Genomic DNA, 72,089 nt, shown 5'->3' with positions numbered 1-72,089 from the left:
TTAACTTGGGAATTCCCCAGTCAAAAAGGGTACGGGTTCCCATCGGGTATAGGGTTTGTTGCCATCCCTAGCGTGCCTTTTAGGATAATGTTACTTGTGTAACGCCTGGATTCACCACGTAAATTCTTGCAATTATTACATTTGACATTTTGGGTCAGACGAGAGTATGATAGGTGTAATTAAGGTACATACAGCGTACTCCCTATTCATGCACGGATTGGGATAACCCCTACGTATGTTGGGCGTACCCATGCATACACAGGGCATACTCAAACTAGGGGCAAACCCTAATTTTTAGGGTTTGCACCCTATTTAAGCTCATTAAGTCCTTCAATTTCATCACCTTTTCAACCCTCATTGCCTTTTAGTGCTAATCTCGAAACCATAGCCATCTTGAGAGCATTCTTGAGCTTACAAATAGTTTTTGGGTGTTCTTTTGTGATTTTGAAGAAGAAGGAAGCTTGAGAAGAAGCAAAAGAGAAGAAGAAGCTTGTAGATCCATGGTTTATGCATCATTTCTAGCTCATTGGAGGTAAAACGTCGGAAACATGTTCACTCTAAGCTTAGATCTAAGTTTAGGGAAGAACTTAGCATCTTTTGGTCCCATAACTTGGTCTTCTGGAGAATGGCTACTCTAGACCATTTGAGCTGTGCTTTTGGACTCTTAAGGATGCATTAAGTCATAAAAATCGTATCTTGAAGGTTAAGACTCAACCATGCATGATTTGGTGACCACTTAAGAGAGATAAAAGGTGTAATTCATGGTTTGAGTCCCATTAAGCCATGCAAGAGCATAAAGTTGGCAACTTTATGACTTAAGACACTTTTATGAGCTTAGATCTAATTTTTGGATGTTAAAGCTTAATTAGTTAAGACATTAGAGCATCTTTGGGATGACTGACCAGTACGTTGGGCATATACACTTGGGTACACTACGTGTACTGGTCCAATGCCTTGATTCCGGATCAACTTCATATGCCAGGCGTACGGGCCATGTATGTTTCACGTATGTAGTCTATGGGCTTAAGAGATTTTAGGCTCGAGTTTTGTTGGGATTTTTGCTTTGTTTAGGTTTGGACCTCAAACCTACCTAAAGTAGCATGAAATTTATGGGTTTAGGCCATTTTAGGAGCTCTTGGATCATATTAGGCCTTAGGGCCTTGTAGTTAGGCTTGGAATGCCTTTTTCGAATAGTTAGGATTTAGGCCTTGGTACGGTAGGCCCAATGAGGGAAGGGTTAAGTAACCCTTTTTTGCTTTAATTCAAGAATTAGGGTTTGGACTCTCAGGTTAGATTACTGACCTAATTCCTAATTAGGATTTTATACTTATGACTTATGGATAGGATTTCGCGATTCAACCGTTGAGTGTGATTTGATACCTTCAATCTAAGGTGAGATTCCTTCTCTGTATCTATGGGTCGAAGGCACCATTGCCATCCCACTAGTTTATGTTGTAGTATGACGATCATCTTCATGACAACTGGCAGTTATGCTTGTATTTGCTTGATGAATTTGTGATTATTTGATATGATATTATATTGTAGTGGTAAAAGGTGAAATACATATGATCTGGTTGAAATAGTCCAAAAGGGATTGTAAGCACCCAGATATGCTTGACTGTATCCGGTTGAAATAGACCGAAGGGGATTGCGATCAACTAGATATGCTTCACTGTATCCGGTTGAAATAGACCGAAGAGGATTGGGGGCACCTAGATATGCTTGACTATATTTTTTATGGTATGTGGTATTTGGGGGGGGGGGGGGGGAACTCACTATGCTTTGTGTTACATTTTTCAATTTATGTTTCAGGTACTTCCAGCTCAAAGGGGAAGGGCCCGGCCTGATCGCAATGCATCCACCTATGATTTTCCACATTATTAGATTTTGGGAATTTGGACTCTGATAAAATGTTGCTATGATACAGTTTCGACTGTTTTGATTTCATTATCGTATGCTTCGAATGAATTTAAAAACAAAAATTTTATCTTTATTTTTGGGATGTTACAAGTTGTTATCAGAGCCTTGGTTTAATGGATTTGGGCACACTCTCGGGTGTGACTGAACTCAAATTGAGGAATTTCTAATCTTTTAAAAGAAAACGAATTTCTAAAAAGATTTTGTAAAGAAAAAGGGGGTGTGATGTGTGCAATCGACCGAGCTCAAGTACGTGATTCACAGAATACGCATACATGTTGATATGCTATATAATATGAATGTTTTCATGCTAGGATAAGGCTAGGAATATTTTCAGGAATTGCATGATAAATTGGCCTGATATGTGATGCCTTGTAGCCTAGGAAGCATTGGATGGTATGATTGGGAATATGTATTGGTATCCGTAATTGCCAAGTGTATGCTTTAAAAATTATATATGGTTAGGATCATATAGCCCTAGAAGGATTGATTTAGCCTTATTAATTGTTCTTCGTTTGGTTGTGGTACTAGGGTAGAGTCATTTATTTGACAGACTATTTGATCCTGTATTGTGTAGAATTTGCATGCATAAGGCAACTAGCAGTGAGAGTGGAAGGATTGAAACCCTAATTTCCTTATTAAGGCTTAAGCAACCCATGGACATCCTACTAAGAAGCCTTGGATGAAATCTATAGGGCCTCCATACAGAATTTCATCCATTCCTAATTCTGGAGTCCATCAGCCTAGTTTTAAAACTATCAATGATTTGCAAAACAACCCTTATTCTTTTTAATCAGTTCCTTTAATCCCAAAATTAATTCCAAATTGATTTCTGATTAAATACTAATTAAATAACATGATTTCTCATTAATATACTATATTCATAATACATTAATAAATCAATTTATTATTCCAAATAAAAAATCCAACCTCTTTCTCCAAAAGTCATCATGTCAAGTTGCTAAGGTGAAGGCAACCCAAAAGGACCATGCTACTATCCAATCAAGCACATACCAATTATAGTTATGGGCTTAGACACCTAATCCAGTAGTCTCCCACTTGGATAAGTCTAATAACTATAATTGCAAATATGACTTCAGAATTTGACTAGCAATCATAGCTTTCAAAAGCCATTTTCGAACTCTAACCTAGTCAGTCGTGTGCCCTTAAGATAAGGGATCATATAATCCTCCATTCTCCAAGATATCATTTGGACAAAGACATGGAATAGAATCATTCTCATTATCCAGCAGTTTATTTTCCTGATTTCTGATTTTGTATGACAAAGAACTTAATTGAACACATCTACTCAGTCCTGACCGAGCCTGACACATAAGTCAACTCAAAATCATCGAGGGTCCCAAGATATTGCTTTTACCCTTGGGATAATAGGAACATATAAACTTTGACTTGTATGCTTGTACTATTTTCTCATCAAATCGTACACAATAATACGTTTTATAAGATCAACTTACTGATGCATTTAGACATTATCAATACACAACTACCTTGTAAACAACAACTCATATATCTCATTTTAAAGACTATATGACATTATCGTCTCATAATTACTCGTGATAAATTCCATGAAGTAATTCAATGAGCGTGGGTTTAATCCAGTACTCAAATTCCCATTTCAGGAGTACTCATGAATGTTGCAGCAAACCATTGCTATATCTAAACACTTAGATAATCTACAAGCCAATTCAAGATAGTCTTAATTCATCACTTACCTCCAAAGTATGTTTGACTGTGGATGATTTGAATAATCTAATTATTTTGGAAGTAAAACATACAAAGTGAAACACAAGATAAACAATTGACAAAAGATAGTAAATAATTACTCGTAAATGAATCTCCATTAATTAATCATCAAATGTCAATTACATTTATATTGTTACAAGTTTAAAAAATATCTATCTAATCACTAAAACTAATAGCGTCCTTCAGACCAATGCTCCTCACATGTTGAATGTGCTTAATCCTACTCAGGCCCTTTATGAGGGGATCTGCATGATTCTCTTCTGACGATACCCTCTTGATGATAAGGAGTCCTTCTTCTACCCGATGTCTGATGAAGTAGTATTTTCTATCGATATGTCTCAATCTACCATGATCCCTTGGTTCCTTGGTCAAGGCAACCGCTCCTTCATTATCATAGAAAATCTCCATGGGCTCCTTTATGACTGACACTACTCGACGGTTTCTAATGAAGTTCTTCAACCATATAGTCTCCTTTGACGCTTCGCTCGCAACTATATACTATGACACACATGTTGAATCAGCCACGGTCTCTTGCTAGGAACTTTTCCAAGTCACTACTACTTAATTGAGTGTAAACACCCAAATAGAATGAGAACGGAAGTTTCTTGGTCTGTCTGAAAACTGGCGTCACTATAACCAATAACTCTCAAGTCATCACTGCCTCCACAAACAAGGACCCAACCCTTAGTTCTTCGCAGATACTTAAGAATGTTCTTAGCTGCTAACCATTGAGCTTTACTCAGATTCCCTTGATATCGACTGACCATGCTCAAACAAAAATCCACATCAGGGAGAGAACATGTCATAGCATACATGATTGAGCCAACGGTGGAATCATATGGAACTCAACTCATTTCTGCTATCTCGGCATCAGTACCCGGAATCTGTGTCTTACTCAGCTTGGTATTGCTCTGGATAGGTAATTCTCGTTTCTTGGAATTCTCCATGCTAAAATGCTTTAGCACTTTATCCAAGTAAGTAGTTTTACTAAGTCCAATTAGTCTTCTACTCCTATTTCTCAAAATCCTTAATCCCAAAATATAGGCAACCTCTCCTAGATCCTTCATAGCGAAACACTTTCCAAGCTAGGACTTAACTTCCTGCAAGGTTGCAACGTCGTTTCCTATTAGTAGTATGTCGTTAACATATAGTATTAGAAAGCTAACTATACTCCCACTAGCTTTGGACATTTACACAGGACTCTTCCTCACTCCTAGAGAATCCAAATTCTTTGACCTTTTCATCAAAGCAAATATTCCATCTGCGAGAAACTTGTTTCAATCCATAGATTGAATTTTCAAGCTTACTCACTCTATTGGGATACTTAGCATCAACAAAACCCTATGGCTGACTCATGTGAACATCTTCAGCCAACTTTCCATTAAAGAAAGCGGTTTTGACATCCATCTACGATATTTCATAATCATGAAACATAGCTATGGCTACCATAACCCTAAAAGACTTAATCGTATCCATTGGTGAGAAGGTATAATCATAGTTAACCCCTGGGCTTTGAGTAAATCCCTTCACAACCATTCGTTCCTTGAATATGTGTACTTTCCATACTTTTCGGTCTTCTTCTTGAAGATCCATTGCACCCAACTATTTTACGACCTGGTACATTGTCAACCAAGTTCCAAACTTGATTGTCATACATGGACTGGATCACCCTGTCCATTGCCTCTTTCCATTTAGTAGAATCAGGGCCCTTCATGGCTTCCTTGTAGTTAGCAGGTTCATCCTAATTTATCAGTGTATTATCACTGATAAACGTATCACATTCTGTAGTTATATGGAAACCATACAATACAGGCGGAACGCTACCTCACGTAGAACGCCTAAGAGGTAACGACTTGTCAATTGGTTCACCAGGAATTTCTTCCTCGGGTTGAGCACTAGTGTTAGAGGTTTCTTCATCGCTTGACTCTGAAATTTCTTCAAGATCAATTATACTCCCACTCTCCTCTTGGCATATCATCCCCCTCTTACAGAAAACTCCCCTTCATGCTACGAAGACCACGTTCTCACTAGGTCTGTAGAACAAGTATCCAAAGGACTTCTATGGGTAGTCGATGAAAATACATCGCTCACTACGAGGTTCAAGCTTTTCATGAGTCTCTCGTCTAACGATAGCTTCACAACCCCAAAGCTTGATATGTGTCAACGAGGTAACCTTCCCTGTCCACATCTCATAAGGTATTTTGGAAACCTTCTTTATTGGGACTATATTAAGGATATGGACGATAGTCTCTAAGGCATACCCTCATAACGATATTGGAAGCGAAGCTCGAATCATCATGGAACGAACCATGTCCAACAAGGTTTGATTACGCCTCTCAGCCACGCCATTAAGTTCGGTGTCCTAGGAGGTGTCAATTGTGAAACAATTCCAAATTCCTTGAGGTAGTCGTGGAACTCGATACTAAGATACTCACCACCCTTATTGGATCTAAGCATCTTGATCTTCCTGCCCAATTGATTTTCGACTTCATGTTTAATCTCTTTGAAAATTTCAAATGTTTATGACTTATGCTTGATTAAGTAGATATATCCATATTCGTTGTAATCATTGGTAAAATTCACATAAAATCGATTCGCATCCCTTATGGCAGATCTGAAGGGCCCACACACATCTGTGTGTATGAGAACCAATAATCCCTCACCTCTTATACACGAACTTGTGAAAGGTGATTTAGTTATCTTTCCAAGAAAACAAGACTCGTGTATATAATATGACCTTAGGTCAAATGATTCCAACACTCTGTCCTTTTAGAGTTGGGCAATGTGCTTCTTGTTGACATGTCCAAGACGACAATGCCACAAACATGCTTTGTCTAAACCATTAGACAAATCAATATGCAACACATTATTTTCTAAATTGTCTACAACCATCACAGTTTCATATACACCATCACAAGGAAATGATTCAAAATAAAATACACCATTATAATAAGAATTAATAGATCCATTCTCATTATTAAAATAATGTCTAAAACCTTGTCTGTACAAACCATGAAAAGAAATAACAGTCCTCTTTATTTTGTGATGAGTAGAAACAATTGTTCAAGTCTAAACATAATCCACTACTAAGCTTCAAAGAATAAACACCGATATTGGTAACAGGTGACGATCTCTAATTGCCCCTTATCAGGTTCATCTTCCCAAGCTCCACATTCCTACCTTCTCTTAGTCCCTGCAAGTCAGGGCAAATGTGAAAACCACATCTTGTATCAACGGCCCAAGAATTAGAAGGCGATAAATTTTTAGACAAAATAGTGTAAATACATGTCGAGGTAGGCTTGATCTTGCCATACTTGATGTCTTGAAGGTACTTCGGGTATATTCTCTTCCAATGCCCCTTTTCTTGGCAGTAGAAGCATGTTGTATCCTATGGATCCAAGGCAGGGGAGTAGAATTGGTTTTTCCTTTGGGTCCACTAGAAGAATACCCTTCATGAGACTTTCCCTTCCGATTTTGCTTTGAGGGAGCTTTCCTCTTTTTCCCCTTTCCTTGTCCAATCACCATGACTAGAGTAGAAGCAGTAGGAGGAGTAGATTTAATAACTTTTCCTTTCAATCAACTTTTAGCAGTTCTCAGCAAGCGTTGAAGTTTACTCAAGGTGACTTCCTTTTTGCTAAAATGATAAGTCATTTTGAACTGATCATTGGAAAGAGGCAATGAGTGCAGGACTATGTCAATATCCAGCTCCTCATTGAAGTTCACATTCAGATTTAGTAGACGATCCACATATCTCTACATTCGTTGCCGGTGGGTCGTGATGGACTCTCCATCCTTCATCTTGGTGGTAATGAGTGACCTAACTATCTCATACCTCTTTTGACGTGCTCTTTGATGGTTCTTCTCCATCAAGCCCTTGCGCATCTCGTAAGGCCAATAGTCCTCATAGAACCGCTATAGCTCGAGATTCATAGTGGCAACCATAATACAAGATACTTTGGTAGCTCCCTTGTAGTGAGCCTATACTCATCTATTTCTTCAGGAGTAGCTTGTGACTCATCTATCTCCTTCAGCTCCTTATCGAGGACATATTCCTTGTCCTCGAAATGCAAGGCCATTCGGATGTTGCGAATCCAATCATTAAAATTGGACCCATCGAATGTCACCTTGGCATAGATGTTCAAGAGCGAGAAAGTGTTAGAGAAGTTGTTAGAGGAACCGAAAGCGTTGCTTGAGGTAGACATCTACAAAAGAAGAAGGAAATGTTTTGGTTAGATAAGGAGTCCTTAATATAACATCCAAAATGAAATATTAAGGCTAGGACCCAACACAATAATTCACAATTCGGAAGAGGGATGTCGTAATCAAATTGTAAACTATTTGAAGGTAGGTACATGACGATCTACCAATTCCTCCATGAAAATGAAATTTTAGATGAATTAAGTCTTGAATGAAATAAATTCCTAGATCTTTTGAGATTCATTGAACTATTCAATGGCATGTTTAATCTCGATTATGCCCTTCAAATTTGAGACTGGGATACTGAGGATCACGAACAAGGTGTGAATAACCATGCAAATTAGCTTGGTACTCTCAATGTCATTTACCACCTAATTGACGTGTCGGTTAACCACACACGCTCCATCAATGAATGATAATTTACGAGTTACCCATTGCCACCCTTTGTTAGTCCAATTTAGTGTACCGGTTAACCACACACGATCTACTAATGACCTGATGAAGTGCAATGTGCAATTTCATGGATTTACATCAAATTCACATTTTCCTAAAGTAACTAAGATTGGGAATTTATAAAAACATTTAGTTAGTTGATATTTATCATTATACTTATTAATGAGGGATTAATGTCTTATCCTATTTGTTCAACTAACGAACCTCCACCAATTAAGGAAGTGGTGGGTGAGAGTGGACACCCATCCAACCACCATTTTATAGACAGTTTCCTTATACCCCCTTATAGATCGGCTTCGTGAATGAGACCTACTAACGGTAAGACTAACTTTCTTATACATATATACATATATATATATATATATATATATATATATATAAATTAAACTTTTAATGTTATAATAGTATAAGGGTGTATTATAAACTTTTAAAATACTGGGGTGGTAAAGGATCTCACAATCATAGTCCTTCAACACATCCAACCACCAACGCTGCCTCATGTTCAGATTCGACTGATCTATGAGGTACTTCAAGCTTTTGTGGTTAGTGTAAATGGTACAACGAACCCCATAGAGGTAATTCCACCAAATCTTGAGGGTGAAAACCACAACCCCTAGCTCTAAATCATGTGTCGGATAGTTCGCCTCGTGAGGCTTCAACTGTCTCGAAGCGTAACCTATCACGTGACCCCGATGCATAAAAACTTAACCCATGCTCGTAATCAAAGCGTCACAGTAAACCACAAAGTCATTGACGCCCTCTCGATGCCTCGCATAACCGCTGTCTGAGAGTCTCGAAGGCTGCCTACTGCTCAGGCCCCCAGCGGAATGTCACCGACTTATTGGTCAGTCAGGTCAAAGGAATAGCGATCTTGGAGAAATCCTGGATGAATCTCCGGTAATAACCCGCAAGACAAAAAAAACTTTGAATCTCAATTAGAGACCTTGAAACCTCCAACTGCATCACGACCTCTATCTTGGCCGGATCGACCAAAATACCCTTCTGGTTGACAAGGTGCTGCAGAAACTGCACCTTACGCAACCAGAACTCACACTTAGAGAACTCTGCCAAAAGTCTCTCCCCCCTCAGTGTCTCCAGCACCTCCTGGCATCACCACGAACTCATAGTAACCATAGCGAGTCCTAAAAGCTGTCTTCTACACATCGTCGTCTCTGACTCGCATCTGGTGATAACCCGATCGCTGATCAATCTTGGAGAACCAAGATGCATTCTGTAGTTGGTCAAACAAATTATCAATCCTCAGGAGGGGATAACATCTCTTCACCATTACCTTATTCAGCTCCTGATAGTCTATACACATGCAATGTGACCTGTCCTTCTTCTTCACAAACAGGACCGGGGCTCCCCATGGCAAACTGCTCGTCCTGATAAATCCCTTGTCTAACAGCTCTTGCAGCTATGTAGACAACTCTTGTATCTCGGGAGGAGCCAACCAATATGGTGTCTTGGTTATCAGATCCGCATCAGGGACTAGGTCAATCCTAAACTCAACCTGCCTCTATGGAGGTAACCTAGACAAATCCTCTGGGTACTCTCAGACGATCGGTACATCATCCACTGTTGCCTTACCCTCATCTCGGTTATCCATGACATAAGCAACATAACATGTGCAACCTTGTTGAAGGTAACGCCTAGCCCTCGTTGTTGAACACAAAGTCGGTCCACACTACGACCTATCGCCGTGAATCACTAACCCTCCCCCACTAGGAGTCCAAACTCTCACTACCTACTGCTCGCAGTCGATCACTACCCCATTGGGGCTCAACCAGTCCATACCAACTATAACATTATTCCATCGCAGGGGAATAGGTACCAGATCCATAGAAAACTGCTCATCAAACAACTGCAGTGTACATCCTCGATGAACCCTCGCAACCCAAACGGTCCTGTCATTTGCTATCTCTACATCTAGTGGAGAGTCCAGCTCCCCTGGAGCTCCTACAAACCGCTTGTTTAGTACCGGTGACACAAAAGACCGGGAAGCCACCAAATTAAATAGTACCAGAGCTGATATACCGCTCACTAAGAACGATCCTATAACAAAGCACATAACATAAGCAATAACCAATATAAATAAAGAGATAAAGAGAAAATACATACCCATCACCACGTCGGGAGTTGCACGTGTCTCCTCTACTATCAACTAAAAGGCCCTGCTCTTTGCCATAGGCGCCTCTACCCAGTCCTGACGGTCGTCTGTAATCCTCAACGTAGCAGGAGCGGGTGTTGCCACCTGTCCTGCTGCTGCTAAACCCAAGCATTGGGACCGCTTGTGTCCCTTGTAATTAAACTAAAAAAAATCAGATCTGATACTGTCGTGGTTGTGGTAGTAGCTATACAATATTTTCTCACATGTCCAGTTCGGTCGCACTTAAAGCAACCTGAACTCCCTGGCTTGCACGTCCCCTCGTGCAACTTGCCGCATTTGCCACCGCGGCTGCGGCCCTGCTGGCTCTTAGATCTATGGTCTGACACATTAGGCTTCTTCCCCGCACTCCCTAAATGAATCCCCTCTGGTTTCCTCCTCTTCTCTATCTCCAAATCCAACTCTCTCTCTCTTTCTCTCTCTCTCTCTCTCTCTCTCTCTCTCTCTCTCTCTCTCTCTCTCTCTCCCCCTTGCAATCATATCTTCTAACGTCTTGCAGCTGGATCCGCTCACAAAATGGTGGATATCACTCTGCAACATCTCATGGTATCAGGACTTCTTCATCTCCTCGTCCACCACGTACTGCGGAATGAGAAGGGCCCTCTCCCTAAACATAGCGGTGATCTCAGTCGCCGTCTCAATCGTTGCTAGAAATCCTAGAATTCCCTAGCAAGTTGTTGCACCTCTACAATAGGTTCAAACTCGGCTCTGAACCTGGCCGAGAAGTCACTCGAGGTCATATTGTCAAGGGCAGCGTCACCAATAGCATGCCCAACCTCCTCCCGCCATTTGCGTTCCCTGTCCTTTAGGAGATAGGAAGCAAGTCGGACCTTTTCCCCTTCGAGACATCTGCTGGTAGGGAAGGCGTTGGTGACATCAGCCAACCATCTGGTGCTAGCAATAGGGTCCCAGACCCCATGATAGTTTGGAGCTCCGCAAGCTCGGAAATCCATGAAGGACATCGTACGCACCCCTAGCATGGCCGTCATCTCAATGCGGAAAGCACTCAACCTCTCGTCAAGAATCTCCAGGATACCTTATTTGACCATGCCGAATATCACAAGAGTCAGGTCTAAAATACTGGGCATGATCTCAGATGAGATGATCTCCCTCATCTGGTCATCTAGCTGCCCGGGTCCAGAGACTGAGGTTGATCCCTCACCGGCACCTAAACTGGCAATCGGTGTAGTGCATATCATCACCATAGTGAAAAACACACCATATCAAACATCATAATACTCATCATATCTCGAGGGATCACATATACTACAAGGTCCTTGGATTTATCTCAACCTTCCATAATTCGAGTAGGGATACTCTCCTTTCAGTAGTACGTGCTGATACTACCTTCCACATCTATACGTACTTTCCTCAAGAACTGCCTTGACTCCACCAAGTCCCTTCTACTGATATTGCTGATCTCATGCTAATCTCATCCTAGGCTTTCCCTAGGGTAATCACCAACCCACTCTCTGCCATCTGCTGCATAAGAAGTCCCTTCTATCTCCCCCTAACCGACTCACGAATACCATTATGTATCAATCAGAGTAGATAATTCTTCGAATGTGAGATCCTACCCTACAAAGATTAGGCTCAAACGAGAGCTACGAAATAAGGCCAAACCTAACCCTATAAAAATCATAATTCATGTATCTCAAAAATATCATAAACATCTGTCAATATATCAAAATCATATGTACAACCATACATAACATTGGACCCTATAGACTTTCAAATACATGATCTTACCCTAAGCCCTTAATCAGACAAGAACAGGAAATAAGGCAAAACCAAACATTCTCAGGATATAAGATCTTAATTATGTACAGCCAGGATGCATACACTAATCAACTGCAGTAATGATGTCAATTTCATATAAGGAATATAATTAGACAATTCTATCATGCAATTCCTGAAGATCCCTAGCCTAGTACTAGTATGTTGTTCTATCATATCACAAAACCAAGTAATATGTAAGGTATTTTGGGGTATACTTACTCGCTCTGGCTAATCGTACACTTGCATCCTACTTTAGTATTTTGAAAACCATTTGAATAATCACGTTAAAATTGTGTCCTTAGTTTGAGATTGGAGACACACAAATATTTCCTCCAATTCACTCAAACCAAGGCTCTGATACAAACTTGTAACACCCATAAAAATCAAGCCAATTTAAAAGTTTTTCAACCAATCACAACCATTAAGTTATTAAAAATTTGTTTTCAAAATGGTTTCATGTCAGAGTATCCTAGAATCAAATCATAAAAATGTGAGGAGATGCACGATCACGCCTTCGCCTTCCCACATTCATCTAAAGTACCTGAAACAAAATCCAAAACTATAAGCCCAAAGCTTAGTGAGTTCCCCCAAAATACCCATACAAATAACAAAATACATATAATCGCAAATAGCATCAACCATCGAGTTGGAATACCCTAGGCCCTTAACCATCGGGTTAGAATGCCAACATACTATGGGTCCACTCAATCATCGGGTTGGAATACCCTAGGCCCTCAACCACCATATTGGAATGCCAACATATTATGGGTCCAATCAACCATCGGGTTGGAATACCCCCAGCCCCAAACCATCAGGTTGGAATACCAATATACTATGGGTCTAATCTATCATCGGTTTGGAATACCCCAGGCCCTCAACCATCGGGTTGGAATGCCAACATACTATGAGTCCAATCAACCATCGGGTTGGAATACCCAAGGCCCTCAACCATTGGGTTAGAATGCGAACATATTATGGGTCCAATCAACCATCAGGTTGGAATACCCCGAGCCCTCAACCACCGGGTTTGAATGCCAACATACTATAGGTCCAATTAATCATCAGGTTGGAATACCCCCAACCCTCAACCATCGTGTTAGAATGACAACATACTGTGGGTCCAATGAATCGTCAAGTTGGAATACCCCAGGCCCTTAACCATTGGGTTGGAATGCCAACATACTATAGGTCCAATTAACCATCGGGTTGGAATACCCCAGGACCTCAACCATTGGGTTGGAATGCCAACATACTATGGGTCCAATCAACCATCATGTTGGTATACCCCAGGCCCTCAACCATCGGGTTGGAATGCCAGCATACTACGAGTCCAATCATCATCGGGATGGAATACTCTCACTACCAATCAAACATGTGCACCTATATCAGATAATCATATAACATCCTACAAAGACAACATACTAGGGTCCAATCATCCACATGATGGAATACCCTAAACTACTAGTCAAACATGAGTACATATAACAGGTAATCACATAACAGTCTATAGACAGTCAAACCGATCTTCATATCTCTAATCATAGCAACATCGTATCTACTAGTATACCGATCTAACCGATTTTACTAATAACAAAACAGGTTAACAATCCAAAGGACCGGCCTTGGTGCCTTCGGCCCTTGATTATAGTGAGGAAAACTCACTTAACAATGTCGAACTGTAATGATAAGATCAAATTCCCGAATCACATCCACGAACTCGACCACCTATATCCACTATAGGATCAAGTCCATCAAAGTCCTAAATTACCAGAATACCCTCAGGAGTCAAACTTTGTCAACCCTTGGTCAAAGTCAAAGTCAACGATCAAGGTCAACAATCCCTGTTGACCCAACTCGTCAAGTGCAGCTTACTAACTCACCAAGTTCCTTTAGAACTCAGAAACCATGAAAACTCAAGTCAACTCGCCGAGTTGCCAACCAACACTTCGACTCCATGTAGTGTCTAGAATATCGGGGAGAAACCCTAACCACTCGTTGATTCACCTCATTAACTCGTCGAGTTCAGGCAGAATCCATAAAATGAGAAAAACCATCTCAACTCGTCAAGTTCTTCACCCAAATTGCATTCAGCCCATTCCAGTCGAGCCCAAAGCTCCTGTTCCAGATCTATCTTCTTAGAATGGAGTTACCATATAAACTTACCAACTTTACGTGCATGCAAGGCCTTAAGAGGCTTAAAACACCAAAACCAAGACTAAGATGGAGTTTAAGGCATGGAGAAGGGCCAAAGCTTGCTAAAGACTAGAACTTTATGAATATAAGGACTTAAATGAGTCCAGATCTAAAGTTACAGCTTCAGATCATGCCTAATACCTGAAATGCCCATAAATGTGCTAAAAATGGCCTTAAAACCATGAATAAGGAGATATAACACTAGAACGATCAAGGTAACAACTTGTTACCTTCAGATGGAAGCCAAAACAATGTAGATGTTGGATCCAAAAGCTCCTTCCCGTTCCAAGCTTCTCAACCTTCAAGCTTCCTTAACAAATGCACTAAACACACTCTTTTAGACCCACAAACACAAAGGAGCAGTAAAGAACGACTAGGGTTTCCTTCTGTGAGTAATGGGGTGATAAGGGAGGCCAAAGGATGCGGGTTAAGTCCTTTATATAGGGTGCAAACCCTAAAAATTAAGTTTTTCTCATTCAGATCGTACTCGTCGAGTTGGGGTCCTCCAACTCGTCGAGTAGTCCTCATAAATCACGCGGGTTGGCTACTCTCTACATGACGAGTTGGGGCCTCCAATTTGTCGAGTAGGCTTCATTATTTCAATAAAAACCCTAAAATCACACTCCTGGAAATCGGGATGTTACACCTCGTGAAATCTGTTCCAGAACCTAGAAGTAAAGCGCACATCTCAGTTCGACGCAATAGACGTTGGCCTCCGACTGCGCTTCTTTGATAATCTCTAAGAGTGGAGTCATCACGGTCATTCTCAACACCTTTCCGTGGATATAAAGATCGTCGAAATCGAAGTTGAAACGAAGAAGTTATGACCGTTTGAAGTTAGGGTGGTTTTGGGTTGAGCCATGTACGTTGGGCGTACTCAATGTGTATGTTTGGCGTACTAGAGCATCCCTAGTACGCTGGGCATAGATTGAGTACATTGCGTGTACGAGATCAATGCCCAAACTCTATTTTCGTGGTTTGATCCCTATTTAAGCTACTTAACTACCCCAAACCCATTCCATTCCCAACCTCTACCTCTCCAACACCCTTTTTGTAACCCTAACCCTAGATTGAGCTTTCTGAGCAAAAAGAATGTGTTTTTAAGTGCTTTGGAGTGTTCTTGGTGCATCTTGGAGAAGAAGGAACTCATTGAAGAAGTGTTGGTTGTATTGGAGCTTGTAGATCCAGATTTTGTTCACCTTGATCTTTCTTCTAAAGGTATAAAGTTTAAATCTTGATGATGTAATTGTTAGATATAGCCAGTTTTGGGTGTTATGAGCTTTTGGTCACTTTAAGTGCATGAAGTTTAGATCTTGAAAGTTTGTGACCTTGTTATGGATAAAGTTGGAAACTTTATCCATCTAAACATCATTTTGATTCAAATATGAAGGTTGGAGACTTGTACTTAATGGAATAAGTTGAAAAATATGCACTTTTGGGTCCCTTTAAGACTTAAAGACTAAATCTTGTTTGTTGGGGCCATTTTAATGGATAAAGTTGGAATCTTTATCTATTATGGAGTTATTATGAACCATAAAAATATGATCTTGTCCCTTCTATCCTTTCCATACACGAGTTGTATGTCTTACTGGGTTAAGAACTTAGGGTTTTGGACATTAAGCACCTTATAGCCATGAAAAGTCATAAAGTTGGAAACTTTATGACTTAGGACATTGTTTTGGTCTTGGATCTGAGTTTTGGACATAAGTGATTAATTGAATAAGCTCTTAATGAAGTTTTGAGACTGGGTTGAGTATGCTAGGTGTACCTGGTGGTACGTTGCACGTATGTAGTTAGAGCCTTGCTTTTGGTCAACATCAGAGTATGTTGGACGTACTCTCTTGGTACGCAGGGTGTACTCTGCTGGGAAGAAATATGGACTTTTGGACTTTGACCGTTGACCTTGACTTTGGCCAGGGTAATTTGATTTATAGTTTGAGATTTGGGTTCCTGTTAATTATATAGGTGACCGATAGAGATAGCTTTTAGAGCAGTGTCGGTGCAGCTATTCTTCCAGACTATGAGGTGAGTTTTTTCACTATATCCATGGGTTGAAGTCACCGATGCCGACCCATTACTTGTTACATGGAATGCTGGTTATCTTTGTTATGCTTGCTTGAAATACCAAGATCTGGCCATGTCAATTGTACGAAAGACCAGGATCTATCCCCTTGAAATTGTATGGAAGACTAGGATCTAGCCATTAACAGTTGTATGAAAGACCCGTATCTGGACCCTAGCACCTATATGTAAGACTGAGATTTGACCCTCGGCACTACAAGGAAAGACCATTGGGGTAGCCCATGACACTTGTATGTTTTGATATGTGGTATTAGGGGAACTCACTAAGCTTTGTGCTTACAGTTTCCTATTTATGGTTTCAGGTACTTTCGGTTCAAAAGGGAAGGGCCCGACGTGATTGCACAGCATCGCCCATAGTTTTCTGCACTGGCAATAAATGATATTACTTTGATGTTTAAATAATATATTCACTTTGATTTCTTTTGGAACAACTCGTTTTATGATTATTGTTTTAAAAACAAAAATTTTACATGGGATTTTCAGGACATTACACCATTTTAGGAGTTGTTGGTCCATATGGGGTCTTAGGGCCTTGTAGTAGGGTTTGGAATGCCTTTTTGGACTAGTTTAGATTTGGGCCTTGGTAGGGTAGGCCCAATGAAACAAGGGTTAAGCAACCCTTTTTGCTTTTAACTCAAGAATTAGGGTTTGGACTCTTGGGTTAGACTACTGACCTAACTACTAATTAGGATTTTATACTTGTCACTTAGGGAGAGAATTTCGCGAGTCAGCCATTGAGTGTGATTTGATACCTTCAGTCTAAGATGATTTTCCTTCTCTGTATCCGTGGTTCGAAGGCACCAATGTCGGCCCACTAGTGAATGTTGTAGTATGATGATTGTCTTCATGACAACTGTCAGTTATGCATGTATTTGCTTGATGACTCTGTGATTCTTTCGATACGATATTATGTAATAGTGGTATGGGTGAAATAGACCCGGTTATTGCAAACACCCATATATGCTTGACTGTATCCAGTCGAAATAGACCGAAGGGGATTGCGAGCACCCAAATATGCTTGACTGTATCCAGTTGAAATAGACCGAAGAGGATTGCAAGCACCCAGATATGCTTTACTGTATTTTTGTATGGTATGTGGTAATTTGAGCTTACAGTTTTTGGTTTATGCTTCAAGTATTTCCAGCTCGAATGAGAATAGCTCGACCTAATCGCACCGCATCCATCTATGATTTTCTGCATTATGAGATTTTGGGAATTTATGCTCTGATAAAACGTTGCTATTATACACCTTCGACTGTTTTGATATGATTATCATATCATTTGAATGAATTTAAAAATAAAAATTTTATCTGTATTTTTGGGATATTACAATTTTTCGTTTCTAAAAAAGAAAAATATATGTATATACAGTACAAAAGAAAAACATATATATATATATATATATATATATATATATATATATATATATATATATATATATATATATATATATATATATATATATATATATATATATATATAATGCGCATAATGATTGAAAACTTCAAAATCCATGTGCTTAGATGGAACCAAAATAAAAGTTACGAATTAATAATCTTCATTTACATGAATGGTTATATGGAAAATGAATGATTAGGGCAACACATATTTGAACCAATGAAAACATAACAATATATCACTTTAGGGTAACTGCATAAATAACTTCTATAATACATTATCTGTGAATAAAAATATAGACACATATCATTTGAGTTTTGGTTCCAGCATATGTTGTCCTAGTTATTCGTTTTCGATAGAGCTCATATATATATATATATATATATATATATATATATATATATATATATATATATATATATATATATATATATATATATATATATATATATATATATATATATATATATATATATATATATATAACATTAAAATGTGGATGAATTCGGATATTTGTTGATGTTTTTAAAAAAACAATTTATAAAGTCATTTCATAAGTATGGATATTCATCGATGCATTTGTATATGCGATATTGAGTTTATTTTCTTTGAAAAAAAACAAATATATTAGTATTAATATATTATTAATATTCCATTTAATGGTATACATTTAAATTTGAAAAATATATGTAGATATTTTGTATTTAAAAACCGAAAAAAAATATGAAAGTTTATTAATATACTAGGTGTGAGACCCATGTATTACATGTGTTTAATTAAAAAAAAAACAAAATATAAAATTTGAAAAGTTTGAATTTATAAGTAAAATGAGAAAAATTTGAATTATTAAAGATAATGAGATTTTAATGTATTGAATACATTACATATATAAATTTTTTTTAATAAATAGTTTACATATATATTACCTTACACATTAAATGTAGAATTTTAATTTAATAAAATGAAAAATACAATAAAATGACAAGTGGAAAATAAAAAATTTAAAAAATCTAGAAAATGTCATGTGTCCAAATAAATTAGAAGAAGACATGTGGCAAAAAAAAACATTCATTTATTATAGTAAATGCTTTAAGTTTAAAAAATATTTGAAATATCATCCTTTTATCATACACATAGATGCATAATATTGGCTTTCTATTCTCCATATAAATTCATATCCGTATAATATTTTACTTTGTAATATATATATATATATATATATATATATATATATATATATATATATATATATATATATATATATATATATATATATATATATATATATATATATATATATATATATAAAACGTATGAAAATTACATAGTTAATCACATATAAATAAAATATTTTACCGAAGTTTTTATATAAAAAAATAGTTGTATTTTTAAAAAGAATATTATATCGATATAATAAAATGTGAAATTTATGTGGTCGAGAGTCGTTATTGCCTTATTAAAAGAGTTGTATTTTTCAAAAAAATGGTTATGATTGATGAGAATGCTTTGTTTATTGGTGATTGGAAAAGGCAACCAAGAATGAGCATTGGACCTGAGAAGCTAGTGAGAGTGAGACCTGTTGTTGCTGGTTCTCGCTTCTTTAAACGTCCAAACTCGTGGCTGTGGAAAGGTGATTTGACAGGAATTTTTTTGGTTCAGTTGTTGAGGAACCTGATGGCACAAAAGTTGTATGATGGTGGTACTTTACAAAGCATCTTTTGGGTAACTTGGATTCCTATAAAAATTAATTGTTTTGTTTAGAGGGAGCTTTTGAACAGGATTCATGTAGCTTATAATTTGGTCGCTAAAGAAATTGTGCTTAACTCTACTGTTTGTGCGATGTGCAGAAATGTTGAGGAGTACGTTGACCACGTGTTTTTCTCATGTTCTTTTTCTTCTTTGATTTGGAATTGGTTTTCTTTTTAGTGTGGTGTGATCCCACTGATTCCGAGTTATATGGCAGATTTCTTATTGTGCTTAAAAGCCCCGTTTATTGGTAAAAAGCGGAAGAAACTCTTTTTGGCCTTATTATATACGGTTTTGTGGTTCATTTGGAAGATGAGAAACTCATTGGTGTTCAACAAAAACAGATGCTCCCTTTTTAGAACGACAGATGATATCCAATTAGCTGCTTATAATTGGTTCAAACATAGGTTTTTGTTTAAGTCTATTTGTTGGTTTAATTCGTGCATGTCTCATTTTAATACTTGTATTTTGTAACCTTTTGCTAGCTTCTTGCTATTTCTTCAATGCATTTGTCGTTCCAAAAAAACCTACAATTATATTGTGTTATTAGGTTACTATTGAAATTTCTTACTAGAATGTCATATTTGCACATCTATTCCTCCAGGTTGGTTCAGGAATGTTTAAGAATATCATATTTTTTTAGTTTTATTCTAAGAGTTTTTTTAAAAGAATAAAATTACATATTTTTTACGGGATGTATTCTTGAAAGAATATCATTTTAATTTTAGGTATTTAAAAAAACTACACATTTTCACAGAATATGTATATTTGTATAATTATTATATAAAATCTCTTGAACTAATATGGAGTAATAAAAATGTAAATATGATATTTTAGTAAGAATTGCAATAGTAACACAATGACACAATAATTGTAGGTGACATATATATATATATATATATATATATATATATATATATATATATATATATATATATATATATATATATCAAAGTTGTAAAAATTATTCGGCGTTAGCTCGGCGGTCGATTGGGATCAATCGATTAATCGGTTTAATGGAGATTTATCGGAGGATTAATCGGGGACCATAAATTAATATCGTAAGAAAAAATAGTATTTGAAGATTTAAAATATTTGGTATAATATTTGGAAATTTGAATATTTAAAAATTTAAAATTTCGAAGTTTTGAAAATTTTGGTGTAATATTTGAAATTTTGAAGTTTTGAATTTTTTAAAATCTTCCCGCCAAGGACCGCCGGGGACCACCAAGGGCCGTCGAGGACCGTCAAGCCTGAATTTGACCGATATTGACCAATTTCCGTCAAGCACCTCTAATCGTAATCAGTTGTAGACCACCTAGCGTCTAGGCGCCGCCTAGATCAATATTTACAACACTAATATATATATATATATATATATATATATATATATATATATATATATATATATATATATATATATATATATATGATAATAATAATAATAACAACAACAACAAACGGAAAAACATAGGCTTTGTCCCGTGCTATTTTTTGTGTTTTTTTATAAAAAAATAAAAAAGTTTTAACTGCAACGACTAAAAGTGTCAAAATGGCTAAAAATTTAAAGGGGTTGGAATATGCAATTTTTTAGAAAATGGACCAAAGTTGTCAATTTCTTAAAGCTTTGTGGCCAAACTTTGAATATTAAAAGGTTCTTAAAAATGTAAAATTTTTGATTACTATGAACAAAAATGTCAAAATGGTTAAAAGATAAAAGCAAAGTTAACAAAAAAAAATGCAAGTTTACTATTCATAACTTTTAACTTATTATATATATATATATATATATATATATATATATATATATATATATATATATATATATATATATATATATATATATATATATATAAAGTTTGAGATGTTGATTTAAAGTCAAGAAAATTTAAAATAATCCAACTAGTTTTAATAAAGAAGATCCATTAATTGTGCTTTTGTATAAATATCAAACCGATGAGTTTTATTTTTAACTGTATTTCAAATTGTATTAATGTTTTCAATTCATGCTAACTATTTTAAGTTAATGACAATTATTTAAAAAACCATAACCGTATTTTTATTTCTTTCAAAATATAAGAGTAAATTACACGAATGGTCCCTATGGTTTAGGGTATTTGTGTATCTGATACATAACTTATTTTTTAAGTCGGAATGTCCATATTGTTTGTTTCTGTTACACATTTGGTCCATGTCTTACCTAATAAGATTATTTTGTCATTGATTTTTTAGTTTATTTAAATAAACACACCCCAACCCTATCACTTCATCTTACCATACATTCCCATTATTTTTTCTTATTTAAATAATTATCTTTTTAGATAAAACAGAAACCAAACGAATAACAAAAACAAATACGAAAAATCAAACGCGTAACAAAAATAAATAGTAGGGATCTCTCAAGTTAAAAAAATAAGTTAGAAACGAAACACAAAAATTACTCAAAACCATAAAGACCATTCCTATAGTTTACTCAAAATATAATTTAATTGTTTTTTTCTTATGAACAAGAATCATATCCATAGTTCTTCAAATGATATATGGAAAAATATTGCATTTCATCCTTTTTTTTTTTTTTTTTTTTTTTTTTTTTTTTTAAATGTGAATGAAAGAGAGAAGGGAGGAAGGGAACGTGTGGAAAAGGAGAGGCAGAGGCACCTGAGAATGAAAGTTCAGCCGGTCAGGTATTGTCTTACTAGACAGGCAGAGCCCCACGTGTGGTAAATATGTATATGATCTGACTGACCCGAGCCCCCAAAATTCCACGGGACCATCAAAGGGTCAAACCAACCTCTTGTATATGTGGTCCATGCTTCAATGCACCATGCCTAATCATATAATCATTATAACTCATTCATTATTTACATATATATATTTTTTAAATAATAAAATAATAGTATATATTTTCCTTGTTTTATTCAAATTACATTTGTATATAAGAGTCGGTCACTAAAATATCATAGTTGGAATTATATATAAACATCAATGTGTTATTATTATTATTATTATTTTTTAAATTTTTATCAATTAATGACGACTTAAATCATAAACAAAAGCTTACGAATTCGTGAGTTATTTATCTGATCTAAAAGATACTTTATTATAAAACAAATTGCAAATTATAACCGCAAGTTAATCAATACACCCAAATTCGTGAGCACTATATATATTTCACGAGCGCAATTATTATTATTATTATTATTATTATTATTATTATTATTATTATTATTATTATTATTGGAAAACATGAGCAAGTCTTTAAAACTCAAAATTTTGAATTATTGTTAAGATATATTTTTATGAACACAAATATAAACTTTGATTGAGATGGCTAAAGGTGTCGATCTCATCATTTATTAAATGTAACTTATTTATCCCTATCTATCTATACTTTTTTTTTTTTTTTTTTTTTTTTTTTTTTTTTTTTTTTTTTTTTTTTTTTATAAAACCCTCATCATTTAATTAGTCATTTTTTAAACCCACATTATCTTTTAATACAAAATATTAAATACCACAAACAAATGAAAATATAAATTCAAATATGCTGGACTTTTATTTTATAAACATAAAATAGGAAAAAGAAATTAATATATCAAAGTTATAAAAAATTAAAAATATTATATAATTGTTATAATTTATATTTCATAAATGAAATTTTGTTAAATATTTAATAGAAGTAATTAATTAGTGATAAAATAAAACATATTTTAAACTAAAATATAATTAAATGACAAAATAAATTATGAGTAAAAAATGATAGGTTAAATATAAAAACATATAAATATATTGATCATTTAATAATATAGATTCGATGTTAAATAAAAATAAATTATTGTATTGAATGGTTAACAAAAAATATTTAATAGTAATAAGTTAGAAAAAAGTCTTTCTTTGGAGATGATATCTTTAAAAACATTTTTTGAGGTTTGGTCATAGTTTTGAAAACTTGACACCATTTATCCTCATGGTTGACAAATCTTTTAGTTTTGACCCCTATACTAGTTACCACCGTAATATTATGTTAACTACTTATATGCCACTAAAATGACCATATATTTGTTTTTTACTGAATTTAATTGTTTTTTGAATTATTATACCACCACCATCATTATCATTTTTCACCATTACAATAAACCACCACCACCACTGTATAGTGTATACCATGATCACCATTACAATAAACCACCACTACCACTAGATATCACAAACCATTAGTCAAAATCGATCCTAAATCTACAATCAAAATCAAAACCAAACTAAAATCAAAATTAATCTATTTAAAACCAAACCTAAAAAAACCCAAAATCTACTTTGCATAATCACTAAACCATAATTAAATTACCAAAAATTGAATCGCTAATTCAAAACCAAGCCTAGTCAAACCCGATTCAAAAACAAAAATGGAATTACCTAAACTTGATGAAATTAAATTCCAAATCATGATTAAATTACCAAAAAAATATGAAATTAACTGAAATCAAATCAAATCCATATTGTAAGAGCTTGAAGGTGGTGTGAAGATGATAGTGAACAAGGGAAGTGTTGATTTATGTGAGGTGGTGGCATCGTAGAGAAGACGAAGATAGAAGGAGCTAGATGATGGTGTGAAGATGATGTTGAACATATGTGGTGACAATGTGCGTGGAGGTTTTGGTAGCATAGAGAAGACGATTGTAGAAGCCAACTGTGACATTGCCGCTAATAGTTTTGGTGGATGAAAGAGGGGTCGGAAGTAGACATGGATTAGAGGAGATCCATCATGGAGGAAGTGGTCGGCGGTAGTTCTGTCGTTGGCATCAAAGGTCTTAGATCGGTCCACAGAAATGGAAGAGACAGAGTAATGAGGTCGATGTGGAGCTGATGGTTTTATGTGGGCATAATTTCAATATTCTTACACAATTGCTCCATAAGTTTATAGTCATATCAAAAAGCAGAAAAACAAAGACGGGTATGATTGTCATTTTACAGGCGTCTAATGAAAGTTTATGGATAGTAACATGCTGTTGGACCAATACTGATATATTTTCCAACCTTGAGGATCATGGTGTCACATTTCCAAATTTAGAACTAAACATGCAAATTCATGTATACCACACGAACCAAAAGTCTAAAACAATAATTACTCTCTTTGTTTGGGAACCTGTAACCTAGTGTAACCATTTCTTTCTTTTATTTTTGTTTTTTAGCATATTTATCTTAATAGGGCTAAAAGTTTCAAGTTTTTAAATTTACTCGTGATTTTTTAACGAAAATTGTGTTTTTCAATTTTACTGGCAAAAAATGTATTTTGCTCGTGAATGTTTCTGAAATTTGGATGTATTTGCAAATTTTCGGCTAAAAGATTCGTGAGCTGTAAACACCTTCCACTATCAAACAATCTTCATAAGAATTTAATAGCAATTTGATGGTAATTGCAAACTTAGCCAGTTAATGTATAATCTTTGTGTGTGAGTTTGAAATTTTTTTGCAATTTTTTTTAATCTATATTTTCTAATAAATAAAATCTAAAAATGACACGTGTCAATTTTTTTAGAATGTCTCTTTGACACGTGATATTTTTCTATAATTTTTATTATTTATTTTTTTATGGTAACAAATCAAATTCAATTCAAATTTAAAATTTGAAAATACAAAATCATATCATAATAACATTATTATGTTTATTTTGCTTAACAAATTAATTTATAATTACTTACAATTGACAATATCTTTGTATTCTTTTTTTTTTTGACATTTTTTATTTTTTATCTACATAAAAATTTTAAATATACCGACCGTGGTTTCCACGAGTTATAATTTATAAAAAATAGGCTTTAAAAAGCAATCAACTTAGCTTATTGATCTAACTTTAATTCTTAAAAAGATCTGACATTCGTAAATATTAATAAATTTGCGAAGCAAAGTGATATATATATATATATATATATATATATATATATATATATATATATATATATATATATATATATATATATATATTGAATTTTGAAATATTTCAAAATTATAGATATTCGATAAAATTGAAATATTTGTCCTAATTAAATTTTAAAATATTTTTATATTCGATAAAATTGGTATTTATTAGATATTTGATAAATTATATATATATATATATATATATATATATATATATATATATATATATATATATATATATATATATATACTTGGGTGGAAAGTATTATTAGAATTTAACAAACCCATTTAATCAGGTAATTGGTATTTATTAGATATTTGATAAAACTAATATATATATATATATATATATATATATATATATATATATATATATATATATATATATACTTATCATTATCTATAAATCTTATAAAGCTAGCTTTTTTCCTTAAACTTCATGTATTTGAAACTTCCAAGACTATTTTTCCTTTAACCTCATGTATTTGAAACTCCCAAGACTATTCAATTTATACAAATTAATTTATGATTAATTGAAATATTTTGATTTGCAACTCTTAAAACTCTTCAAATCATGCTATTTAATTGACGAGTTAAATGAAATATTTAGGCTATATAAGAAATTTATAGATTACATATTGCATGTATGTCAACACAAATGATAGATTATATTTGTAAGGTTTGAAGAGTTATGTATGTAGTTCCATGGATTTAAGATATCAATTGCAACTTTTCCAAATATAAATTCATGTAAACTTAAATTGGGTGTATGTAAAGTTTTAGACATTAACCAATGTTTAAATTTAAATATGTTTGTAAAGATATACTTGAGGTCATTTTTTAATTTTATGTATTATGCATCTTTTTATAATCACAGGATGATGAAGTAGAATTGATAATTACTTCTCATGGGCTTTTGGTAAATCAACCATCAAGCTATTTCCCAGTTAGAGCAATTAATTTTGTTAATATATATGTATCTTTATGTTGTCTCTTTTTTTATGTTAAGAAAATATATTTTATGTACAAGAGAGTATTATTCAACATGTATTTTATGCTATGTATATATTATGTTAGTTTCTATCGCTAATTTTATTGTAAAGAGCATCGATGGAGTTTTTTATAATTGATTTTCATGAAAGGAGTTTACAATTATTATTCTAAATTGTTTGTAATGATGACGAATTAGAATAAATGATTTTTAATATAATATGAATTTATTGTTGAAAACCAATACTTATGTGTGTTATAAAAATGAATTATTTATGTTCTACCAAAACTTATATTGATCTACCCAATTTAAATGTTTTTATAATAATAAAAATAAATTATCTTATTATAGTTGTCAATTTTTATTTTTTTCTATTCGTTATTTATTGCAAAGGAAAAGTAAAACAAATAAAATATTAATATTTTCATAAGAAAACATAAGTGATAAAAATTTACCTCAAGTGTAACACTTCTCCTCCCACAACTCACTCTTAACATATTTTTTTAAGATTGGTTTCGGTACATAACAATTATTATAGCTTTGAAATTCAAATCACCATTTTATTTGGACTGTTCATTCGTTTTCAATATTTCATAGTTTTAAGGGAAAAAAACATACAATAAAAAAATATTATAGTTTTTTTTTTAAATATAATAATACTACTAATAATAATGATAATTCAAATAAGTAATTTTTAATTAGTAAAACGTAATAATTGTTTAAAATAATATAATAAACTAAAAAATATATTATATTATATTAAAATTTTATTGTTACTTGAAATAATAATAATAATAATAATAATAATAATAATAATAATAATAATAACAACAACATAGGAAATAAAAAATATTCAAATAAATTATTTATAAATTAGTTAAAAATACCTATAGTTTTAAATAATTTTAGATCAAAAATTTAATTCAATTTGATTCACAAACAACAATTTATATATTTTTTATCGTATATTTAAAATTATTATAATATTAGTTACAACTTAGTATAAAAATTATAATTTCAATGATAAATACTTATAATATTACTTTTATAACATATAATTGTTAATATTTATATTATATTATTGGGCACAAATCAACAGTTTAAAACTTCCACTACAACTCAATAATTTCTTTTATTTAAATATAATTATGATTTCAAATTTAATGTAAATTGTGTTTATGTTTTTATTATATTCAAAAGTTTTTTAAACTTATGTTTATTAATGTGCAATGTTTTTTTTATTATCCACTTATTTATTATACACATTGTAACTATATTATTAGTATATAAGTAAGTTTTGACCAAAGGGCATCTAGCCCAGTTGTATTCGGTGTTGCCCTCCTTCCTTGAGGCCGAGGGTTCTAGTATATAAATAAGTTTTGACCACATGGTAGGGCTGGAGGAGAATGGAAAAAGAAATGCAGGAAAAAATAAAGTTTGGAGGTGGGTTATAGATGTTCTTAGTAAATAACCAGGGGCGGATTTACGGGGGTTACGAGGTGGCACTGGCAACCCCTAAATTTTCCGGCCGCAGTGGAAAAAATTTCGAAATTTTTAAATTTTTTTTATTTTTTCTATTATCGTGCAATCCATAATCTTCCCGTGCAACCCCTACTATGAAATTCTGCATCCCCCTGTAAATAACTCTTTTTATACATACATAATCACTATAATTTGAAATAAAATTTGTATTTAAATCATTTGGTAAAAGAATCTTTAATTTTCGAACAAATTCCCCAATCATTCAGTTTATGCAAAATATTAAAATATATGATTAAATATCAGTTAAAAATCAATTAATACAAAATAATCATCCCTACATATTTGTAAATATTGTTTTAATTTTTATCTAATATATTTGACAAACTGTTTAATATTGTTGTATTTTGTTAATTTTTTAATACCTTTAAAATTATTTAGTATTTCATATTTTAACAAATTGTATATTACTTAGAGAAAGAATTTGTATCAACTAAATTATACCCAAATTGGTTAATAATTAGACATGTAGAAAAAATACAATGAAGTAAACAACGTACATTAATAGAATATTATTATTTTATTAGCATATTCCAGCACTGCAGAACTATCGAAAAAACTAAAAGTTTGAACTTATTTTTGTTCAGTTCTAGTTTAACAATTTATTTCCAGGCACAACTACTTGCTTCTGTTTTAGGAGATCTGCTTAAAATAGGTTGCATGTTGCTATTTTTGGTAATTGATTGCCTAAAAGAATTAAAGTGCGTTGTCAAATTAAAATGTCTAAAACTAAAAATTATACCAAAATTGGTTAATATTTATGTATTTTCTCACATTGGTTTTAAAGATAAAATACTTAATTATTTGATTTAAAAGTATGAATTACATAACATAATTATATGAAACATGTAAACCATCTATATGTTTTTTTTTTTTTTTTTTTTTTTTTCCTTTCCAGCACTACTTTTTATCAACAGGTATTTTAGAGAACGAGACAACGAGTCAAGTTGATAACAGATTTTAAGATAAATATAAATATGTGGATATTCATAAATCTAATTATTATATTTAGTTGTTTGATTAATAATGTTGTAATAATTATTTCAGAAATGTAGGGTCAAAATCGGTGGCAAAGAAAATGTTTTCCACACAAAAACCTTCAAAGCTGTGTCAAAGAATATGTTTTTCACGTTCTTATTGTTCAATAAATAATTGAACCTTAATTGTCTAATTAGATTTATTTTTTCAAAAAACATTTGAAATGGTTTTGAAAGTTTTGAGATGAAGTCTTATGTTTGTGGGGCTGCTAGTGAATTATGTGAGACGTGAATCACTAGACAAATATCCATGGCAGTTGGAAGAAGGTCTCGGAACTTTGTTTATGTACTAAAAACGTGAGAATCAACAACGGAAACTTTTGTCGAAAATCCGTCACGAAAGGCCAACAACAACAGAGCAGCGACTAAGTTAGCGATGGATTTAGTTAGCAACGTATTAGCTTGTCGCAAAATACTTTGAAATCATAGGGCATCTATCGCTGATTTATTTTAAAAGAAAAGTTCTTCTATATTTTATCTTAGTCACTAATATCATTAGCAAAGATCTATTATGTATCGAACTTTATTGTAGTATTAATGAATTTTACATTATATATATATATATATATATATATATATATATATATATATATATATATATATATATATATATATATATATATATATATATATATATCACAACATATTTTAGAACAATTTACCTTTAAACAATACATTTTATACATGATAGCATTTTATGAACAATTTACTTCAGTGTACCTAATTATTTGCTAAAATATACTCATTATAACTTGGGTGACTACAACTTTTGATAGAATACAATAACTAAAATTTAAAAATAGCAAATACGTAAGACAATTAAGATGGCATAATGGCGCTAGGTATAAAACAGTCCAAAATAAAGTCGACTCATGTTCGAATCCACACAATTCAATTTTGGGGAGGCTTCTTTAAAAAAAAAAAGTAACATGTAAAGTTGCAAACTAAGAAGTATATTTCTATTTTGCATATTATTAACAAAAAATACATCACCTAAAATTTATGAAATTAGTATGTTGATGTGTATGTAAAATATATTGCTTAAAATGACAACTAATCTCAATCACATTGTTGTGACATGTATCCTACAAGAATACAATAGCAATTGTTAAGACGATTGTTCCTCCCCAAACAAGATATTTGCCCAAGTAAAACCAAATCCTTGGAAGAATTTTGTGTTTACCATGTTTATTTAATTCTAATTAATACAACAATTAGCTTATTATAGAAGTTTATAGTGTTGATATATATATATATAGTTTGATGGGGTCTTTTCATAACAACACTGATGAAAAATTATTTATTTAATCACAGATAAAGTTTTGTCCATTTTTAAATTCCCTCAAAATTACATTGAGATTTTTCGTTGAATCTCATACCCACAATAAAATCGGGGACCCATCGATAAGGCTAGTAAAAGATTTTTTGTTATTGCATCACGAAAGTTATTTCTAGACAAGTGTACCAATTACTTCACTCTTTTTGTTTGTTCTATCTATTGTACTATCTATTAAAAAAATGGTCGACCATGTTGACCGTATTGAGATAATGTTTTGTAAAAAACAAATATGTGAATGCTAAAAAATAGAAGCATCGCACAAAAGATAGAGTTAAAGTGAAAAGAATAATAAAATGAAATTGTATTAAAAAAAAAAAAATACTCATTAACAGAAAAAACTAAATAACCATCTTAGTGAGCCAAACTAAAGGGTTGTTACTTTTTTATTAAAAATTAATGAGTCTAACAAATTAGTCACTTGATCTCAGTATTTATATGATTGTTTCTTTATGTCTTACTAGCTAGACACAATAACTTTATATATATACCAAAAAATACAACTTTATATATATATATATATATATATATATATATATATATATATATATATATATATATATATATATATATATATACACACACCAACTTTTCATTTTATTTTCCATGAATAATGTTAAGATTGTTTAATATTATGAAAACTGTTTGTTGAAATTTATAGGTAAAATGGTCTTTAATCTTATTAGACAAGTTATTTACTGTTGGATCTTATCTTTACATCATATAATCCAACCAGACAATCATTACATATTCAGCCATTTTTTGATTTTGTGAAACCCCCAAACATTAACATCTTGTAGCAACGAACAATTCAACGTTTGATTCTGGAAGAGGAAGGCTAACTACATGAAGGAGGTACCTTGAATAAATCTAGTGGAGACGTGGAGTAAAAACCAAAGAAGTTGATATCACGAAGTAAAGTTAAATAAACATTTTTCAAAGATTTCAGAGTAAAAAAAATGTTATATTTTATATGATTCTTGAAAAACAAGAGTTAAAAAAGCCCAAACATAATGTTTAAAAAGACGAGTAAAAGTAATCAACTACAATTGTCTTAATTCCAAAACATCAATTAATAATTAACAATGATTATGTTTCATAAGGGAAAATGATGAATGAAACCATATATATTTAATAATGGTTATGTTTTGGTTCTTATAAATTAATATTAATTTGAAGTAATAATTCGAAAATTGTTTACAAATAATTTCTCAATAATATAAAACTTACTTTTTAATAATACTATAATGTAGAAGTGACAGGAGCAGAATCACTACTAGAAATAATGCCACCATCCCCACCACCTGCACCATCATCCACCGACGTATTTGCTGCCTTTGCGGTGGTGCTCGGCGTACTGCCACCAGCTCTTTTTCTCTTCTTCTTCTCATATGGAATACCTCTAGCCTTGGCTTGACTATCTTTCACCTCCCTCAAATATATCCTCACAGCTCTAGCACCAAACGGGTTTGACTCCGGTTGGCCGCCGTTCTCCTCGTACGCCGCCCTGAGCCGGCCGATGAGCGCGTCGAGGCTCCCCCAAGCTTGTTTCAGTGGACAAGCACACGGCGCCGGTGGGTTTGGGTAGCCAAAGTAAGGACATCCAGTCACATGAACCTTCGTCTTCCCGAACTGGTCGAGGTACTTGAGGAACTCGATCACGTGGGCGCCGCTGCACCTCGCTAGCGTCAACGGTGGTTTGTGGTTCTTTAAATACTGCAAGAACGTGTTCCAGTCACGGCGCTTCTGCGACTCGTATCTGCTGAGTGATTGTGTTGCCGTGGCTTGTAACCTTGATCTTCCGGTAGGTGACTCAACTGCACCACCAAGCTGCGATGGACCTGGAGGTTCTCCAGGGTCGTGTGAACCGGATCCTGATGCCAAATCCATAGTTGGGAAGATTCAAATTTTCTGTTTTTGGGTTGGATTGATTGATTGATTGTGGAAGAAGGGTGGTGGAGAGAGAGAGAGAGAGAGAGAGAGAGAGAGAGAGAGAGAGAGAGAGAGAAGATGATGGGACGTAATATAGAAAAGTAATATGAATGAAGGCTCCTCCTTCTCGCCAAGGGCAAGACTCAAGAGAGTCTTATTATTCTTGTAGGATCCACAGTTCCTTTTTAATATGTTGAGGGCTATTTTTGCATGGTTTAACTTCCATTTTCACAGGAAAGCCTAGTTGTGAAATGAATGCGTGGCACAAGTTTTTGGTATATACAAGGTCTAAATGCCAATTAAAAAAAAAAGTCTAATTAAATTTTGTTACAACGAATTTATATCCTATATAATGTAAGGTTGTTGGGTATGAGTAATATGTTATTACATGTTATCACATCTAAAAGGTGCTACATCATCATTTTAATCATAAATGAGTGTTATAACATTAAAGGTGAAAATGAGAAACATCAAATAACATGTAATAACAACACTTATTTTCTTTTTTATTTTTTAATTTTTTTAATGATTTTACTTTTTATATTTTCAAATTTCTTTATTTTTTATTTATGTCACAATATAATTATAATATAAATTAAATCTTAAATTAAAAATAACATTTAAAAAATAATGATAAAAAATTACATTTTCGATCTAAATTACAACTAACGATAAATACCAAAAAAAAAAAAAAGACAACAAATTAAATTTTCGATCTAAATTACCCAACTTCACTGCCATCATAGATATGATATGCCAAGTCTTCTCGAAATTGTTTATGTTTTTGTTGATCTTGGATATCAACGACTCTATGTAAGTATTATGTTGTCTCTGGTTGAAATTGAATGGATCTAGGTTCCGTAGGTGAATACTCCGCAATGTTTCTTACTTATCTTCAATCACCATGTTATGCATAATAATACATGCATACATAATATCTCGTAGTGTGTCCAATTCATATGGCCGTGCTGCATGTTCAACTATGTGTCATTTTGCTTTCAGAACTCCAAAAGCACATTCCACGTCCTTACGTGCTCATTCTTGTCTTCTCTTGAAAAAATTATCTATTGGTTCTATCGGGTGTTGAAACGCCTTCACAAACGTAGAATATGTTGGATATATTCCATCCGTGAAGTAATACCCGAAATTATACTTATGGTCATTTACTGTGAAAGGAGCATCCGGTGCCTTTCCTGTCAAAAGGTCCTGAAATATTGGTGACTGATCAAGAACGTTTACGTCATTGTTCGAACCCGCAACTTCAAAAAAAGCATGCCAAATCCATAAGTCTTGTGATACAACCACCTCTAATATTAACGAATGCAATCCAAGATGACCACTTGTGTATTGACCTTTCCACGCCACATGACAATTTCTCCATATCCACTTTGTGCAATCAATGCTTCCAAGCATTCATGGAAAATCATGTCGTTCTTCATGCGACACATATAGTTGTTGTATGTCATTCAATGAAGGTTTGCGCAAGTATTTGTCACCGAAGGTTTTGATAACACCTCTCGCCAATACATACAAACTTTCTCGTTCATTTCACTCTGATATTCTCATATAGTCATCAATAGAATCGGACGATTCTCCTAAAGCATTTAGCTCGATTGCAACAACACATTTTTGCAACCCTGTAAAACTTCGTTTACCTCTCGCATCGTACCGCAGTTGGAAATATTCATACCCAAAAACATATAATAAAATTTTCAAACAACTTTTTAATAATCTAAAAAACATATAATAAAATTTTCAAACAACTTCACAATAATCTAAAAACATATAATAAAATTTTCAAACTACTTCTTAATAATCTAAAAAACATATAATAAAATTTTCAAACTACTTTTTAATAATCTAAAAAAAATATAATAAAATTTTCAAACAACTTTTTAATAATCTAAAGGAAGTATAATAAATTTTTAAAGCAATATTTAATAATCTAAACAACATATATTAAAATAGAAAATAATTGTAATTACGTTACCTTGTTTCCATTGCATTGGCTATTCGTTGAAATACATTTTTTTGCAAACGAAATCTTCTTTTGGAATCGTTTGCTTGGTAGACACAATTATCCGCAAAATAATCGTGTACTAGACGTCTATGCCCCTATTCACAATCTCTGTTCAACGCTGCATGTTTGGTCAGTAGTGGAGCTGGCTCTTGAGGTATAATGTCGGTAACATATTGATACATCATACCCACAAACATATCATCCTCATCGATATCATGATTGTATGGATGAAACGGATCAAAAGGTTCCATTTTTTAACAGTGTAAGAGAAAAAAATGAAATTGAAAGGATCTTATATATGTTGAAAACGATTTGTTTGGGTTGGAAAATAAAATGAAGATAAATGTGGTGTATTTATATTAATAGAGATTTTTTTAAATGTTGTGACCGTTTGCAAACGGTTGGATTTTTAAACGTTGCACCAATTGGATTAGTCGTTTCCTCTCGTCACCACCATAACGTACGCTAACATAGTACCTAATAACGCCAAGTGAGCACGGTGTTTCGCATGTTATAACGTCGTTATATGGCCTCCATGTCAGATTAACACGAATACGTGTTGCCCATACCTACCCGTCTAAGACCTTTAGGTATACCCTTCACGAAGGGTTTCATGGTTGACGTGGCATCGACCACTAACCACAAACACCATCCTGGTGCTTAGTGGTGGGTAATGGTTGTGATGAACTGTGTATATGCCAGGAACACCACATCCAATTAAATTCTTTCTCTCTCTATCTCTCTCTAACTCTTTCTACATCTCTCTTTATGTTGATTTGTCGTATAAAAGCGTTTTTAGGCCACATGGCTTGTGAAATTCAGTTCGATTTGGGTACAGCCTTTGGGATGCCTTCATTGGTTCATCTTCGAACATGGCATTCAATCAAGGTTGACTATTCGTTGCGGTCAGGGGCAAAACAGGAAAAGTTGTATCGGGGTGGGGCGAATCAAAATTTTTAAAAGAAGCACTAAAAAATTTATTCCATTCAACGTCATTAAATATAAAAAATATCAAACAAAAAAATTAATATAAAATGCTCTAACATCACTCATTAAAGTGGAATTCGTCGATCTTTTACGTCTTTAAAGCCTTGCACAATCATCTCTAAAATAATCTTTTCTACAAGCCTTTCGAAGTACAAAATCAACGGGTCTTTCAAAAATTCATCTTCCATTTTATTCTGTAGCCTTGTTTTAACAAGACTCATTGCTGAAAATGATCTCTCTGTTGTAGCAATGAAAACCGGAAGAGCGAGTATAAGACTAACTACTCGATAAATAAGATAAAAATTGGTTGCTCTTATAGTCTTTATCAATGATTGAGACAAGTCTGAAATAGATATAAATTGTTTATAATCTTCATGTCGAACGACATCCACCTCGTAATGTTGAAGTTGCATCTTCAAAAGATTTTTCTCAGTTTCATTGAAATCTTCAGGATAAAACTTTTCTACTAATTGACATACATCACCACTTCGAAAAGGCTCATTAGAATTTTTAGGATCTAAAATTGTTGAAAGATGGAGTAACTCCATCGATCTATCATCGAACCGATGATCTAATTCCATTAACTGACAGTTAATTACTTCGGTGAAAATATCTACTCGATAATGATGTTTAAGTGTATGATCGCTATCCTCATTACGCGCTCGAGCCCCTCTACTAAAGTAAGAAGAAGACAAATCAGGGATATTGATGTTGCGTTCAAGACAAAATGACTTAACATGAGCTAGAAAACTATCCCATCTTTCATCATTCATTTTTTGCAATAGCAATTTGGTGGATGTAACCAGCCTCAATGCGTTCAGTATATCTTGAGATTGTCTTTGTAAAGCTTGGCAAAGTAAATCTGTGATCTCCATTATTTCATTCTCAAGATGTAGAACAAAAATGAATTCAAATGTAGTAATAGTCTCGTATTTTGAGTATGCATCTCCTTTGATCGAACCAGTGCCACCCTCAATAATTTTAAGTAAAACCTCACAAATTGAACTAAATATTTTTATTAAGCGTGAAACCAATTTCAAGTGAGAACCCCATCTGGTATCCCTAACCAGTTGTAAAGCACCAATTTGATTGAGGCCTCTACTAGTTTCCAACTCACCAATAGATTTAAAACATGCCATTTTTTTCGGCTTGTGCATTTCTTAGTTGGTCGAAGCACTTGGAAGAAGCACCAACAACATTAATAACAAAATATAATTTATTAAAAAACCTTTTGCACTGCAATAACTCTTTATGAATCAACCATTAATGCTAATAGCAATCGATAAGCAATGAATGTAATATGGAGATGGACAATCCTTTGAAATCAATGCCTGCAACCCTTTGAAATGACCTCGCATATTGCTGGCATCGTCATACCCTTGGCCACGAATCGACTTAAAATTAAGATTGTTATGTGTCAATAGAAAATATATTCTATCCTTCAGAGTTTGTGATGTAGTGTCAGGAACATAAAAAAGGCCAAAGAAATTCTCCATAATAACTCCATCTTTATTTACGAATCTCGAAACAATAAACGTGTATTCTCTGTTAGACTCATCACGTGCTTCATCAACAAGTAAACAAAATTTTCCACCATCAATTTCCTCACTAATCATCCGTCTCACCCTATTAAAGATAAGGTTTAAAATCCCCTTTTGAATTGTTGGTGATGTATATGATGCATCTTTAGGAGCAGTATGAAACAATTCTTTCATCTCGTTGTTAAAAGAACAAATTGCCTCCAACATTTCATGGAAATTTCCTTTGTTAATGGAATTTGGTCTTTCATTATGACCTCTAAATGCAATTGCTTGAAAGGCACACAAACGAACTGCATAAATAATGTAAGGTTCCATTTTCACAACCAAAATTTTTCATTTTTATTAAGGTAAAACTTCACAATTTATAATTCCATTATTAAGAAAAATGTTTATTCCAAATTACATTTATTGAAAATCGAAGTATCATAGAAAATGCAAAATCCTCAATGCGTCTGATGAGTGTGTACGGTCCCGTCTTCGCCTTCCCATAGCCATCGATGATACCTGAAACAATAAACAACTGGGTAAGCATAAAGCTTATTGAATTTCCCACAAAATACCACCACACAGATGGATAACATCTACAATCAAACATGTTGGGTCCAGTCAACCATCGGTTGGAATACCCGACATTGGAATGCAAATATACAATAGGTCCAGTCATCCTCGGGATGGAATACCTAGGGTTTGTTGGCCTACCGCCTCATCCCAACTGCTGTTCCCGAGCCTCTGTACCTTCGGCTTACAGTCGGCCCACACCGGGTATCTTGGACTATAATACAAAGCAGCCTCAACCCAAACCAAACACAACATGTCGACATATAACAATCAGGATCAAGTAGGCATATAATACAGAAAAACAACAATCATACAACTCGTTACCGTATACTAGTCCTCTCATAGCATACAGTCCTACTACAAGATAACCTCCATAGAATGCATAACTATAAGTAACCAGAGGTGAGATACTCACCCGAACAGATGATCCTAAGCTAGACCCACAATCAAACCGGGAACATGCAAAAGATCCTATACCAAAAGTTCTTAGGCTATCCTACATGATCATAGACAGTCCCTAAGGGCACTCCATAGATGATAACATGCAAGCACATATAAAATACAGTTCTACTGATTAGTACATCAAAACAACAAACTCAATACCAAGAGACATATCTAATAGATCACTAGAGCATAACAACATACTCGATACTAGAACACAGATCTGACTTATCACTACAACATAACAACATACTAAATATCAACAATCTAAGGAATGCATGGTCGTATATACTCATAGGTGAGATACTCACCGGATAGGTGATCTTACTCTTGAACCACAAACAAACATGGAGCTGTTAAGAGATCTTAGACCAAGATCCCTCAACCTATCCTACATGACTATATAAAGTCTCTAAGGCACCCCTCTACTAACAGATAACCAAAACTAGTGGGCCGACATTGGTGCCTTCGACCCACGGGTATAGTGAGACGAAACTCACCTCGATATGCATGTAGGTAACCACCGTAGCAACGAAGAACTCTACCATCTTCAACTCACTTCCAATCACCTACAGGAAGATACTTGAGTGAATTTCCGGTCACATGTCATAGTCACTTGCAACAATGACTACCTCACATGAAATGACCATTAGGGTTTCACGTAAAATGACAATTAGGGTTAATTAAGGACATTTAACCCATTAATAACTTAATCACCTAATGGGTAGGACTCATTAAGGTTTTACTTAGTCATTCTCGGGTATAATAATAATAATTCGAGCAATAGCCCAAATACATGCTCGATCATCGTCCAAAATAGAGTTCCCTGGTTCTAGGGTTTTCCACATAAAATCATAACTAGGGTTAGTGTTCCACACTTAACCCTTGAAGGACTTAATTCATTAAGTCCAATACTACACTAAGTTAATCGTAGGGCATTACTGAGTATAATTTAAAGTTCAATTAACAGTTTTAACGCATGTTCCGACAAAACTCCAAAACAAAGTTAATTGTAGGGCATTACCTAATTTGGGTTTCCAACGCCAAATATGTGCCAATAGGACTAAATTTAAATGCTTAGATAAAATTAATATGTAATAATTCGGGCACCACCCACCGCCACCTCGGGCAGTGGTGGTCAACGATGGTCCGTGGCGGCAGCTACCCACCTACTTACGACGATGGTGGTGATTGCGATTTAGAATCTAAACAAACAACTCCCACAACAACAATCATGCAAAAAACACATATAAACACAATATTCCATGCATACAACCACCTCACACAGTGGCTGGTGGTGGCAGAAAATAGAAACAAGGCGGTAGCCACCAAGGTTGGCTGCCATGGTGGTTTGTCTTGTTTTCCGGCCAACCAAGACTCGCACAAACACACTCCTCACAACGTGCAACATCAGTACACACACAAGCAAAACACGAACACCAGCACAGTCACCCACTCATGGTGGTATGCGGCATTCAGAAAAAGTTTGCAAAACGGGATAGCCGCCGGAGCGGCGACGGTGGTGGGATGCGAAGAAGCGACAAAAGACCTTAAGAGGGTGGAAGGGAGGCTGCACTATTATAGGAGAAAGGAAACAACGGCCACAAGTCTCGTTTTTCCGTCTTCCCCACAGTCACGGTGTAGTCTTGCGATTCTCATCAATCCACATCTTCGGCGGCGGCAGTAGCAGCGATGTTGGTGCTCGGTGGTTCACGATGACGACAAGGAAGATGGCAGCGGCAATGGAGGTTGGAGGGATAAGGGTGGAAATTGTAGTAACATTTAGGGTTAGGGTTTTCGAATGGGTTTTTAAACGAGAGAGCATGGGGAGGGGGTGTCAGGTTTTAGTCCCGCCTCCACCTACAAATTTATGTCCATTTTCCACTTTTAGTCACTCATTCTCCATTCTTTTTCAAATTAAGTTCAAAAGTTACTAAACATTCCCTAGCTTCAACAATTCTATTCATAACCAGTATGAAACTTACACTTTAACCCCTGATTTCCAGAACTTATAACATTTAACTCCTTGCGCTAATAGTCTAATAAATTATTACGGATTTATGGTAACATAAAATATAAGAATACATCTTAGGGTTTTAGGGTTTACTTATTTATTTATTTTTAACGGGATGTTAAAAATAATAACTTTCAAAATCAATCTATTCTTCTTACGATCTTCATATGTAAATTTCCCAAATGTACTTTGTATATTTTGAGTCTCATTTAACAAATCATCATATGATTTTTGTATAACATTGAGAAAAGATGTACACTCAGTTCCCATATGCTGCAAAAAAAGACATTTTTTCCTACCTACTTTCTTCTAAATGTGAAATCCATCTATAGTAAATGTCTGATGGCCATAATATCCCATTCCATAAGGTTTGTTAAAAAGGAAACATGGAAAACAAAATGCAACATTTGAACACTGTGAATATTCAAGCCATGGAAATTGCTTGAACCAAGAACCTTGAAAGCTATGTTAATGGTCTTCTGATCCAGATTTTGGATATGCAGAAAGTGTCAATTGAAAGGGACCACGATTCATATAAGCTTGTTGAACTGTGTCTCGTTGATTGATTGGATAATCGTAAATTTGGATACGCAAACTAGGATCTCATTCTAGTGTATTAAGATCAACATCATTCATTTCAAGATGGGGTTTTTTGGGTTGATTTTTGGTCACAAGATCACTATAATTAGGAGTATTTGTGTTTATAACATTCGGGGGTGGCTCTACAGGTACTTGAGAAGAACTGTCATGTTTTCTTTTTAAAAATCCATGAAGTGTTGCTTGTTTTTTCATTTTGGCATACTTTACATGGCATAATTATTAAATAGTTTACAAATAACATTCATGTTATATATATATATATATATATATATATATATATATATATATATATATATATAAACTAGTAATCAAACTCAATATTGTTGTTCTGAAAGCTTTTACATAAACAAACAAAACTTATTTTAAACGGTTTTATCAACAAAAAAGTTATAGATAATATTATTATACAATTAAAATTATAGTTGTTTAATTTGACAATTAATACCTATATCTCTCCACTCTCTGTAACGTACTAACATCCCAAATAAAAGACCCAAATTTTTTATTAATTTATTAAAATCATCATTCCAAAAAGATCATCAATACAATCCAGATAAAATAAATGTATCGATCAACTTACAAAATCAAAGTAAATCACAAAACATGGAACAAGGTGGTGTGTGTCCTACAATCATTCTGAGCTCCTAATTTTGAAACAAGAAACACCTAAAATATAAACGAAAACAATAAGCACCATACTTAGTGAGTTCCCCAAGATACCATGTACCATACATACATAAAACACATACTGGGCCCATGCCTTCCATTGGGCCTCCCCTGGTATCGAGTCCTACTCGGCCGTGGGCCCTGTTAGGTGCATTTCATGCATCCATTTTGTAGTTTTACTTCATAAAATTGCATTATATTTAGGTTTAAACTCATGCATGTTACATATTTTTCGGGATTTTTCATGATGCAATTCCATTCACACACATTTGTAATATTTCAGAGACTTTTGAAGGTAGGATCTTAATTGAGGTGATCAATAAGAGATATGGATGAAGTTTCGGGACTATTGGAGCATCGAGGAGGGAGATTTCAAGAAAATGAAGATATTAGCTTTACAGAAGTTTACATGGCCGTGTAATGCAAGCCTTAAATTTACACGGGCTGCGTAAACACAAACTCATGAGCAGTGTACTTTGAAAACCTAGCCGAAATGAAAAATATATTTTTTGTGTTTACACGGCCGTGTAAATTTACACGGGCCGTGTAAACGAGGTCGTCAGTTTAAATCAGTTTTTCTCCCTTCTAAAAGGAGACAAATGGGTTCTAGAAGGTGAGTGTCATTTTTGTGAGTTCTCGGAGGCGATTTTGGGAGTATTTTGAAGACAATTGTTGCTTGAAAACATTTGGATTTCACTTGGATTTTAATTTCTAAGACTTAAACTTCAATTTCTAGGTTTGTGCTTGTTCTAGTCATGAGTGGCTAGAAACTTAATTCTCCAACTTCACGCATTGACAATCGTATGATTTCAATCATTTGACTTGGTGTTTGTTTTAAATGTTATCTAGTGAATTTGATTTTGTTTAAATTGAATGTTTGATTTCAATTTTAGATCTTTTTGGCCAATTGAATTAGGGTTAACTCACTCATGTTATCTATCAAACAAAATCCATAATTGTTTTTTAAAATAGAATAAGTACCAAGTATTAAATCATAATACTTGCAGTGATTTTAGTACAAATCAAATTCACACATCCAAATACTCTCACCTATTCTGAGAACTTGTTTAGATTAGGTTAGTTAGATTAGAATTAATTAAAGAGCTTATTTTAATTAATTAAAAATGGTGAATGTGAAGTGCTAGAACTTATTAGCATTTCTAATACCAACTTAGATAGAATTAAACAAATATCATTTCATCCATGGAATCACATTGCTAATTTGTCTTGCATAGAGTTGGAGTACTTACAAATCTTGAGTTTATTTTACTTAATCAATTGCTTATTTATTACTTATATCCTTGGTTTAAATCATTGCATCTAAACCTCCCTTTTTTGTGATCTCATTTGTACCTTGTGCAAAAGGGTATAAGCATTTATCTCGTGTCTCTGTGGATCGATCCTACTTACCTTGTATTACATTTTTAGTACAAATTATTAGTGCTTAAGGAGTCATTTGTACCCCTATATATGTTGGGTTTTACACGCTTAATAGGCCCCGCCCGAAATCAAGTCCCGCTTGACTTCATAGACCTGTCAATCACCAGGCCCCGCATGACATTGGGCCCCACCCGATACACACCTAATCATATAACCATATAATCATATAAACTTATAATCTTACTAACACATGCAATAATCACAAGGACCATAGCATACCATACAGTCATCGAGTCTCACCCAGCATCGGGCCTCGCCCGGTAAGCATAAAAGCACATACTGATAACTAGCATACAATATACTCATCAGGCCCCACCAGGCACCAGGCCTTGCATGGTAAGCATACCATACATACCACATGCAAGTGTCACGTAGACATCTAGCATACTAACATATCAACCATGGGCCGCATTGGTGCCTTCAACCCGCTAAAACACATCAAGGAAACTCACCTCAACTACTAAATCTCACTGAAAATCCCTGGCCCCTGGTTCAATGAATCCTTGAGCCAATCAATACCAAAAAAAAAATCCAATTAACATTTAGGTTCCAATCCATAACCATAAATCCATACTTGGGGTAAAATAACCATTTTATCCCTAACATAGCTTGGTCCATTACTAAGGCCCAAACTCATAATCTAAAAGACCTAAAAGCCAATTATTCAACCAAGGCCCAAATATGGCCAAAATTTCCAAATTAGGCCCAAACACCTTAAACGGGCCTTACTCTAAAGCCCAACCATTTGTCACACCCCCAAACCAAGGATGATGGAAATGTCCGGGGGTGGAGGACTTCATGTAGAGTATCACAACAACAAGTATAATAGTGCCCAAAGTAAATACAGCCATCATAAATATAATTGGAAAAGTTACACCAAAGTATATGTTTACATGATTCAAATCAATTACATTATGCTACAAAATAAACTGTTTGATGAATTATCGTCCCATCCTCAAAACATTGTTGATTTCCTGTTTCACTGAATTCCTAAGCATACAAGTAGTTTTGAAAAAGTGTCAACACAAAGGTTGGTGAGTTCATAAGCTTTTGACAGTAAGAGTTTAGAAATCGATCTTTGAAAGGAGATGTATGTTACCAAGAAAAATCCAATATTTTCCTTATAAAAGTTATGTGGTCCTAAATACCAGGACCGAAAACGAACAAGTATTTGTCATACTTAAAGATATAAGAGTGGTTTCAAATGATGTGTAGTCATAAATACCTAAACCGAGAGTGTACAGTAATATCTGTATTTATTGATATAAAAAAGTGATTTTAAATCGACATAAAACCCCTTTAGGTTTTATAAAAATCCCTTAAACTTTATGTATTGTTATCTCCCTATGTGAGTCGCTATAACCATACTATGACTGAATGAACTTGCCACGACGCTTCTCAGGCGTCGAGAAACTGAAATGACATTTGTCACCCGTAGACCTGCAGGTCCTACTGTAGCTAGCAGTAAGGTGTGGGGTGTCATCCCAATATAGATCTATACACAACTATCACGTTCTCCCTCCAGGAGACTCTGATTATAACTACCAGAAATTTAGATCCCGCACTCGGACGTACGGAAAGAGATTGTCTCACAATTTAGGTTAACAAGTTTACGTGTGGTGTGCGTGAATGTAAAACCTTTTTGTATGAATGTACCCTTTTTGTACGAGTGTATTATGTGATGAATCATAAACTATACCTATTATATTTTATCAAAAACGTTTGTAATATATAAGAACTCTTTTATGAAAATGCATTAGTGTTATGAATCCATAAACTATGCTTATTATAACTTAATATACGTGTTCTAAATGAATGAAAAATCTTATCATGAATGACTAAGTTTCAGTTTATGATGATAAAATAACAAGGAAACACATTCAATATTTATAAATTATGGTTATACGCTTTGCTCAACATAAAACAAAGTGTTATGAAATTTATATGTTGTTAACTAAATTTAACCTTTCTGCGCTGTTTTAGAAAAGTCATAGAAAAATCATACAAAGTCGAAAACTAAATCCGTAAATTCTGAGAGATCCCAAAATGTGTCTAGTTTACTAATAATTTTTATCATGATTTTTAATGACCTCCAACTTGGGTGAAAAAGTCCATAATCACAGACTGGTCCGGATTGGTGTTTGACATGATAGGTAGTTTTGTAAAAATCACCATAAATTGTAGAAAAATTGTATGGAGATGTTCAAGTAGTCATTTTAAAGCTAAGAACTTGAACTACTTTCACCTTGTACATTTTTGAAAACAAAAATGTTTAAGTTTCCCAAAACAGTCCGTGAATGGAGTTGAACTTTTCTGATGAAGGCTGTTAGAAAAGTTTAGTTATGTTCTTGGTGTTTTAACTTGTATTCCCCCCCTAAAAACTTGAGAAAAAATGAAATTTTAGGGTTATGAACTTACCTTATGTGATTTCAGTAGATGGATGACAGATAAAAGAAGTGTTCAACTCAAGAACACTTTGGGAGATTGCTTGAAGATTCGAAGATCTAACACCAATAGGATGGAGTTTGTGTAAGATATCTATGATTTGAGTAGAAGGAAGTGAAATAATCATATGGAGGATGTTAATACTTACCAAAACTAGAAGAAAATCTTGGAGTACAGCCTTGAATCTCGAATTTTTAGAGAGAGAAAATGAGAGAAAATGAAGTTTGTTCTTGATGGAAGAATGAGACGAAATGAAAGAAATGTGAGGAGAGAGGAGGGTTTTCTAACCCTTGACCAATTGTGTGGCTGAAAAATGATGGGAAAAGTACCATGAAATGACTAGGTATGGGCTGATGGTGAATAGGGACATGGAGTGGGTATGGGAGTGGTTGCTTGTGTCATAAAATAAAGAAAAGTCAACACTCCACCTCTTGTACTTCACCCACTCTTCTTGGATAAGGTTTATCCCCAAAAACGTGATTAATTAATAAATATGGGGCCGTATATGTTAAAATAAAGTTTTGGGTGAAAATCTCACGTTAAAATCTCGAAAAACGGGCTTAAAATGTTAAAAATATTGAAAATGGGTGAAAAATGTCAAAAATCCGAAGTTTAGGACCGGAGGTTCGGTCCTATTCATTAGAACCGAAAGTGGGAAAAGAACCGATAGGAAGGGAAGAGGAACCGAGAGTGTGAGAAGAAGGGAACAGAGGGCGAGGCTCGGTCTTTTAAGATTGGAATCGAAAGTAAAAGGGAGCCGAAAGTGAGGCTCAGCTGAAGACTTTCGCCGGCGAGAAGGGAGCCGAAGGCGAGGCTCGGTTCAGGTGGTTTCAGCTCGCGGGAGGTCTCGGCTCCAGGGTTTCGGTCTTCGGCTGCTAAGAGGTTTCGGCTGCTAAGGGGTTTCAGCCCCTGAATGTTGTTTTTCTCGATTTTACACCGTTTCAAGCCGTTTTTGACCTGGTTAAGGGTCGGGATGGCCCGAATGACTATAAAAAGTTTAAGAAACTTTTGAGAGAGATTTGGGAGAGATTCCACATTCTTGGTGAGATTTCTCATACAAAGAGAGATTTGGGAGAGATTTCACATACATGGAGAGATTTGGGAGAGATTTGACATACATTGAGAGATGTAGCACCTGGTTCCTGGTACGTGAGTTTTGCCTTAAGTATTTGTGTTTTTGGCTGTGGACTCGGCGAGTTGGAGGCCCGACTCGCCGAGTAGAGACGAGACTCTGGGGCGCGGATAAGATGGCGACTCGACGAGTCCATATTAGGGACTCGGTGAGTCTGTGCTGTTTGATGAAACCCTAATTTCCAAGGGTTTGCACCCTATTTAAACATCCATTTGCGCCCCAACTCCGCCCCATTCACCCCCAGAACCTCTCCATACGTCCTAGCTCTTGTTCTTGTGAGTTTGAGGCATCTTAGGGTGTATTCTTGAAGATTTTGTGAAGGAAGTGGAGTAGATCAAGAGGAATGGAAGGAAGCCAAGCATCTTAGTGTCCTCTCAGTGATTTCCTTGAGGTAAAACTTGTTTTCCCCCTGTCTATACGCTTATAACTCCATTAAAGTCTTCCTTGAGCCCTTCCCCAAGCTTGTATGTGCATCATATTTCGTAATAAGTTGATTGGCCTCTAGATCCAGACTTGGTTGAGCTCCAGGAGCTCAGATCTACTACCTTTATGGACCCTTATTGCATGAAGACCTTAGATCTACTCTTTTGGTGCATTTTGAACCCTAAAACCCTCATGGAGGAATATCTACACATAAATTTGGAAACTTTACGTGTTATTCATGCTCTAGGAACCCAGATATATGAATGGAATGGACTAGATTCGAGCAAAATCCCGTATATGGCTCTTTCATGGAGTAGACTCGGCAAGTCTAGTCGCGAGTCTTCGAGATTGTCCCCTTTTTGCTGTGACGAGTTGCGTAGTGAGTCTAGGGTGGACTCGGTGAGTTGGAAGCCAAAACTCACCCATAATGGAACTCGACGAGTCGATGCCTAGACTCGGCGAGTTCAAGAAAATCTCCTTAGATCAAGATCAGACTCGACGCGTTGTTCATACAACTCGGCGAGTCACAGTATAACTTGTTTATCAGACGAAGATGAACTCAGCGAGTTGTTCATACAACTCAGCGAATAGGATGAAGGACTTGAACATCAGTTTGGAAGGAGAACTCGTCAAGTCAACGCCTAACTCAACGAGTAGAAACAGAATTCAGGTCAGTTGTTTGGACATGGACTCAGCGAGTTGGTGAGCCAACTCGGCGAGTCGGGTCAACTGGAAGTTGACTCTGACTTTGACTTAGGGCATGATCAGGGGTAAAATGGTCATTTTACCCAAAGGTCAGTTAGCAATCTTTGACTAAGTGTTTGGTGGGAATTACAGCCGGAGGATTTCCAGAGCAGCAGCAGCAGCAGTCAGACTATTCCCACGCAGATCAGCAGCTACTCCGAGGTGAGTTACCTTTCAGTAGCGGTGGGTCTAAGGCCACAATGTCGGCCCACCAGTAGGAGTTGTATGTTAGATGATTGTCTTTGTGATATCATCTAGGTTTGCTACTACTAATATGTTATATGTTGGCATGATATGTTGTACGTGATAGTAGTAAAGTTCGGTTGTTAGGACCGAAGGGTAGTCAGGCACCCCAGATACGTCTGATATTATGTTTGTGTTATGATATATGTGATGGTAGTAGTAGGGGGTGAAATAGTCCCCGAGGTTTGGTTGTTAGGACCGAAGGTCAGCACCCCAGAATAGCTCGACATGGGTAGGTCAGCACCGCAGAATGGCTTGACACGGGTAGGAGGGCACCCCAGAATGGCCGCACGGGTAGTCGGCACCCCAGAACGGCCGTACCGGGTAGTCAGGCACCCCAGAATAGCCTGGCAGTATGTATGTTATGTATTATATGTTATGTGGTACGATGGGGGAACTCACTAAGCTTTGTGCTTACAGTTTACAGTTTTGGTTTCAGGTACCTCTTCATCGAAGGGGAAAGAGCTGGCACGGTAGCGACACATCATGCACACACACTGGTTTCTGCATCTGTTAGACTCCTCTGGGATTTATACTCTGATGTTTCGATTGGTTGTATGACTTGACTTATGAACATATTTTATGTTGTGCTGTAGTTTGATCAAACAATGTTTTTATTTATTAACGTTTTCTAAAGTAATGTTTTAAAAACGAAATTTTTGGACGTGAAAATTGGGTCGTTACAAGTTGGTATCAGAGCCCTGGTTTGAGGGATTCGGAAACACCTTCTGGGGTGTTTGAACTCAAATCGAGGGATTAAAAGATTTTGGAAAGAGAAAATGTTTTCTAAAAGGTTAAGTAAAGGGTTTTAAGAAAGAAAAATGTGTGTGATGTGCGCGACCGATCAAGCTCAAGTAAGTATTCCCCAATGTACCCATACAAGTTTATTTATGTTTATCAGTTCCTGTAGAATAGCATGCTAGAATAGGACTAAGGATCTAGGAGTGATGCCTTATGTGCCTGCTTTATGTGCTTCAGTATATGAAAGAGTTGCATGCTAGAGTTGAGTAGACAGCAGTAGGGTAGCCTGTTTAGGTTATTCCTGATAGTACGAGCTTAGCATTGTATGTTGTTCAGTTCTCTCTTCGAGGATAGAGTTGCTTGAGATTGTTTTTCTTACGTCCAAATGTTGTTTGCTTTGTCCTTTGTGGGCCTTGAAGTGATGGGAGTTAACTGTTAGGTGAATACGTTAAGTCACATGTGATCAGGCTTGAATAATCTCAGAGTGTTGGATTTGATTCTATTGCGTAGCTCTTGTTTGAGTCTTAACCGTTGTAGAGATGAGTCCCTTACTCGAAGGATTATCCGAGCCTCAGCACATGTGATTGTATTCAGGTAATAGTTAATTGGCATCACCAAGAGGCCCTCAGCAGCTGAGGACTGGGTTGGGTGGAGTCAGAGGTTTCCTTGGGTAAGCCTAGGATAAAGAGTAGCAGTGATTAGCGGTAGGAGAAGGGACCTGGTTGAGTCGAGGCGGTCCTTGGGGAAGGTACGGATAGATGTGGAAGGTAGTATGGGCCGGTACTACTGAAAGCAGAGGATCCGTACGCGAACCGAGGAAGGCCAAGACTAGTGAACTTGTAGTGGGTGGGATCTCTACAGGGGTATCAGTATCGCTAACAGTTGTTATTTCTTTGTATTTCAGAATGGTGGTACTACATCCGAGGCCAGCAGTTGGCAGTTCAGGAGAGGGATCGGGTTCAGGATCAGCTTCCGAGCCAGTAGATGAGAGGTTGTGCGAGTTCATCGCATCAGAGATCACCAGAGGTATCCTTGAGTCGACCCCCATTATCTTCGGGTCGATCAAGGAGGGGATATTGGAGATGATGGAGGATCGCCTCCAGGAATTCAGGAGTGACATGGCATCTAGCCAGTCGGGATCTCGCACACTGTCCTTTAAGGACTTCAGGGGCAGTGGTGCGCCAGATTTCCAAGGGGTGAAGGACCCCATTGTTGCCAGTCGATGGATAGCAGACATCGAGTCTGCGCAGTTGACTAGCTTTTGCCCCGAGGGGTCGAAGGTGAGGTATGCGGCAGGGTGTTTACGAGACCGAGCTCGAGATTTGTGGAAGTCGGTGGGTGACTCTTTGGGAGCCTCAGCTATCGAGGCTATGACCTGGTCGGACTTTGTGACCAGGTTCAGGGTAGAGTTTGCGCCGACTGTCGAGCTTCAGCAGCTGGCCAGGGAGTTTTTGGACATGAGACAGACAACTGAGACTGTGGCAGAGATCACCGCCAAGTTCTGGGAGAGGGCACTGTTGGTGCCCCAGTATGCGGCCGATGAGGACATGTAGAGGACCCGCTACCATGACATGCTTTGGGCTGATATCCGGGAGCACGTTAGTTTTTCAGCCTGCCCCACCCTGGACTCCATGATTGCCAGGGCGAGGGAGAGGGAGATAGATTTGGAGCATATCCGGAAACGGAAGTCAGAGGAGGGACAGACAGGAGGGGCTTCTGGGAAGAAGCCCAAGGAATTAGATGGTAGGCCGAAAGGCCAGTCAGGACTGAGCCACTGCAGGAAATGCGGCAGGCCACACGAGGGGGCGTGCAGGATGGGATCATTAGGCTGCTACAAGTGCGGCAAGACTGGGCACTATAACAGGGATTGCAATGCTCCGGAAGCAGTTATTCAGACATCGGAGTTGTTGTGTTTCCACTACAACCATAGAGGCCACAAGAAGGCCAATTATCCCCAGTTGACAGCTTCAGCGCCGATGAAGGCGCCAGCTCCAGCGACCCTGCGGATCACGGATGGCCGGCAGGGCAAGGCAGAGGCTCCAGTGGTGAGGAGCCGGGCATTTCAACCGACCACCAAGGAGGCACGCGCAGCACCCGGTGTGGTGATGGGTATGATTCTTTCCCCCTCATTTATTTATATGATGTTATGATATTGATATGTGCTCGGTATATGTATATGTGTTAGGATCGTTCAATGTGAACGGTATCCCAGTTCAGGTGTTATTCGACTCGGGTGCATCCCGATCGTTTGTGTCCCTTGCGCTTAGCAAGAAGTTTCCTGAGTCTTCGGGCATGTTGGATTTCCCTTTGGGGGTAGAAATCGCTGATGATCGATCTGTGCGAGCATCGATAGTCTTTCAGGACTGCGTCTTGCGTTTGTTCGAGGAGCGCTACTTGGTAGACTTGGTTCCCATTCTGTTACGTGGGAACAAGGTGATTATAGGCATGGAATGGTTGAGCCCTAATGGGGCAGTGATAGATTGCGCACAGCAGCTAGTGCGAGTCCGAACCCTAGGTAGGGGAGAGTTAGTGATTCATGGAGAGAGGCCACAGTGTGGACCCTCAGTCTATTCAGCAGTGAGGGCTAGACGATACCTTCAGCATGGATGCGCAGGTTATGTTGCGTATGTGATGGATACCCGGGAGGTGGGTAAGGCGTCCGTGAGCGAGGTTCTAGTGGTGCGAGATTTCGTGGATGTTTTCCCATGGAAGCTTCCTGGGATACCTCCGGAGCGACATGTGGAGTTTAGGATTGACCTCGTTCCTGGTGCGGCTCCGATAGCCAAGGCACCATATCGGCTGGCTCCTCCTGAGATGCAGGAGTTGTCTATGCAGCTGCAGGAGCTGCTAGACAAGGGATTCATTAGACCGAGCAGTTCACCCTGGGGAGCCCCGATTCTGTTTGTGAAGAAGAAGGACAGATCGCACCGGATGTGTATAGATTATCGGGAGTTGAACAAGGTAACGGTGAAGAACCGTTACCCACTCCCGAGGATTGATGATCTCTTTGACCAACTTCAGGGAGCATCTTGGTTCTCCAAGATTGATTTGCGTTCGGGTTATCATCAGATGAGGGTCAGGGAGGAGGATACGCAGAAGACCGCATTTCGGACGCGCTATGGCCACTATGAGTTCGTGGTGATGCCGTTTGGGCTCACCAATGCTCCTGCCGCGTTCATGGACCTCATGAACCGCGTATGCAGACCGATGCTGGATCGGTCTGTGATAGTCTTTATCGATGACATCTTGGTTTATTCCAGGACGCAGGAAGAGCATGAGGAGCATCTGAGAGAGTTATTGGAGACCCTGAGGAGGGAGAGCTTGTATTCCAAGTTCTCCAAGTGTGAGTTTTGGTTGCGCGAGGTGCAATTTCTCGGACACCTTGTCAACCAGAACGGGATTCTGGTCGATCCGGCCAAGGTCGAGGCCGTGATGAGATGGGAGGTTCCGAAGTCTCCATCTGAGATTCGGAGTTTCCTAGGATTGGCAGGTTATTATCGGAGGTTCATTCAGGATTTCTCCAAGATAGCTGTACCCTTGCCACGGTTGATGAAGAAACCCGTGGTCTTTCGGTGGGGACCAGAGCAGCAGGCAGCGTTTGAGACACTGAGGCAGAGATTGTGCGAGGCGCCGATCTTACCCCTGCTAGAGGGCGTAGAGGATTTTGTGGTTTATTGTGACGCGTCTATTTCAGGCTTGGGCGAGGTATTAATGCAGAGGGGGCATGTCATTGCCTACGCTTCGAGGCAGCTCAAGCCTCACGAGGTGAACTACCCGACGCATGATTTGGAGTTGGGGGCGGTGGTTTTCAAACGGACCACAAGAGTTTGAGGTACCTCATGGATCAGCTGAATCTGAACATGAGGCAGCGTCGGTGGTTGGACGTGGTGAAGGATTATGATTGTGAGATCCTTTACAACCCGGGAAAGGCCAACGTGGTGGCCGATGCGCTTAGCCGCAAGGCAGCGCCGATCAGGGATATTTGCATGAGGATGTCTGTGGTGACTCCCCTATTGGAGCAGATTCGGGAGGCTCAACAGGAGGCTATCAAGGAAGAACAACGGAAGAGCGAGCGTGTGGTGGGTCAGGTTTCCTCCTTCGATTATGATAGTCGAGGACTATTGACACTACACCGCAGGGTGTGGGTGCCGTATTGATAGCTTCATTTTATTTACTTCTTTTTATAGTTTATTTTAGTACATTTCATTCGCATTTTAGTTAACTTCCATGCATATTTTCCCTTTTGTTATTTTTATGACCATTTCGGGGTACTTTCTAGTTTCTTGAGCATTATTGCAGATTATCTTGGAAACTAGCGGGGTGGCACTCTTGGGAGGCGATTGGGCTTGAAGGGAATTGGGGATTTCGTGCTTGATGGCTATGAAGGTGATTCATGGGGTGGACTTGTCAATTGCTTGAAGGCTTGGAAGAATTGAGATTTAAATTTGAAAGACACGGGAGAATTCTTGAATATGCAATATCAATATTTGGGAGTTTGCGGAAGTTTTGAGTGATGTGGATAGACAAATTGGGCTCAAATTGAAGAAATATTGAAGACAAATGGGCTAGAAGCTGATTGGACTCGAACTGGGCCAATGGATTAGCTGTGGGGGCCCAAAACTTGAAGAAGCCCAAAAATGTCATCAGTACCCGCGGCCCGCGTAAGATTCCCCACGGCCCGCGTGGATTCCTGACAAGGGCAATTTCGGGATTTTGCTAAGAGCTCTATATTGGGAAGGTTGGTGTGCCTCTTTAGGATAATCTTTGAGATCCGATTTTGAGTTTTCTCTCTGGAGTTTGGAGTGCTTTTGAAGGCCAAGAACACCTCAAGAACATCTTCTTTTCACCTCTTGAATCTTGTCAAATGTTTGGTACAATCTTATCTAACTTTGTTCATTTGAGTTTAGCCATGCTTGGCTAAACAAATCTTGGTTGACTTTTTGTTGAATCCTTTGAGCTTTTGTTGGATGTTGAAGAATCTATGAACTTGTTTTTGAATCTTTATGGAAATGTTTTATGTTTCATCATATTATCACTACTAGTATGTTTTTATTCATGAGTTTAAGTATGTTTGTGGTGATTAGTTGGCTAATTTCTTGATTAAGTAAATGATCCTCAAATTAGCAAGCAACAAGTGATTTTTGTGTTGTTTTTGCTTCACACAATCATAAAACATTTCCTCCAACATGGTGGTGAAAGCAATTGATTCCTCTTGGATTTGGTGATTTTTTTGGTTCTTAATGCTAGTTGACTTTCACTAATTACATGCTATTTGGAATTAGTGACTTTGACTAAGGAAATTGTTATGAGCTTCTCTAGCCATTTCAACAATTAAGAAAAGTCTAGGTAATCTCAAGCTCCTTGGATTACTATAACCAAATTAAGGATATAAATCAAAGTATTGTACTATTTGATTCTAATGATATGTTCATCAAAAGTCAAAGTGAGGAAACTTTAAGTCAACCATCTCTCCGTTATTGATTTTACATCAAATTCTTATTTTTGTTGCAATTGTCTATTTAAATCATAGTTAATTCTAGTTTGTTTCAAGTATTTCAAAACATCAAAACCCCCATTTTTAATTTATTGTCATATTCCAAGTATTTTTACAAAGAGATTTTTCATAGAGTTATCAAATTGAACCAATCTCCGTGGATTCGATCCCTTTACCACTATACACTATTTTAATGTGTAATATTTAGGGTTATTATTTGTGTTGGCCTCGACAACCACCACGTATCACGGAGACGTGCGCTAGATCTAGATGGAGGAGGCGCACAAGTCCCGATTCTCTATTCATCCCGGGGCGACGAAGATGTATAGGGATCTTCGTCTAGATTATTGGTGGCCCTGCATGAAGCGGGATGTGGCATGGTACGTCGAGCGGTGTTTGACCTGCAGGAAGGTCAAGGCCGAACATCAGAGACCGCATGGGAAGATGCGGCCGTTGGACATCCCGTTGTGGAAATGGGAAGACATCACGATGGATTTTATCACAAAGCTTCCCAGGACTGCGCGCGGAGTAGATTCGATTTGGGTCATCGTGGATCTTTTGACCAAGAGCGCCCATTTTATTCCGATCCAAAAGAGCATCTCGGCTGAAAAGTTGGCCAATATCTACATCAGGGAGATAGTAGCGCGGCACGGGGTGCCAGTATCAGTGATATCAGACCGAGATGTGCGATTCACTTCTAGATTTTGGAAGAAGTTTCATGACAAGTTGGGCACTCGTTTGCATTTCAGCACCGCCTTTCACACGCAGACGGATGGTCAGAGCGAGCAGACCATCCAGACTTTGGATGATATGTTGCGGGCATGTGTGTTAGATTTTGGTGGTAGCTAAGATACCTATCTTCCCTTGGCTGAGTTCTCGTACAACAACAGCTACCACGCGAGTATTGACCGTCCCCCATTCGAGATGTTGTGCGGACGGAGGTGCAGGACCCCGATATGCTGGGGTGAAGTTGGCCAGAGGGTCATGGGAAGCACCGAGGTGGTGCTCAAGACGACCAAGAGGATCCAACAAGTTCGGAGCAGGCTTCAGACTGCTCAGAGTCGACAGAAAAGTTACGCCGACAAGCGTCGATCCGACTTGGAGTTCCAAGTTGGGGATATGGTTCTCCTGAAGGTGTCGCCTTGGAAAGGCGTCATTCGATTCCAGAAGCGGGGCAAGTTGGGCCCGAGATTTATCGGACCGTTCAGGGTGGTAGCCCGGGTGGGCAAGGTGGCATATAGATTGGATCTGCCGGTCGAGCTCAGCCAGATCCATAGCACTTTCCATGTCTCTTAGCTGCGGAAGTGCTTAGTGGATGATTCAGCAGTAGTGCCGTTGGAGGATATTCAGGTTGATGACAGCCTGAATTACATCGAGCGCCCAGTCGCAATCCTTGACAGGAAGTCAACGGATTTGAGGAACAAGAGGGTGGAACTAGTGAAAGTGCAATGGCAGCACCGCAAGGGTTCGGAGTGGACTTGGGATCCGGTAGAAGAGATGATGGAGCATTACCCCGAGTTGTTTCAGGATCGAGCGGTAGACTTCGAGGACGAAGTCTAAAATGAGTGGGGGAGATTTGTAGCACCTGGTTCCTGGTACGAGAGTTTTGCCTTAAGTATTTGTGTTTTTGGCCGTGGACTCGCTGAGTTGGAGGCCCGACTTGCCGAGTAGAGACAAGACTCTGGGGCGCGGATAACATGGCGACTCGACGAGTCCATATTAGGGACTCGGCGAGTCTGCGCTGTTTGATGAAACCCTAATTTCCAAGGGTTTGCACCCTATTTAAACATCCATTTGTGCCCCAACTCTGCCCCATTCACCCCCAAAACCTCTCCATACGTCCTAGCTCTTGTTCTTGTGAGTTTGAGGCATCTTAGGGTGTATTCTTGAAGATTTTGTGAAGGAAGTGGAGTAGATCAAGAGGAAGGGAAGGAAGCCAAGCATCTTAGTGTCCTCTCAGTGATTTCCTTGAGGTAAAACTCGTTTCCCCCCTGTCTATATGCTTATAACTCCATTAAAGTCTTCCTTGAGCCCTTCCCCAAGCTTGTATGTGCATCATATTTCGTAATAAGTTGATTGGCCTCTAGATCCAGACTTGGTTGAGCTCCAGGAGCTCATATCTACTACCTTTATGGACCCATATTGCATGAAGACCTTAGATCTACTCTTTTGGTTCATTTTCAACCCTAAAACCCTCATGGAGGAATATCTACACGTAAACTTGGAAATTTTACGTGTTATTCATGCTCTAGGAACCCAGATCTATGAATGGAATGGACTAGATTCGAGCAAAATCTCGTATATGGCTCTTGCATGGAGCAGACTCGACGAGTCGCTCCTCTGACTCGGCGAGTCTAGTCGCGAGTCTTCGAAATTGTCCCCTTTTTGCTGTGACGAGTTGCGTAGTGAGTCCAGGATCAGACTCGACGAGTTTAAGGCAATCTCCTTTTCGATGCCCAGACTCGGCGAGTTTAAGGCAATCTCCTTAGATTAAGATCAGACTTGAGGAGTTGTTCATACAACTCGCCGAGTCACAGTATAACTTGTTCATTAGATGAAGATGAACTCGGCGAGTTGTTCATACAACTCGGCGAGTAGGATGAAGGACTTGAACATCAGTTTGGAAGGAGAACTCGTCGAGTCAACGCCTAACTTGACGAGTAGAAACAGAATTCAGGTCAGTCGTTTGGACATGGACTCGGCGAGTTGGCGAGCCAACTCGGCGAGTTGGGTCAACTGGAAGTTGACTCTGACTTTGATTTAGGGCATGATTAGGGATAAAATGGTTATTGTACCCAAAGGTCAGTTAGCAGTCTTTGACTAAGTGTTTGGTGGGAATTACAGCCGGAGGATTTCTGGAGCAGCAGCAGCAGCAGTCAGACTATTCCCACGCAGATCAGTAGCTACTCCGAGGTGAGTTACCTTTCAGTAGCGGTGGGTCTAAGGCCACAATGCCGGCCCACCAGTAGGAGTTGTATGTTAGATGATTGTCTTTGTGATATCATCTAGGTTTGCTACTACCGATATGTTATATGTTGGCATGATATGTTGTACGTGATAGTAGTAAAGTTTGGTTGTTAGGACCGAAGGGTAGTCAGGCACCCCAGATACGTCTGATATTATGTTTGTGTTATGATATATGTGATGGTAGTAGTAGGGGGTGAAATAGTCCCCGAGGTTCAGTTGTTAGGACTGAAGGGTAGTTAGCACCCCGGAATAGCTCGACATGGGTAGGTCAGCACCCCAGAATGGCTTGACACGGGTAGGACGGCACCCCAGAATGGCCACACGGTTAGTCGGCACCCCAGAACAGCCGTACCGGGTAGTCAGGCACCCCAGAATAGGCTGGCAATATGTATGTTATGTGGTACGATGGGGGAACTTACTAAGCTTTGTGTTTACAGTTTACAGTTTTGGTTTCAGGTACCTCTTCATCGAAGGGGAAAGAGTTGGCACGGTAGCGGCACATCATCCACACACACTGGTTTCCGCATCTGTTAGACTCCTCTGGGATTTATACTCTGATGTTTCGATTGGTTGTATGACTTGACTTATGAACATGGTTTATGTTGTGATGTAATTTGATCAAACAATGTTTTTATTTATTAACGTTTTCTAAAGTAATGTTTTAAAAACGAAATTTTTGGACGTGAAAATTGGGTCATTACAAGAGATTTGGGAGAGATTTGACATTCTTGGAGAGATTTCTCATACAAAGAGAGATTTGGGAGAGATTCCACATACTTGGAGAGATTTCTCATACTTCGAGAGATTTGGGAGAGATTTCACATACATGGAGAGATTTTGGAGAGATTTGGGAGAGATTTGACATTCTTGGAGAGATTTCTCATACAGAGAGAGATTTGAGAGAGATTCCACATACTTGGAGAGATTTCTCATACTTAGAGAGATTTGGGAGAGATTTCGCATAGAGAGAGATAGAGTGAAAACGATTGAGAGAGGTTTCGTATGTGACATTTGTGTGTGTCCGGCTTCGCAACGCAAGGTCCGTAAACCCTGTTAAGCCATGTTTAAGGATCTTTCACACTCCCGATGAGTATGTAACATGTTTTATCGGTTTGGTTCGTTACTTACCACAGTTTTAGGTTAAAGAAATCTAGATGTACGAACTTTTCTATTTATGACTTCTCATTAGAATAGCGAGTTGTATAGTATTTACCTAACATAAACTCTAGTACCCACGGGAAAATTGAGTCGAACGGTTTGACTTGTTGACTTTAGTTGACTTTGACTTGACCGAAAATTGACGGTTGTCACACCATTTTTCCTAGTCCAAAACATTTGCACTCAGATGGCCCAACAAGAACTCAAACACCAAGACCAAACTTGAAGCCCAATATGCAAAATCCCACCTGACTGAGTATGCGGGGCATACTCAGTTGTACGCTAAGCGTACATGCTATTTGGCTTGTACGATGTGCATACAGACTTGTACGTCTAGCATATTTAACCATTAAGCTAAACTCTACATTAAGCTCTTAATGCTTAAGTCCAAAAGTCCAAACCACATATTTGAGTCCTAATAAGTGTCTAGAACCATAAAGTCGTTGACTTTGTGACTTTGCATGCCCCCAACAGAACCTAACTTCAAGATATAACAATATACTTTCACCAAATGGACACAATCTCATGTATGGGGGAATCTAAACCATAAAAGAGACAACTTTATGAATCTAGAACCTCAGAAACACCAAGAGTGGCAACTCATAGCTCCTGGAGTGGTATCAAACCACTAATCTCATTCTTGGTGCCAAAAAGTGGTCCAAAACTCATATATGCTAGATCTAAACAACCAATGAACAAGATCAAAGATTTTTACTTCAAACAAGTTGGAAATGGAGTAGAGAATCAAGACCCACAAGCTCTTCCTTGATCAAAAATCTTACACCAAGATTATACCTCTTGATTATGGACCAAAACATACCAAAATGGACACAAGGAGCTCAAAACACAAAGGAGAGGCTTAGGTTTTCGAATATGAGGCTAAAAGGTCGGTGGAGGTTGAGAAATAAGGGTTTCATGAGCCATAAATGTGTTTATATAGTATCCAACATCTAAAAGTAGGGTTTCATAAATCCCTTCGTACGCCCCGCGTACTCCTCATACGCCCAAAGTATGAGGCCTCACATTCCCGTTCAACGCTTCGCAATACGCTAAGCATACACCAGATGACGCCTCGTGTATGGACTCTTAAACTAGTACGCCCAGCGTACTAGGGTTTTTCCTTAAACCCTAATTCCTTCCGGAGGCCACAACTTCTTCATTTTAAGCACGATTTCGACGATCTTTAAATCCACAAAGAGGTAACGAGAAACTATACGCTTTAATCAACTCATAGCTACCTTACAATTTCGCTAATTAAAATCCATTTTCCATAAAAGCCCAAGTTGACATATTACCAAAATACCCTTTAGCTCTAAAATAAAAACCGAACACCCGAATCATCTAAATTACATCATCATCCTCCAAATGAGTAACAATTCGGAACAGGGCGTTACACTCTCCAATTAAGTTTTAAACATTATCATGTTATATAGAGAGAGAAACACACACAAACATTATGATATTATATAAAGAGAAGGAGAAAGAAAGAATAAGAGAGAACCAAGAAGCTTACAGATATGATGGATAGGAAAGATTGGAGAGTCGCACGGTCTGGTCGGAGATCGATCTATCGGTGGCCGGAGACACAAAAGTTAGAAAAGGATGATAGGATATATGGAGTGGTAAGCATTCCAACGGCGGTGGTGGCGACTACTATAGCGATCTGTGGTCAGAAAGACAGAAGATATCAAGGCAGTGTTAGTTAGAGTAACAGAAATCAACAAAGGTGGTTGTCGAGCGGAGAACCGGTGGGTTTGTTTTCCGGCAGTGGGTTTTTTCTTATGCAAACTCAGACAAATAAGAGCACTCAGGCGGTGGGTTTTTAAAGTGACTCCAACGGAGATGAGCACTCCGACGGTAGGTATGATTTCCGGCAGAAGAAAATTTGATGATCTGTTATCTTGTTAATAAGTTGGATGTAAAATTTGTTGTTTGGTTTTTCTTCTATAGAGTTTTAGTTTCCTAAAATCAGTATCCTAGTTTTATTAGAATTGTTATTGATTTTTTCAGCAAATTTCTGGCTTCTGTTAGAACTAATTTATGTACCTAATAATCGGTCATAGCCGATTTGCAGATTATACATAGTTAATTACTTTTTTTGAAATGTTTTTTTTTTCAATTACGTATGTATCGTTTATATATATATACATATATATATATATATATATATATATATATATATATATATATATGGTTAGATTATTTTGTTTTTTTATAACTATTATGTGTTGTAATGCACAGATCCGGACCATTAGATGAATAGAATCAACAATCATGATCTGAGGGTTTATGATAGTACAATAGGGTAACATATATCACATAATCACACAAAATTTAAAAAAAAAGGTATTTTGGTTAATTAACCTATTTTAAAAATAGGAAATTTTCAGATTTTAAGGGATCGTTAACTCCCTTATTTTTAAAAAATCTGAATTTTTTAACTTAATTCTAATTAAATTTTAATATTATTTTTAATAATAACTGATTTTATTCTATCAGAATGACAAAAAGTCAACAATAAACATGTAAATATATTTGCGGTTTTATTCCTGCAGAATATTGTTTCATTCAAGATATTTTTTATATTAAACATGTTTAAAGAATTATAGAACATATTATCAAGAATAACATTTTCTAAAGAATACAAATTTTATTCTTTAAGAAACAATATTTACATTCATATTTTATTCTTTAAGAAACAATAACATTTTCTAAAGAATACAAATTTTATTCTTTAAGAAACAATATTTACATTCATCCGTAAAGAAAAAGACTATAACAAATTATTACTATCATTCTAAAAAATTATGACTAATAGTGGTTTAAGGATTACTTTTATTCTTAAAGATTAAAATTAAAAATTTTTAAAAAAGAAAAAAAAAACATAAAACTTAAAAAAAAACACTAACCCATTCCGAAAGAATATTAGTGTTAAGAAACACTTTGTACATTTTAGAATAATACATTGTTGCAAGAATACACTCTAGTTCTTCATGTTTTTTCTCATTTTCCACATCAATGGCAGTCTTTTCATAACCTAAATCTACAAAAAAAAAAAAAAAAAAAAAAAAAAAAAAAAAAAAATCAACTTTCAAATATTAAAAAAATTTGTGCATTTTAAAAGAATAAAAACTATAAATTCTGATAGAATGTAGTAGACATTAAACAATTATAATTTATTCTAATAACATGCATTACTAGTTATTCTGCTAGAATATACTATCAATATTCTAATAACATGCATTACTCGTAATTCTGATAGAATATCTTGCTAGTTAAACAAATTTACTTGTTGTTAACAAAACATCTTTAAAGTTATTTTGACAGAATGCATTTATATAAATAAATTCTAATAGAATACACACAAGTTTTAACTTATCATTCATCATAAATCACCTGTTTTTCTCGTTTAGAAAAAAAAAGCATTATGAAAATCAAGATTATATACATATTATAACATTTTATTTTTATTTCCCGAAATGTTAGCTTCAAGTCATATTTCACCATAACTGAAAGAGAAAACTAGTATGAATTTACTTAATGCAAAGGATAGTAAGTTGTTGTATCATTACGATTAATAAGTTTTGAAAGGTAAAAAGGGTGTCCTAGTTATTATAATAAATTTCTACAAGATTATTCAATAACATGGTATAAGCAGCATATACATACAAAAGTTAACTAGATTAAGGAAAAAACAAGTAATTCACTAAATTAGTTATAGCAAAAAACCTGGTAGAAAATTCAAAATGGTTTTACAGGGGCATGAATAACTTACATGATTTTCTCTTCTTTAACTTTTACAATAAATAGTTATTTTCAAAATCTGGTATTCAACTCTAAATGATATTAATACATCTTTAATCTCGTTAATCACATCTCTTAGCCAAAAACCATCATGATCACATACATCCACATGCGCCATTTTGCCTTATATAAACCTATTAAAATCTACCAGGAAAACTTGATCGTTTACCGACCAATATACATGTACGTATCTCTTCACTTAGAAAAACAAAAAAATTAAAATAGTGATTTTTATTCCATTCCACGTTTGATCCTATTGTAAAATCTCAAAAAGCATTTAATCGAACACATGGTATGCATTTCAAACAAACTCTAACCCTTAAATAAAATAAAAAAAACGCTAAATATTTCCAACATATTAACGATTTTTTTAGAGAATATAATACATACTAAGTGTGTTCCATCCATCAAACAAAAAAATCGTTAAAAACCAAAAAAAAAAGTTGTCGAGTTGGTTTGAAGGAGGATTTTTGTTAGGGTAATAACAACTTAAGAAAAAGAGGAATTGAGGGAAGAAAGAAACAAATTCAAAGAAGAATTGGGCAATCTAGTACTATGTAAAGTTAACTTGAATTTGGTCTCATCTTCGACAAGAAATCAAGATGATGATGATGATGAGGGACGTAGGAGCGTTTGTCGATGATGAAGATTATGCTCTCATACATACACAAACACAAGTGGCGCGAGGGAAAAAGAATGGTCGTAGATAAATATGGGAGAAATTAGGGTAAAGGTCAATGTATCATAAATAATTATGACTATATTACTATTATACCATTTTTTGATTTATTATTGAATTTATTTTTGCTTAATTCTTATTGGTTGTTACACACACAATACTTATTGAAAACATTTGAACCTATTTCTCTCTCTCTCTCTCTCTCTTTATATATATATATATATATATATATATATATATATATATATATATATATATATATATATATATAATACTTCATATCCATGTGTAAGATGAAAGTAACTACACACTCACTTGATAAGACGATAATTGGGCAACACCTCGTCTCTTAAAACAATCTTTTCTGATGAAACCGTAATCTTTTCTCAAAAATTAGGCTTCACGTGGGCAGAGTTTCAACTCGAAAACTCTTTTCTCAGGGACTTAGAAACTTGCTTCGGGTGTTGGGGATGTTTCTTAGGCTTCGGGGGGTGTTATGGAAATTTTAGAGAGAGTAGGGGTGAAAAGAGTAAATTTTATAAACAAAATCCGTAAGCCCTTGGTTTCCATTTATAGGGGCTGAATACTCGAGTTATGCTGGGCGTAGCTCTAGAGTACGCGAGGCGTACTGCCTCTTCAATGAGTACGCTGAGCGTACATCCTTAATAGACACTACGTTGGGCGTACATCTTAGTACACTGGGAGTAGAAGCTTAGTGGCTTCGGACGTGTTAGTGGTACAAGATACATGTCGCATGCGAGAAAGTAGGCAATGTGGCCAACTCTGGATCACACACACGAGTACGCTGGGCGTACTCTGAATTTTCGAACTTCAAAATTTCGTACCTTTCGCATACGAGCTTCGTTTTTGACGTTCTTTATATCCACACGAGGTGGACCGTGTTCTACAACTTTCGTTTAGATTCCGTCAGCTAATTTTGAATTTATTTTTAAAGTAATTTTTTTTACAGCCAGGACAGGAAAAGTCTGTTAAAAATTCATAACTTCTTCATTCGACTTTTTTTTGTCTATGTTTTTACCGTTGAACTACTATCAACAAGATCTTCGATTCTCGTTCAGGTTGTTTTGGCTAAAAATCACTCGATCTAAAATTCGAGATTTGGGTTGCATACTGCTATGCAAATCTTAGAAAATTCATAACTTCCTCATACGAAGTCAGATTTGGACATTCTTTTTATGCACGCTCTCGGTTTAACGAACACTACGACTTTCATTTAGATCATTAATGCTAAAAGCACTTTATCGTAAATTCACTTTTTATGTCACACAACATCGTGGCGGTTCTGTTGCGAAATTTCGACAGGTCATAACTTTTTCGTTATACTCGGATTTCAGTATTCTTTATATCTCCGGACTCCCTAACCACTACAACTTTCTTCATAAATATCGGGTTTATCTAACATTTATTTTCGACGCTTATTTTTATTCTTAACTTATTAAATCATAATAATTAAGCAATAAACACATAATAATCAAATAATACATCTTTATTATTTCAAAATAAGCTACAAAGGTTGTCCTAGACTAGTACATCATCATTAATGTCTAGCCTAGAAACACAGGCGTTACAATTCTCTCCCCCTTTGGATGATTCCGTCCTCGGAATCATACATCAGCAAACAAATGCGGGTAGCAACTCATCATGTCACTCTCCGTTTCCCATGTGAGATTTAGCTCATTCGCATGTTTCCATCGCATAAGCACTAATTCGACCATCTTGTGTCGCAACTTCTTAGTCTTACAGTCAACGATTGCCTTTGGTTCTTCGATTAACCTCTTGCTTTCATCCAACCGTAATTTAAAAACTGGAATTATATCGGGAACTTCTCCCATGAACTTCCTCAAATAACATATATGGAAAGTGTTATGAATACCATCTAGTTCTTCTGTTATTTCTAGCTTGTAAGCTTGATTCCCAATCCTCAGAAGAAGTTTAAACAGTCCAATAAATCTTGGACTCAACTTTCCTCTTTTACCAAATCTTATAAGTCTCTTCCAAGACGAGACTTTAAGTAAAGCCGAATCTCCAACTTCAAATGTTATTAGTTGTCTTTTCTTGTCAGCATAGCTCTTTTGACGATCTTGAGCTGCAAACATCCTTTCCCTAATCACTTTCAACTTTTCAGCAGTCTGATGGACTATTTTAGGTCCTATAAACTGCTTTTTTCCAGCTTTAAGCCAACATGATGGCATTCGACACTTTTTTTCCATACAAAGCTTGATAAGGTGCCATCTTAATGCTCGAGTGGAAACTATTATTGTAGGAAAATTCAACTAAAGGTAAATGTTCATCCCACTTACCTTGGAATTCCAAGGTACATGCTCTTAGCATATTCTCCAACGTTTGAATCGTTCGTTCGCTCTGACCATCGGTTTGTGGATGGTAGGCTGTACTTAAACACAATTTCGTACCCAATTCTTCTTATAGACTTCTCCAAAATGTCGACGTGAAACGACTATCAAGATTTGATACAATTGTCAGAGGAACACCATGAAGTCTCACTATCTCCTTTACGTAAGAATTTGCAAGCTTATCCATAGACCATATTTTATTGGCTGCTATGAAGTGTGAACTTTTAGTAAATCGATCAACGACCACCCAAATCATGTCGTGACCGCTCTTCATTCTGGGTAGTTTAGTCACAAAATCCATGATAATGTCTTCCCATTTACCTATAGGTACAGTTAGAGGATCTAAACTCCCATACGATTTCTGAGGTTGTGTTTTAACCCTCACACATGTCACACACTCAACCATATACTTTGTAACATCAAGCTTCATCGTCTGCCACCAATAGTAGGGCTTTAGATCCCTATACATTTTCGTGCTGTCGGGATGAATTGAGTACATGGTCTTGTGAGCTTCCTCCATCAGAGGATCTCTTATTCCTCCCATCTTAGGTACCCAAATTCTATCATGGAATACCTTTAGTCCTTGACCGTTTGTATTGAAAACTAACGTTTTTCCCAAGCGTTCTTCTTTTCGGTCATTCTTCCTTAAAGCTTCTATCCGAGCTTTCTTAATGCTTTCAACAATTGTCGAGACAACTTCAATTCTCAACGCTCTTGGCCTTTTCTTTTCAAGGTTTACCTTTTGACTAAGGGCATCAGCGACAACATTTGCTTTACCAGGGTTGTAAAGTATCTCACAGTCGTAGTCCTTGAGTAACTCTAGCCAACATCATTGCCTCATGTTCAATTCCTTCTTATTAAAGAGATACTAAAGACTCTTTGATCAGTGAAAAGTTTGCACTTTTTGCCATAAAGATAATGCCTCCATATCTGTAGGGTGAATACTACCGCTGCCAACTCTAGATCATGAGTGGGGTAGTTCTTTTCATGCTCTTTCAATTGTCGAGATGCATATGTTATCACATTTTCTCTTTGAGTTAGAACACATCCCAACACAACTCCGGACGCGTCGCTATAAACTACGAAGTCTTCAATTCCTTCAGGCAAAGAAAGAATTAGCTTCACATAATTTCTTCTTTAATTTCTCAAAGTCTTCCTTATGCTTTTCACCCCAAGTATAAGTATCTCCTTTGTTGGTCAAAACTGTCAATGGAGTAGCTATCGAAGAAAAGCCTTAGATAAATCTTCGATAATATCCAGCTAATCGTGGAAAGCTTCAGATTTCTGTAGGACTCCTTGGTTGTTCCCACTTTGTTATAGCTTCAATCTTAGCTAGGTCAACCATAATCCCTTCTTGGTTAACCACATGACCTAAAAATTGGACTTCTTGAATCCAAAAATCACATTTAGAGAACTTTGCATACAGCTCCTCCTTCTTTAATACTTCTAATACTTCTCGCAAGTGTCTGCCATGCTCCTGCTGACTTTTCGAGTAAATAAGAATGTCATCTATGAATACTATCACGGATTTATCGAGGAATGAATTACAAACCCTGTTAATCAAATCCATGAATGTTGTTGGAGCATTGGTTAGTCCAAACGACATAACCAGAAACTCATAGTGTACATATCTTGTTCTGAATGCAGTCTTCTCAATATCCTGCTCTCTCACCTTTAGTTGATGATATCTTGACCTAAGATAGATCTTCGAGAAATAAATCGAACCTTGCAACTGATCGAACAGGTCGTCAATCCTTGGCAACTGGTACTTGTTCTTTATTGTTGCCTTATTCAACTCTCTGTAATCTATGCACATTCTCATGCTCCCATCTTTCTTCTTCACTAATAACACTGGGGCTCCCCAGGGTGATGAACTAGGTCTAATAATACCATTGTCCAACAACTCCTGAAGTTGCTCCGTAAGCTCCTTCATCTCTGTCGGTGCTAATCGATATGGGGCTTTTGCTATTGGTGTTGTTCCTGGTAACAAGTCTATTCTAAACTCCACTAGTCTATTAGGGGGCAATCCATGAAGATTTTTAGGGAAAACTTCCGGATATTCACATACCACTAGTATGTTGTGCATTTCCTTTTTCTGCTTCTTGGCATCGATCACGAACGTCAAGTATGATGTACATCCTTTAGACAAATATTTTCTGGCTTTCATCAGGGAAATGATTCCAGAATTCACTCTACGCTTGTCTCCGTATACCACAAATGACTTTTTTCCAGTCGGTTTTACCCTTACTATCTTTTTCTTGCATAGTATTTCGACATCATCGGCGCTAAGTCAATCCATTCCAGTCGGGTTTACCCTTAATATCTTTTTCTTGTATAGTATTTCGACATCATTGGCGCTAAGCCAATCCATTCCTAGAACTAATGCTCTGATACCAACAGTGACATCCCCATTTTTCTCGGCTAGAAAAGATCGATATAGTTTATGCTTTTAAAATAAAACCATAGTAATTTTCCAAAAGATGTTGTGGAATTTGTTCCCAACACAAGATATAATAAAAAAAATTCAAAGCATTTCTTAAAGAAATATATTTTCATTATATAACAAAAACCTCGGGATGTCATGTTACGATACAGACCAAAAGCATAAACAGTAAATTATAAGCCTTACATCAGTTATTTACAACTACTGGCCTGTAATTCAATAATCTCTTTTCACCGTCCAAATTATGCTCGGGGTCCACTACTTATAATACAAAAAGCTGAGTGGGTCAAGCTTAGGAGCCTGGTGAGCATATAGGGTTTTCAACACACAAATAATAAATTTATTAATTTCATCAACAAAAATATATTTATTAATTTCATCACCCAACAATATATTTATCAATCCAAAATACGTTTATTAATTTAATCAACCAATAATAACCCTGATTACCCATTCCTGTTATCCTCACTTTACGTCCCTAAACACCTATCACAAGGGACCTAGTCTAAGGATTTTCATCGGGGTGACAACATTGTTTTAGGAGATTCCTCAACAATTTATGTAAAATAAGGCAAACATATGGGGGATGGAGTATACCATTGAACACTAAGTTCACAAACACCTAAAGGTTGTGAGTCTACTAGCATACCACTGGACTGTCTAGAAAAGTCTGTGGTCGTCATTTATACTCCGCTAGATTACTGAAACAACAACAATATCGAGGCCTCTCATCATTTTAACACACATCAACTATTTCATGTACTCATGTTATACCCAACATATTTGTAGATAAAAATACATATATAGTTTAAATCATTTTAAAACCTGTATAAAACATTCGTTCAACACCCATCTCAAATAGACAAATAATAAATATACACATACCACGTATTTTATAGAGAATACATCATATCTGTGTGTAAGATGAAAGTGACTATACACTCACTTGATAAGATGATAATTGGGCATCACCTCATCTCTTAAAATAATCTTTTTTGATGAAAACGAGATGTTTTCTCAAAAACCAGGCTTCACGTGGGTAGAGTTTCAGCTCAAAAGCTCTTTTCTTAGGGACTTCGGAACTTGCTTTGGGTGTTGGGGATGTTTCCTAGGCTTCGGGGGGTGTTAGGGAAATTTTAGAGAGAGTAGGGGGTGAAAAGAGAAAATTTTCTAAACAAAATCCATAAGCCCTCGGTTTTTATTTATAGGGGTTGAATACTCGAGTTACGCTGGGAGTAACTCTAGAGTACGCAGGGCATACTGCCTTTTCAATGAGTACGCTAGGCGTACATCCTAAATAGCCACTACGCTGGGCGTAGAATTTAGTGGCTTTGGACATGCCGATGTTACATGATACGTGTCGAATTCGAGAAAGTAGGCAACGTGGCCAACTCCGGATCACACACACGGGTACGCTGGGCATAATCCTGTACATTGGGCGTACTCCGAATTTTCAAACTTCAAAAATTCGTAACTTTCGCATATGAGCTCCGTTTTTAACGTTCTTTATATCCACGCGTAGGTGAGACCGTGCTCTACAACTTTATTTTAGACTCCGTTGGCTAATTTTTACTTTATTTTTAAAGTTATATTTTTAATAGGCCGGGACAGGAAAAGTCCATTGAAAATGCATAACTTCTTCATCCGACGTCCGTTTTCGTCTGTCTTTTTACCGTTGAAATACTATCAACAAGATCTTCAATTATCGTTTAGGTTGTTTCAGCTAAAAATCACTCGATCTAAAATTCGAGTTTCGGGTTGCATCCTGCTATGTCAAATCTTAGTAAATTCATAACTTCCTCATACGAAGTCATATTTGGACATTATTTTTATGCACATTCTCAATTTAACAAACACTAAGACTTTCATTCATATCGTTAATGCTAAAAAGCACTTTATCGTAAATTCACTTTTTATGTCACACAGCGTCGTGACGGTTTTGTCGCGAAATTTCGACATGTCATAACTTCTTCGTTATAACTCGGATTTCGGTATTCTTTATATCTCCGGAATCCTTATTTCAACCACTACAACTTTATTCATAGATATCGGGTTTATCTAACATTTATTTTCAACGCTTATTTTTATTCTTAAATTATTGAATCGAAATAATTAAGCAATAAACACATAATAATCAAATAATACATCTTTATTATTTCAAAATAAGTTACAAATGTTGGCCTAGACTATTACATCATCATTAATGCCTAGCCTAGAAACACGGACATTACACACCCCTTATAAGGAAATGTTTCGTTCTCTTTCCAATTCTATTTGGGATCAGGTGTAACCCACATTCCAAGCTGATGTGGGGATTGCACCTTATCCCACATCGATTGGTAAGCAGAACTAAGAATTCCTTCTAAGGGGCGTGGATACCTTTCCTTTCACAACGTGTTTTAAAGTCATGAAGGCAGTCGATCCCATAAGAACTCTGCAGTTAAGCATGCTCGGGCGAGAGTAGTATCGGGATGGGGACCCCCTTGGAAGTCTTTGTGCCGAGTGACCTAAAGCAGACAATATTGTGATACATGTCGGACGGGTTTGTTACATGACCTATTATTTGAACAATACTTATACCATATTGGTTGAGCTTCATAATATCTTGCATATTGTTGAAGCTGGAATGAAGAAGTATTATTTGAACAGTTCTACAAGTGCCCTAGTCATGGCTATTCATTAAGTAAATGCGAGAGAAGAGGAAGGCCTATTCCTAACGCAAGTGGAAAGGGAAAGCCCAAACTGGAGATTCCAGCTGGTATGTACTTTATTGAAATCAGTAACACCAAAATTTCAAACTCTTGGATCCTTGATATAAGATGTGGTTTCCACATTTGTTCTAATATATAGGGACTAAGGATAAATGAAGAGGTCGAGCATGGGAAGCTGAACCTGATCATGGGGAGTAGACGAAATTTGGTTGTTACCAGGATTGGGACTTCTGAGCTTATGTTTAATAGTGTTATGGTTGATTTGAATAACTGATGTTATTTGTCAAAAATGCCAAGAAACATACTTTATTTTCATGCATTATTTAGACAAGGTTATCATTATGGTTTTCACAATGATGGTTTGGAAGTTGTGAAGTATTTGTACTTGCATCCTTTTCTTTCAATCGTTTACTCTTGGTTATTTCTCCTAACCACTGGCGGTTCATCTTGGCCAATGGTCCTACTATAGTTTCCTTCTACTGACTGACCTTCATTCAGTCCAGTCTGTTCAACAGGCATAGTAGGGCCATTCATATTCTGTTGAAGTAGATGCCTTGTCTCTTCTATCTGACGATCCAACATCATTTGAATCATTTCTTGTACTCCTGCTATAGTGATTGGCTCGGGTGCAGCCGCTACTTCTGATGTACGCTCAATGACATGATGCTGATTAGTGTTTGCATTTCCATTAGCATTTCCAAATCCGCTATGACTTCCCACCATGTCGATCTATTCACCAAATCAGAAGTTCGGTGTGCAGTGATGATAATTTAGATAGGAAAGCTTTATTTACGATAGATGTATCAATCTTTATCACTCTAAAAAGTTATATGCCAATTCTAATACTGTAATTAAATGTTCAGAAATCCGAACACATAAAGTTTCTAGATCCGGTCGGCAATAGACCATAGATTCGATCAAACGATAGCATCATAAAGCATCACAAATCATTTAGCACATAAAAGCATTTTAGGCATCTTACGTAAATAAGTTAGTTTTTGTTTCCATTCAGGTGTACATCCTAAAATATATTAGACACACTACTCATGGTCATCACTTAGCATTCTAAGTTTGAGTATAGAATTAAATCCTTATTCCTAGTTTGCTTGCACTAATCTTCTGATACTAACTGTGATATCCCCAAATTCACGATCATTTTAAAAATTTTATTTATACTTATTTGAAAATCAAAGTAACCTTTTTAAAGAATAATATTGCATAATTTGTTCCCAAAAAAACATGATAAATATATTATCAAAGCATTTATGAAGGAATGTATTTTGTTTATATTAAAATTTTGGGATGTCATCGTCAATACAAAAAACATAAGCATAACAGACCTTACATTCATTTACATTAGTGATCTACATATTTAATCTCTCAATGTAATGTGGCTTCATATCGACACATGTGATACAAATAAACTGAGTGGGTCAAGTTGGAAACCCTTTGAGTAGATAAGGTTTTCACCCCACAATAATAAATTTATTATGTTTCATCATCAAACAATTTACCTAATTACCCATCCACATTATCTTCTTTATTTCTTAAGGATCTACCCTAAGAATCATCTATCATTCACTCATTAATTCCTAAGGATTCTCCTAAGGAATGGGCACGAATTCCATCATTTCCTATGGCACAACTGCCAATATTATCTATTAGGCAGAGCTGCCAATATTATCATTTAGGCGCAACCGTCAGGGTTATGACATTCTCTAATAGGTGCAACTGTCGATATTATCATTTAGGTGTAGTTGCAAGTATTATGATTTTCTCTATTCGGGCAGCTGCCAGGATTATGATGTTCTCTATTAGGCTCAGCTGCTGATATTATCCTTTTGGCGTAGCTGCTAGGATGTTTAGAGTATATCGTAGTTCAAAAACATCTACAGGTTGTGGAGTAGGTGCCAATATTCATCTATATCATCTTTTATCCCCCATTATTCATCTAACCATGCTCTACCTAACATATTCGTAGATATGAAATACATATACAGTTTAAATCATTTAAAACAT

At 36.4% G+C, this 72,089-nt stretch overlaps 2 protein-coding genes and 1 pseudogene across 2 annotated transcripts; all 3 read right to left on the bottom strand.

The window, feature by feature from the left end:
- Positions 1-31,624: 31,624 nt before the first annotated feature.
- Positions 31,625-32,667, bottom strand: LOC145048320 (protein LIGHT-DEPENDENT SHORT HYPOCOTYLS 5 pseudogene; annotated as a pseudogene).
- A 2,852-nt stretch (positions 32,668-35,519) lies between these two features.
- LOC145046925 (uncharacterized) lies at positions 35,520-36,593 on the bottom strand. The gene has a single exon (XM_078995189.1). It carries the CDS (start codon positions 36,591-36,593, stop codon positions 35,520-35,522), a length of 1,074 nt encoding a protein of 357 aa, XP_078851315.1.
- Positions 36,594-36,710: 117 nt separating this feature from the next.
- Positions 36,711-37,310, bottom strand: LOC145046924 (uncharacterized). The gene has a single exon (XM_078995188.1). It carries the CDS (start codon positions 37,308-37,310, stop codon positions 36,711-36,713), a length of 600 nt encoding a protein of 199 aa, XP_078851314.1.
- Between the last annotated feature and the right edge of the window lie 34,779 nt (positions 37,311-72,089).

The sequence above is a fragment of the Lactuca saligna genome, chromosome 5, assembly GCF_052625555.1.
Source record: "Lactuca saligna cultivar CGN05327 chromosome 5, ASM5262555v1, whole genome shotgun sequence".
NCBI classification, from domain to species: Eukaryota; Viridiplantae; Streptophyta; class Magnoliopsida; order Asterales; family Asteraceae; genus Lactuca; species Lactuca saligna.
This window is presented reverse-complemented; position numbering and strand designations above follow the sequence as displayed.

Excerpts from the sequence above, each read along its gene's own strand:
- LOC145046925 (XM_078995189.1), bottom strand. The coding sequence starts at position 36,593 with ATGGCATGTTTTAAATCTATTGGTGAGTTGGAAACTAGTAGAGGCCTC.
- LOC145046924 (XM_078995188.1), bottom strand. The coding sequence starts at position 37,310 with ATGGAACCTTACATTATTTATGCAGTTCGTTTGTGTGCCTTTCAAGCA.